The sequence below is a fragment of the Melitaea cinxia genome, chromosome 7 (genome assembly GCF_905220565.1).
Source record: "Melitaea cinxia chromosome 7, ilMelCinx1.1, whole genome shotgun sequence".
In the NCBI taxonomy this organism is placed as follows: Eukaryota; Metazoa; Arthropoda; class Insecta; order Lepidoptera; family Nymphalidae; genus Melitaea; species Melitaea cinxia.
The window spans coordinates 2,594,647-2,666,735 of NC_059400.1; the positions used below are offsets into that span (position 1 = coordinate 2,594,647).

A 72,089-nucleotide genomic window follows, 5' to 3' on the forward strand; every position below is an offset into this window, starting at 1 on the left:
GACACGAGAATTTTATATATTAGATTAAATTTTGATAAATAATAATCTGTTAATGTTTAGTTTTATTGAAAGTTAACTCGTTGTTTAAATTTCAAAATATTATTATTCGTATTATTTATAATATGTAGATATATTTATTAAAAAAAAAAATGATTTACCCATAACACTCAGCTATTATCTTACTGTATAATTACTGTCACTTTTTAAAGAAGAAGTCTGAAGTGTGTTATTTATAACATGTATTATTTATATGTATATTTATTAAAGAAAAATATTTACCTATAACACTCGGCAGTTACCTTATAACATAAGTATTAAGTTACTTACATTAGGAACACACGACCGTGTGTGTATGTTAAAAGATATTTAAAATATATCTGTTATTTATTATGTAAAGAGAACAAATACTACGAAACAAATGAAACAAAATTATACATTTTATATGTGTAAAAGTTGTACTAAATCTATGATTTACTATTTTATAGCAGTATGAAAGAATTTTTATTAGCTTTCTTTATTGGCAGGCGAAAATTTCATTTTCTGCTCTTTGTATAGTTATAGTACAGTTATTCTTGTATGATCAAATTATCGTATCTCGGAATTATATTTTTCATAAGACTTTTATTTACAAATTATAACGTTTAATTTATACGGATTTTCGCTCTTAAAATTAATTTATCTTTTATTTTTATATTTAAGTAAAATTCTAATTCTATTCTTACTTTATTATTATATTTGCGTTATGAAATTAACATTTTAAAATAAATTTAATTTATTGTTAGATAAAATAAAAACGATAATTAAAATACACTCACCACAAAAACTATTTGAAAACACTTAGTATCACTGTGTTATAAATCGCTGTTTTTAGTTTTTTTCGTTTAGTTAAAAATTATTTCGAACAATATCGTAATATCTCGAAGGCGAGTAGCGTGCGTCAAGTTACAGAGCAACGCGTGAACTAAAAAGCGACCGCGCTCAAATGCCGTTTCGCCGGAAACTTTTAGGCATTTTCAGGTTTACTGTTTGGCAAGGTAAACTAGGAAATACAAATAAGTTATGTTTTTGAATTGTACTCATTGTTAACTTGCTTGAATTGTTTAAATCTCATCCTTTATCATCTAAGAGAGTTTAAATAGCAATTTGTTTAGATGCTGTTAATTCAAGGCGGTCTTGATTAAATGCTGTGCTGGCTTAATTTTAGACACTCTCTGTTTTAAGGAACACTCACAATACTCAAAAGCTAAGGATAACTTACTTATTTGTTTGAAATTTGAGATTGAGTTGATTTTGAGATTTTTTGATGCTTGTCGTTTTTTTTTTTTTTACTGAGCACTCTCAAGGGGCAAGCTCTTTGGGTCAACAAAAAAAAGAAGAACTTTCACCTCCTAAATTGAGTTAGTTTATGTTTGTCAAAGGTTATTTGAGGTTGTTTTTAATTTTCTGTTCGTCATAATTTGGATGTTATTTGTTAAATAAACATTAATCACGAAATACCCTAAGTAATTATAATTTTTTTACGTTTCGGAATTCACCTATGTTAATTTCTTTTTAAATATTAACTATGAAAAAAAATGATATTTATTTCAAATTATTTTTTTTCTAGACTTCTTTGTTTGTGTAAAATATATTTATTGATATTATTCGATATATCCTTTCGTCAGACATACAACCCGCCTCGAAAATCAAATTAATTTCATTAAACTTATATTATATAAATTTGATTCATTAGTTCTAAAAAAGTTAAGGTTGTTTATTGTACATATCTGTTTTTTTTTATATATCACATGTTTTGAATACATTTTAAGGTTTGTATAGACAAAGCTTCTCTATGTTTTAAGTTATTTGACGGATATTTTTTTTGCTAATTTCGGAGTAATTCTGAAGATTTATTTACTTCGCTTAATCGTTTATAATCTACTAGCTTCTACAAGCATCTTCGCTCGCATTGCATTTTTTTAAAATAAAAAGTATAATATGTTACTACCAATACCTCCAAAAATATGTGTACAGTTTCATAATGAACGGTTAAGTAGTTTTAAACCACTAGGGTGCCCCTCCCTACTTCTATCCACTTACCAACAAATCCAATAGTTGGAACATAGCAAGCACGTGTCTGACACCACCTCCAAACCTTTACAGTAGTTCTGACTACTTTGCTAACCACAAAAATTTAATATAAACACTACTTGAGCGAATAGTCTATAAAGTATATAGTCTATCAGTCGGGCTGTTCCAAATTTTGAGCAAAACATTTCCTGCTGTACTCTTTATCAATAAATCGTATCAATCGTATGTATTTCTTGGTGATTTTCACCATCTTTTGATAATAATAAACAAACACTTCACACTCAACGGTCCCCAGTAGGATTTTCTCCTGTTGGGGGTCCGAAAACACACACAATACACAAGCACAAGGTCCAGACCACGACAACATCTATATGGCCGATAGAAGTGTCTGTCGTGAGCGGGAATCGAACCCGCGACCGCCAGCGCAACAGCCAGTGCTATGACCGCTGCGCCAACGCATTGTCACATGATGTAACCTTCAAGACGAAATGAAAATATGGTTTTGTAAAATGACGAATTGAATTAGCTTCAATGGAAGTACATTGACACTTCATTCCTGTAACAGTATCGTAAGTAAAAGTAATAAATTGTAAGTAATACCTGCCTAGTAATGATTATAATCGTCTATCAGAAATATTATCAAGCATGTTATCGAGAATATTTTTATGAGACGACGGCCCCGAACGTGAACCTTCATTTACAGTCGTATCACAACTGAATTTACTATTCTGTGCATAAAATTTCATTGCTTGAAAATAACAAAAATAATCGTAAGAATATTGATATATGTAAAGAATGTTGTTTTTAATGGATCTTGGTGACTTGTGAGTTCAATTATTAAATTATTTGACGCGTTTGTGGTTCTTTCAGTGCTGCACTAATTCCTGTAAGCATTACGAAACTCGAGAAATTAATGTACGTATTCCTGGTAATAAAGATATAAGAGAGGTGATTAAGAATGGTAAAAACGATTGATTTTACCCGGGGGGGGGGGGCTCCCTCTCACTCTGTACGAAACGCAACTGTAGTAGTAATCTCGTATATGTACTTTGTTGATGGTAGTAACAACCACAATTGATATCAATGTTCGAAGACAATTTGTTGTGGACAAGGTGACGAGACCTTACGATTTTTGTCTTTTTCTTACCAGTACCAATAGAAAGAAACAGTCACAGGAGTTGCAATCATCATTACGTAGTATAAAACAAAGTCGCTTCCTGCCGTTTGTATGCTTAAATTTTTAAAACTACGCAACGGGTTTTGATACGATTTTCTTTAGTAAATAGAATTGTTTTAGAGAAAGGTTTATATGTATAATACATGGATAATATACCAGCGGAACACTGGTATTTTTAGAAGTTTCTAATGTTAATATTACGACATCATAAATAAATACATTTTTTTTGCGCTTACATTGCAAATATTTATTTTATAGTATTGCACCCGTGCACAGCCGGGGCGGGTCATTAGTAACTTTATATAATTACTTGTTGTCATCCAGTGTACAGTTAAAAAGCAAACTTACTTGGGCGAACTAGGAGCCATTGGGTAAATTAACTTATACCGAATTGCCAAAAGGGTGGATTCTAAAACAATCCTCGTAATTGTATTCTATACTTTAATTTTAAATATTTTTCTTTAATGTATATTAGTAGTATTATTTGAAATATAATAATAAGCAATTATTAATAATAATATAATATAATAAGCAATAATTTCAATAAAAATTTAAGTCCAAAAAAATTTGACTTCAAACTTCAGACCGAAGATCCTATATGGATAATTTGTATAATCTGTGTTAAGAATAATAGTCGGCCAATTTCCCCCATGATACAATATATAATTTTGGCACAAATTCTTATATGAAGGGGTAAAATTATCTGTATGGGATTTTAAATGAATTAAAATAAAATAGATTTTTGATATATTTTGTAATTTTTTGAAATCTAATTTAGATAATAATTTTTAAAAAATCATCTTATACACTGAAATTAATTTTATTAATATTATTGGTTACTATTTCGATCATTTAAGTCGTAGAATAATGTTTTATAGTCTACATTATTCTAAAGACAAAAGGTCGTAAAATCTTTACTGTTAATTATATTATGGGAGCTTCGAATTCGTCTATTAAAACATATATGAACTTTTTTTATTATTTAAACATGAACTAGACATAATTATCTGTTATATATTGTTTATTGAAACAAAACTAAAGTTGTTGCTCTGTAAATAGTAATTTATTTTTTATGAAACAATCATAAATTATTTTTGCAACACAACTTATTTCTACACTGATGTACAAATTATTATTAATTACAAACCTGTAAAGAGAAAAAATATTAAAAGCTAATGCTTCATATACTATTTCTTTCACAGTCAGAATTAAAATTATATCTTTTAAAAGCCTTATTTACGTTTTATTGTACAAAGCCTGAGAGAATCTTGCTATTGATGAGTTTCTAGAATAAGCACAGTGCAAAGTGCTGCCACCATAGATAATGCTTTGACGTGACGAAGGTAATGCGAGGGTAATTTAAATCAAATGAAGAGCAAAAGAGCTTTGCTTACATATATAGACAATAACAATAATATCTTTGAAATGGTAGTCATTTTTGGCATATATAAAATATTTCCAAATCAATTTCACAGGGATCTTGCTACATTAAAGTAATATTAAACAGACAAGTGCTCTTTAGTGCCGCCTGAATATTTTTACGATATTGGATTTTATTCATAAAAATCAGTATATAATCGTATATGTTCCGATACTTTTTCAATATGTTCTGAATAGTAAAACTCAATTATTGTCTGATTTTCATATGTATAACTGTGACTGTTATCATTTTAAAAATAATATTTATTTTATATCAATATATTCTCCAAAATATTAACGTTCCATAGCTTAATTGGCTAGAGCGCCGACACGGTCAGTCGGAGACGCGGGTTCGAATCCCGCTGGAGCGGTCAATTTTTGATATGATATTCAAAAATGTTTAGAATTCCTAATGTGTGGGTACACAAAAATAAAATCGTACATATTAAATATTAATGTGTTTTATTTTATCCTTGAATCCTGAAGTGTGTAATAAAAAATTAAAAATAATGTGTGTGTGTCAACTAAATTTAAATCCAATTTTTATAAACAACTCACAATTGACAAAAAAAATTACTTTTGCACTTTAACATTGTTGTCACAATGAAAGAGATCCGAACTACAATACGAACTTTATCAATCTCTTTGATGTATAAATGTTTTTGATTTTTACTTTGCTGGCTATAATGAAATCGAGGTAAAGCTTTAGATTAGGTAAAACCGAATTTCGGGACCGTGGGGGGATGGGGGGGGGAGAGGGTGGGGAACGCTACCCCTGGTACCACTGTCACACCTCGGAACCCCATGGTTATGGAGATATCCATGGTTAAAGTTTTGAGGTTAGAAGAAGAATTTCGAAAGTTAGAGGGAACGCTTGGCTCCGGCGCTGCGGGAAGTGCAGCCCTTCCGCCCTTGCGTGCGAAAGCACGCTCACTCATGCTCCGTTCCGCAGCGGAGGCTGGTCGCCGAAGCCGTCGTCAGCCGCTCCTCTACGCATTCGTTCGCGTGCTTTCGCACGGCGGGCGAGGGCTGCCCTCCCTCCGCGCCTCCGCGGCACAAAAAAAACACTCTAGGGGTAGGACAGACCAAGACCACGTGGACAGTGGGGTGCTCCGATTCGGTTTTGGGTATTTTTCGAATTTCTAAACCTATATTCTAGCACGCAATGTTACTAATTTTATTAGAATATTATGTCTGACGCGTTATTTTGTTTAAAAATGTCGATTTGTCAGTCGTTAAGCGTCAGTTCGTATCGTTTGTTGATCTTGCAATCGAGATCGTTTTTACGTAAATTTGTTCGAAAATAAAATGTGAAAGTTGGTGAATGGAGCATATGAGTGCACTTCCCGCTGCACCGGAGTTAAGGTGGAGTCAGACACGGAGCTCTAAGGTATTGTAATATCTCTGAATCACGTAAAGTTAACCCCAAAACTTCAAACACGATATCTTCGAAACCACGAGGTTTACGTGAAACGCACACTACGGGGGGCTAAAAAACCCACCCTCCCCACCACCCTTTACCCTCCCACCCTCATTTCACCCCATAAATTGGAGGCCACTTAACTAACGAATGACCAATTCTTCTTCTAACCTCAAAACTTTAACCATCGATATCTCCATAACCATGGGGTTCCGAGGTGTGATAGTGGTACCAGGGGTAGTGTTCCCCACCCTCCCCTCCACCATCCCCCCACGGTCCCGAAATTCGGTTTTACCTAATCTAGATCTTAGCCGAAATCGAAATTGAAAAATTTACTTTTTTAAATTTTTTTATAGGTTTTAAGAATGAATTTGATACCAACTGTTGTAGTATATGTCTGGCATGTTAGATAAAATAAATCAGTTGTCAATGAAGAGTCGTTTGATTATACAACATGGTGACAGCGGTGGGATAAAATATTAAATATAGGTATTTGGTAAACATGGCATTACAAATGTACTAACGCAAAAAAGGTACCTTTATCTATGTTTAAAGTAATATTGAAGAAAATTGTTGATCAAAAGTAAAGTAAACGGTTCACAAGATGGAGCATGCACGGGTGCCATCAAACTTAAAATTGGTGGCGTTGGGAGGCCCGTTAGCAGAGCAGACTCATGGAGAAAGTGAAAGCAACAATTTCTATTGTTCATAAAAGCTTCAGGTGTGTATTCGGAATCCTCAAGTATTCAAGCCAGCTTACTTGTAAATCTTATAGGTCCCGATGGGTTTGATATATATCAAACTTTTAATTTTGAGCGAGATGAAGTCAGCGATGATGTCAATATCGTATTAAATAAATTTGATAAATATTTCGGAATGAAGTCAAATGTGACGTTGATGCGATATAAATTTTTTTCACGAAATCAAGAGGTTGGAGAATCTATTCAACAATACGTTACAGCCCTCCGTCTACTGAGCAAAAATTGTGAATTCTCTACATTAGAAAAATATTTAATAAGAGACAGAATCATTTGTGGTGTACGTCAAAATACGGTTAGGGATCGATTATTAAGATTCGAAGAACTTAATTTAGGAAAAGCGATGCGAATTTGTCAAGCAGAAGAAATAGCAAAAGAATTTTATATATTTTTTTTAATTATGGTCGAATTTCGAGCTCTGAACGATCACTAGTATATATTAATACGCTAAGGTTAAAATGTTTGCCTCCCTTTAAAAAAAAAACTCACAATTACTCCACATATATTACAATATACCATTTTATAGATAATAGCTTGATCTACCGACATCCTCAACAAAAAATGTAAACTATTTAAAAAGGAAGGTTAAGTATGCGTCAAAAAGAGGGAAGGCTATTTTTTCCTCAAATCAACGCGGGTGTAACCGCAGGGCCAATCTAATATAATTATAATTGTGTTAATCAATATTTGGTTTAAAAATCAAATATACCATACAAAGAGTAAAGTTAATCCTAAGCTTTAGTTTCATAGTTTGTTTTGACCACAGTTTTATTTACAGACGGAATTGGGATTTCCCACTTTTATAAATTATATTCGAACAAGTGATTCGTAAGACATATCACAGAATAATTAGACTACGTAACTTACCTTTAGAACCATTTTATAATATTTTAATAACCTGCCAAGTTTAATCCTATTTGGCGGTTATGTTCACAGCTTGACCTTTATGGGCTTTAAAATCAACGAACGTTAACGAAGTTATGACCTTTAAAAAAAAATAACTACTTTTCTAGCGCTTACAGCGATTTTATAAAATGAAATCATAGGAAACAAAAGCAATCTTATAGCTTTATTTTTAGTATAAATCTAAATACGAGCACATACAGTAAATTTAAGATTTTCTGTCTAAACTTGTCATTGTCTGTCTAGTCAACTTGTGAAGACATAACATGTTCATACTTGTTTATTTTTTATCTATTCTGTGAATAACTTACCATATTCTTATACACATGTCAGTCAACCTGTCAGTACTAAATAGTTTTTGTTACTTTTCTCCCAACTTACAAAACGCAAAATTAATAATGTGATTATTATTTTTAAATCATTTTGATTAGACAATTAATATTTTTAATTGCTAAAAATCACATGTCGTTTACATTATCACCGGATTCCGAACAAACATAAATATTATACCCAATCGAAAACAAACACCCCGGAGCAGACTGAAAGCGTAGTTATTGCACATTGCGCCAAAGGGCCAGTCAAATAAATAAAAATAATATACATATTCAGTAGTTACAAACATTCACTGGTACAATTATTATTATTTTTTTGTTTCATAAATAATTATATAAGTCATCACACGGTAATCAATATAAGCATTTATAAAAAGTTATTTTGTAATTCAATATTAAAATATTGTATCAAAGTACATTTATATAAAAATATACTCGTCAGAATTAATATTCTCAGAAATTTATATTTCCTTACATAGAAAACGGAAAGATGAAAGGGTTATTTATAGCTCGGTGTTGATTTCCGAGTGTTCAAACTCATCAAATTTTACTCAATTTCCGTGAAAACTTATATTTATTCGTAAATTCTTTTAAGCCGATCAAATTCTCTAAAAGACATGTACAAATGTCTGAACGATTTTCATCGTTTAACACGAATTTAATTTATAGGTTTAAATTGGCAGTTAAGATTTTTATGTGTTATTATTATAAGGCCATCTTTGAATACATTAATGTATTAAGGGAGTAAGACAACCAGGAGGTACAACAGATCATGCATAAAATATTTCTAAAGCTTTAGATAAAATTTTGTAGTCTACAAAAATCGAACACAATGGAAAGATACACTGAAAAATACATGTATTATATTGTCTTAATATTTGAAACTAAAATATTGTTTAAAATAAAATAAAGCAATATTTGTATTTGAGAGTAACAGAATATGAGGAAAGTTCATTAAAATATATCTTCACATCTAAAACAGTATGGATGATTTCGCGAATGTCATGTAGAACTGAAAAGACAAAGACAAACAGTCACTGCGCCAATAGTCTCCTATGTCCAGTAGTGTTCGAACGTAAGCTGACGGCAAAGACAATGATGATGATAACATTGGCGACTAATAATTAGCTGACTAGCTCAATGGCGCGGTTGGCAGTGACCCCTATTTCCCCCCCAAAGTTATATCTCGATTAATGAATGTATACACGTAATATTAAGTTTTACCTTAAAAAACAGTATGCCATGTGTATACTTCAACCATTATATACTACACGCTTAAACGTATTTAAAGGTTTTGTATGTTTATTATAACGCAAAAATAACAGGAATATTAAGCTAATAATAAAAACGGAAGATATTATATTGGCTATAAAATTCCAAATTATGGCTCATTGGGTTAGGTTGCCCCCATAAAAGTTGGCCAATTTGACAAATAAGGAAATTTATCGAGGGCGATCGCACAAATACGCAAATACGCATGTTGTTTTGTATACTGTTGCGGTTTAAAAATTAATTGGCAGTAGTTCGCGAGTGATGATCGAGAGATTAAAACCTTTAATACTTTTCCCATTTAAGTAACGACCTCTTAGTAATTTAAAACACCTGATTTACGTTCAATTAGGTTTACGCACCTGATTAGGTTTTCAGATCACACATAGCCACGACACAGATACGACACACAGACAGATACGATATATATTAATTTATTAGGCACGTGGCCGCCTTTATGTCACCTAAATAGCTACATCAGTAAAATCCTGTAAGTATGTGCCCTGTGCTGTCAGATATATTATACTTCAAATATTATTTCACTCACACACACACACACACACACATTGATACTTTCTTGATTATAAACATATACAAAATTATTTAAAAAGGCACACATACAATATGTAAATGGGAATAAAAAATGTAGATATCTGATTTTATATATTTTTATCGTAACATTTAGACACAATGCAAATGAAACATAAATTCATTTGACGTAAACAATTATATTACATTTAAAATCACTTTACGATCGATACATATTATTACTGTAGTGTTCGGGGAGTTAGGTCAGCTTTAAAATCTCGAGACACAAGATTCACGATAAAAGTTCGCAGACGTCCCGCGAATTCAAGACTTTTAAATTAATATTAACATCAAGTTCTCTTTTGGCAAGATGCTTCCATAAAATAGTAATCATTCTCATTTTATTTATGAAAACAAATGGACGAGGTTTATGGACATTATTTAACTTTAAAAAGTAGTTATATACATAGTAGTATACGCGTGTATATGCAATGCTTTGGTATATATTTTTTAACTATAACAATGTATCACAAGAGATAACTAACTTATTCAACTAACTGCTTATTATTCGAAGCTCCTTGGAAACAAATATTATATATATGCAGAAAATTAAAATATTATCACAAGAATCTGAAAAAAACTATCATGAAAATATTGTCCAATTTATTTTAAAATAGATGTTATACTAATTGAAAAAATTTACACTTTAGTTTTTACCTAATTTATATATATATATATATATATATATATATATATATTACACATATATATATATATATATATATATATATATATGTGTAATTATTATTTCACTTTTTAAAAGAAACTTTTATATACTTAGTTACTCCTGTAACTACCAACTAGTTATTTTCTCTGACGTACTCAATAACATATTGCGGAAATATGGCAGGTATAATCCAAGCATCTGAAATAATTAAATAGCAAAATTTCATGTGTTTATAGCGGGGTAAGATCGGCGATTAGTTTGTAATTCTTCTAGTTATGCAGATATCCATAGGCTACGGTAACCTTCAGACACATAGAACCCTTGTTTACCACACAGTGGTATAAAATAAAATATATAAATTAGTTTCATACAATAATATAGATTAATTATTTTATTATTTATTTTATTAAGGTACACGTAAGAATATAAAATACAATTACTAATAATAAGATGCCAGATAAATTCATTCGAGTTTACCGGAGATCAGTATTGTCGACATTATAACAAGGTAACTAGGTTTATAATATATATATTTGATTGAATGTTGAAGCACATCATTTTATTTTCAGAGCATTAATTATACTAGGGCAGGCGGGTTGGTGACCGACCACCCGCCTGCCCAGCGTGGTGACTATGGGCAAAACACATGAGTTCACGTTATTTTTGGCGTAAACTTGTGGAGGCCTATGTCCAGCAGTGGACTGTATAGGCTGTAATGAATTATACTAGCTGACTCGGCAAACGTTGTCTTGCCGCTAAACGCTATTTAAAAATAGGGGTTGGTGGTAGAAGGGTAAAAATTTGGGGTTGTATGTATTTTTCAACGCCAAATCATAATAAAATAAAAAATATATAAGAATATGTACGAGTTTATTTTTGTGTTACCCTCACATTAGGAATTCTAAACATTTTTGAATATCATATCAAAAATATATAAGAATATATAATAATTTATCTAAAAATTAAAAAAAATTAGGGGTGGACTATTTTTTTTTTTTTTTTTTGATATCGCAGGGTAACCCATTTACGGGTGATATCCAGAATGCCCGGGTAGGCATTCCTAGACCGTATGTCGGCTTAGCACTTGGGGGTGCACTACCGACCAAAACCCCTGCGGGAGCCTTCAGCCACTTTAATTGGAGGGTCCCGGATCTGCAGGCAACAGGATCCCTCCAGCGACAGGCTGGCCTCGGCGAAAAGACCAGACTTCTCCTCCATGGGACTGTCCGGCTCACCTCTGAACAATCCCGACGACGCCATGTCTAGCAGGACCGGGTTCCCATCCCGGCCCGACACGGGCACAGGGGCGTTACTGGAAACGCATTAAGTAGCGCCTCCTACGCACCCCCGTTCGTCGCCTGCGGACGGAGGCCTCGTCGACGGCCCCCTCTCTCATCCGCTCGTCGTTCTCCTTCTGGGACATTACTGTCTCGCAGAAGGAGACCATCGCCTTCCAGGACTCGTCGTCGCCGAGCATCGCGGTGATAACGCTCGGCAGTGACAAGTCCCCTCCGAGGACTGTCGTCAGATCGCGACGTAGCGCCGCCCATCTCGGGCACACCTCGAGGGTGTGCTGGGCAGAGTCCACCGCCGCGCCACAATCGTGACATTCAGTCGTCGGCTCCCTTTGGGCCGTCCGACACAAGTATTCACCAAAGCAACCGTGCCCGGTGAGAACCTGCGTCAGACGGAAGGTGAGGGGTTTGCGCTTACGGCGCATCCACCGCTCAAGGACCGGGCGCAAGGCAGCCGTTACGCGTGTGCCATACGGCTGCTCCGCCAGGTCCTCCCCCCACCTCCGCATTAGTGCTTCTTGCCCCATCCGGCGCACCCGTAGGATCCCGTCCAACGTGGGGTTCTCACCGAGAGCCCTCCTACCCGAGACGTATGAGTAGGTCTCGGCAAGGACCTCCGCCACGAGTTCCCACGGGGGATCGCCGGCTAGAGCAGTAGCTGCAGCCCACGATACCGTACGGTACCCCCGGATCACCCTCACCGCGATGATCCTCTGCGCAGACCGCAGCGCGGCCTTATTCCTCGCAGTGAGGCGATCCGCCCAAACCGGGGCACCGTACGTCGCCATACTCCGGCAGACTCCGGAATATAGCTGCCTGCAGGCGGCGCTGGGTCCTCCGAGGTTCGGGAGGAGTCTGCCCAGTGCACTCGCCACCTTCACGACCTTCGGTCCCACCACAGCGAAGTGTGGGCCGAAGGTCCACCCTCCGTCAAGGATGAGCCCCAGATATTTGATTTGGGAGCTCATCCTGACCCTCCCCTCTCCGATCTGTAGGGTAGCCCCCGGTGGGGGTCCCTTACGTCCGGTCCCGCGGAAGAGGAGGGCTTCGGTCTTGTCAATTCTGACCCGAAGCCCCAAACTCTTTATGCGGCTGATCACGAGGTCGAGTCCGACCTCGGCCAGCCGCGCCGCCTCCTTGTAGTCTCGTCCCCGAGAGTAAACGAGGGTGTCATCCGCGTAGCAGATGACACCCATCCCGGGGAGGAGACGGCCTCGCAGGACCCAGTCGTAACCAATGTCCCACAAGATCGGGCCCAGCACCGATCCTTGCGGGACACCACAGCCGACTCGCCGCCACTCCACGGACCCCGACCGATTCTCGAGGCCCACTTTCCGATCGGAGAGGTACGCCTCCAACAGCCTCCCTAGATACGGGGGCACTCCGAAGAATTTCAGTGCCTCCCGTATCACTGCGTGCGGGAGGCTGTTGAAGGCGTTCGCGATGTCCAACGACACCGCGACCACCACCTCCCTCCCTTGTTCCGCCTCACCCGTCACCGCCCGCAGGCGTTTGAGGGCGTCGATGGTCGACCAGCGCGCTCGAAACCCGAATTGGGATTCCGAGAGTCCGAGTCCCGAGCCCTCCTCCAGGTGCTGAACGAGCCGGGAAGCCACTATTCTCTCCAAGAGTTTCCCAGCTTCGTTCAGCAACACCACCGGTCGCACCGACGAAGCCGAGTCCGGGGTCCGCCCTGCCTTAGGAAGTAGGCAGAGCCGACCCTCCTTCCAGGCCCCCGGGAACTGACCAGACCGCAGGCAGCGGTCAAAAAGTTCCCGGAGGCTGTTGCCGAGGTGCCCGAGAGCGATCGCAAGTACTCTCCCGTGCACCCCGTCTGGACCCGGCGCCCTCTTCTTACTCCGAAGGCGGGACAACGCCGCCTCCATTTCAGCCTCTGTGACGGGTGGGGGAACACCCTCCTCCTCGTCCGGCGTCTGCCGAGCCATCCTGGGTGGCACGAAGCCCTCGGGTTCGTCGGGAAAGAGTTCCCCGACGATCCTCCCGAGTTGCTCCGGCTGGAGCGTTTCGCTGATGGGGGCCGAATGGGCGCGGAGCTTGTTTCGCGCCCAAATATACGGTCGGCCCCAGGGGTCTCTCTCCAGACCCCCAACTAGCTCCAGCCAGGCCTCTTCCTTGGCTCGGCATATGGCCTGCTGCAGGATCTTCCTTTTCTCCACGTAGATCCTGCGCAGCCTGTCGTCCCTGTCCACGTCCTGGGGGCGTCTCCGCCTGCTCCGCGTATATTGCCTCCTGGCCCCGTTGCAGGCGGCCCGGAGACCGGCTATCTCGGCCGACCACCAGTAGAGCGCCCGCCGCAGGGGTGGACGCTTCGCGAGTGGCATGGCCGCTCTGCTGACAGCAGTAAATACGTCGCAGAGCCGGTTAGCCGCCTCATCCAGGGGGTGGACTACCCTTAACATTTAGGGGGATGAAAAATAGATGTTGTTCGATTTTCAGACCTACCCAATATGCACACAGAATTTCATGAGAATCGGTCAAGCCGTTTCGGAGGAGTTTAACTACAAACACCGCGACACGAGAATTTTATATATTAGATAATAATCGTCTCACGTCAATCGGTTAAATGTTGTATGCCGATAGACTGATCAATCAGTTTAACTTAATTCAGTTAATTTTTTTATGTAAATTTGTGATATAACACCAAATTGTATAATATATTATTAATAAAATATTTTTTATTAATTATTATAGAGGTTTTTGATACGTTATGAAAACCAATAAAATAATGATACCAATAAAAAAAGAAAAAAAATTATTTAGTTACATGAATAATAACCTTCATTGGTAACAAAAAGAATATTTCATTTTTTCTCGATAGAATTTTTTTCCCATTAGACGTGAAAATGCTGACAACATTCTTGATACTTATTACCCGCGGGACATGATTTATAACAGAATTAATTTAAGATTTAATACAATGTAATTTTTATTTGCAATAAATGTAGTACTTTTTGTAAAATTTTGCACTAGTTTTATAATAAATCGTGTTAATTCATTATAACATATCATTACATCAGAATATACGCTGTTAAATATTATATATTTTTAACCGACTTCCAAAAAAGGAGGAGGTTCTCAATTCGACTGTATTTTTTTTATGTATGTTAACTTCAGAAATTTTGACTGGGTGGAGCGATTTCGACAAATTTTCTTTTGATTGAAAGGTGGTGTGTGTCATTTGGTCCCATTTAAATTTATTTGAGATCTAACAACTACTTTTCGAGTTATATCTAATAATGCATTTTTACTTGACGCTTTTTTCGTCGACCTACGTTGTATTATACCGCATAATTTTCTACTGGATGTACTGATTTTGATAATTCTTTTTGTGTTGGAAAGAGGATATCCCTAGTTTAGTACCATGATAAGGAAACCAGGATCTGATGAAAACTCTTGAAAATCCGCAATAACTTTTTACTAGGTGTACCGATTTTGAAATTTTTTAATTTAGTCAAAAGCTGATGTTTATCATGTGGTCACATATAAATTTTATCGAGATTTGATAACTACTTTTTGAGTAATCTTTGATAACGCGTAGTTACTTGACTATTTTTTTCGTCAATCTACGTTGTATTACTCGTTGCTGTAATTGAAGTCGGTTTTTTTTTCTTTTGCGAGCAATCACTGATTTTTTTATAATTTTCAGTAAGTGCGATGACTCGTACTTTTTTCGCAGACTCAATGAAGTTTTAAAATTAAGCTCAAATCAGTTCTTCAAATTGTAAATAATTAGTTAAATAATTTATATTTTAAAAATTAAATAAGATTAGCAGTTTATGATTTTATCCAATTAGAAACTAGTACGTTCATAAACTTTAAACGTTTCAATAATGTTATCGTTGACAGATATATATAGTTATTTTTTTTTCATAGTTTTTGATGTTTATAATCTAAGATGATGTAGTGAATATAAAATTGTCACGTCAATTAGACAGATTAAATTTTACTTACGATTTTCTAAATAAATAAAAAAAAAAACGGTCTTTTTAGTGATTTAAAATTCATAGATAGTAGATAGTAGATTTTAATTTAACATGGTTCCCTGCCGGCGTCTGTATTTCCGAATTAATACAACCTGAACATGTTTAAAGCGCGAGTGAACAGGCTTCTTCTGGGCGAACTTGCTCCATTTTCGACCCCGTCTCTCCCACCAATATCATCATCCCAAGCCCATAATATAATTTAAAAAAAATGTTTAAGGCGGATTTATATTTGACTGACGTGTCGCGTCGTGTCGCATCAGAACAGAATCGGTATCATATATTTCGTATGACAACGTTTACATTGATGTGTTGTGTCATGTCGTGATGGCTTCTGATGTGTCGCATCAGAACCGATCCCGTTTCGCGTCAGATAAGTCCGTTGCGGGGGGTGCTGAAGCGGCGCCATCACGACACGTCACATTAATGTGCGTGCGCCGTGCTGTGTTATGACGCGTCAGCGTCGCTTGTTTATTTAAAAAAAATTGTAAAATAATACTTTATTTAGCGCTTAAAAATTGATGACTTAATAGAAATTGTACGACAATATAATTTTATTTATAATATAAAACATAAACAATATAATATATAATATATTTGTCTATTTATTGGATGAATCCAAAATCCCCTTCTCTTTCTTTTTTTTTCTTAAAAGAATTGCGAGCATTAAAAATTGAATATCTTCTTCAAAATCTGAATCAGAATTCGATGACTTATAGAAGAACATTTCAAACATTTGACCTTTTCTAGAGCTGCGGCTGTATTGATTCAAAATATCGTTCTGATGCGTCAGAACACGACATAATAATGTAAACTCTAGCCATCACGTCATGACACGTCACGTCAGTCAAATATAAATCCACCTTTGTTTTCATTACTAAAATTATTCTCAGTTGACATTGACTTTTTAACAAACTCACATATCCTAACACTAACGCGTTAATACAAACATCACAAGTTGTTGCTGCTTTGATTGTAAGTTTATTTGTTATCTGTGTCGGTATCGATGGAAACATTTTAATTTATTGTATTTATTTTTCCAGTGTCTGCACTTTGCTTTCACTTTCAAATAAAACGACTATTCTTAATAAAAAAATAGTTTATTTTCTTATACACAAAAATCAATTAATATCAATCATCATTTTATATATAAATTGAAAAACAATACGCTTAATAATTTTTATAACGAATTCATATTTTCAAAATATCAACCCATTTTTAAACTTACATTTTTATTAACACACGTAAAACCACACTACATAGTTCAACAATTAGAAACAAGATATTCGACTAGTTACATTAACGTATTTATCCTAGCTATTATATAGTTATGTACATATTTGGCAGTTACTTAAAAATAACAATATTACAATGTAAAAAATTTCTTTAATCATTTGGCACATGAGAAATATTATTAATTTATAAAACTAGTGTAAGACTTTATTATTTTCATTAGATGAAATCGAAGGATTAACTTTGACAAGTAACGATAATTTAACATAAGTAATTTACAATCTAAAATTATTGCATTTGTCACTCATTCATGAATTATAACAATAAAACTAAATATTTTAAGCTGACATTGAACTTCCATTGTTTTATTATTTTTACAAATATTATTATATTATATTATATAATAATTATCTCTGTAAACATTTTTATAAAATTCCTTTCCGAGATTGGTGTCAGTTGTCAAAGTCGATGCTTTTGGTTTAAATATTATGAACTAATCAACTTTCTTTTTGATTTCTAGAAGTTTTAATGTATGGAGGCACCAGAACATGGCTGACGTTACGTAGAATACTTGAAGGGCTGTGATAAGTGGAGTCGTTGCTAGGCTTCTGGTGAGGAAAGCTAGCGCTGAACACCTTAATACCTCTAGCATAGGGGCGTATTTGGAATTGTCTAGAATCATCCCGATTATGGTTAGGGACGCTATGACGTAGGTCACGAAGATTATCACAGACAGCGGCGTCATTCCCTGTTGACAATAAAAATATATATTAAATAATTTTTTCCATATATTTAATTTTGAGATCATAATTCTTTATAATGTAACAACGTTTTCGGATTTTATCGCAGATTTGTAGGTTTTTACATGCCCGAAGTTTCGGATGCTTCACATCAACCACGGTCACGTGAGGACTAACGTAAACATCGGGCATGTAAAAAACCTAATAAACCGCGATAAAACCCAAAAAAGTTTTTTCGTTATAATGAGTGAAATTCGCGTACACATTAGAAAACAATATCATAATTCGTGATTAGTGGGTAACAATTAAGGCCTGGTTTTTATTTAAAAAAAAATTACGGATCGTGAGCAAAACGAAACGTTTTGTGAATATAGACACCGGGCTTGAATGTAGGTTTTTTACGTTTAGAAAATAGCACGTACTTTTTCATGAATAGCTGTTCTGTGTATACGATTGTGTAGTGTTACTAAAAACATTGATTACTAGAACGATAGTTAAAAGATTTATACGTGAATCTCCATGACAAATATGTTATGTACTAGCTGTGCCCGCAACTTCGTACGTGTGGAATCTAACAAAAAAGTTATTGTTCAGTTCGCAAAGTTATAAAATAAATAAATTAGAAAAATAAAAGTAGCCTAAGTTACTCCTTATTACACCAGCTATCTGCCAGCAAAAGTCCTGTGAAAATTGGTCCAGCCACAGATTAGCCGGAACAGACAGACCAAAGTTGTAAAAAATGTTATTTTGGTTTATGTACCGTGTATACATCAATATGTATTTAGTAAAAAGCGGTTATTTTAATATTACAAACAGACACTCCAATTTTATTTATTTGTATAGATATAGAATAAATAAATAGAATTACCCCTCTCTACAAAAACTCATTTTTTGTTCATGTACGAGTAATAAGGCTTTTGGTCAATTTATTGTTTGTTTAAATGCTATTATTTCCAGAGCTAGCTCAATATAAAACGTAAACCCTAATATATTCGTAAATAAAATGCAGGCCACGTATACGTAATAACAAAGCTTTCAAAAGCTTAACATCGTTTCTGATACTCGTATATAATTTAAACTGAATAATTATTCATACTAATCGGCTTGCGGCTTTACTCTTCTAATTCTCTCTTTCTTCATCTCTCTTTAAATTTCTTGATATTAATTTGAATAATAATGACGCTAATTTTAACAAAATATAAACAAAATCTATTTAGTAATATCTATTAATAGTTGTGAAAACCCTTAATTAGGATAGTTTTTTCTACATAGTCCTTTTTTTTGTTGACCCAGAGGAAATCCCTAACGGATGCCTCCAGCCCGGGGGAGCTGGAGTGTATGTTTGATTCGCACGGACTAAGACCTCTGGGGCGTTCCTTCGCTCGCCTGGGGACGCTAAGCACTTCCGCGATCTTTTGATACCTACCACTATGTAATAAGAAGATGAACGACTTTACTCAAACACGTTAGAAAGAAAACCATTATGAAACATGTAATACATGTAGTACTTAGTAGGTGTCAATTTACCTTTGCATCTTTGCATCCTTTAGAGCTTTTTTAAAAACGTAATACGTGTAGTACTTAGTAAGTGTCAATTTACCTTTGCATTCTTTAGAGCTTTTTTTACTATTAAATCAGATTACAAGCATACGGTTCACCTGATGGTAAGCGTTTACCGTAGCTTATAGACGCTTACAACATCAAAAGCATCGCAAGTGTGTTGCCGACCCTATCTCTGATCCTCCCCAGAAGCTCTGGTTACTTTACTCAACATAAGAACACGACATCGTCACGTGATCTTCTGTATGTGTGTATGTGTGTGTGTGTGTTTGTGTATTTTTGTTCGTGTTAATTGGTCGAGGTACTTCCCCTGTCGGGCTGCTGCAGATTTTGAGCAGGGTATTTCCTGCTGCGCCCTACCTCAGTTAATTTTGAAGGGTTCTTACTTCCGTATATTATTAGGTTAGACAGCATAATCTTTTTGGGTTCTGTAAAGCTGCAGGTTTATGGGCATTGGACAGTAAATTTTGCATTAAAATATAAAATGTCAAAAACGACACTAAAACCTCACCCTAAGCTATAGTAATTCGCTCCGTTATTGTCAAAGAAGCTTATAGATATGTAAAAATTACTTTCGTATTACTGAACAGAAAATAACTATCGACTCTACAAATTATCTGTATCAGCGTTATGGATGAAGCTCTGATTCTTTTACGTGGGGAAAGAGGCCTATGACAACAGTGGAATATTATAAGCTGAAGCGAAGCGCATATTAGGTACGTAAATGATCGTATGTGAATTTGTATGTGTTCTGCAAATATTACTATTTACAGAACACAAATGCAGACTTGATATTTTAAAAATAATATTAGTGTACAACACATACCATACTAACAATTTCATAAAAATATTTCATATAAATTTCTCTTTAAGTTTTATTATGGACATGTATGAATGTTGGTATAAATTATTCATTTCATGTTTCAGAATATGAATCAGACTGTATGTCAGTCTGTATCGTACTGGAAATGGAAAATACTGTTCATTCTTTCCAAGATTTGATACTATACGAGCTTTGACTAATAAAAATATTTGAAACAAAATGGCGTTGTTTTTGTCATTAAGTAATTTTATATCTTTAGTATTTCATTAATTATTTACAAATAAATTTAATTATAAATTAATTTAAATATTTTAAAAATATAATTTTATTTTTATTATTTAACATCACACTATAACACATCACAGAATACAAAAGATGTAGTGATATTATCTAAAACAAGTAGAAAAGTACAGATATACAGACTGCAATATCGTCATTAAAAGTTCCGGAATACGCGAAGTCAAATAACATTTTTCCAGTAAAGTCATAACTCTATCAAATATTATATGAACGAAGACTTTAAATTCAAAATCATTAAATCGTTTTAACCGACTTCAAAAATGGAGGAGGTTATTCGATTCGACCGTATATATATATATATATATATATATATATATATATTGTATATATAATATGTATGTATATGCTGTGTGGCTACGACATTAAAGAATATGAATATATATATATATATATATATATATATATATATCCATATCCATATGTTTATTATCATATGATGATGATGATGATATATTTATATATATGTATATTCGGGAATAACTTCGTCGTTTATGAACCGATTTTGATAATTCTTATTTTGTTGGAAAGGAGGTATCCCAAGAATGGTACCGTGATAAGGAATCCAGGATCTGATGATGTAATCCCAGAGAACTCAAGGAGACCCCTTGAAAATCGTAGTGACGACTAGTGAGTTTGTTAATTTTTTTCGTCTACTTACGCTGTAGTTATCGATGTCATTGAAGTCGGTTTTTTTCGTTTGCTAGCAAACATAATTATTATATTTTCAGGTACGAACTTTATACGTTTTAAAATATATGATGTTTTATTTTTAACTATTATCGTATTGTATCGTGGTTGGTTGGGTGTTTGTACAGTCCTTGTGGGTCTTCCCACCGTGCCTCAGAGAGCACGTTAAGCCGTCGTTAAGCGATCATTTCTCATAGTAGATTAAGCTTTGATCCTTCTCCTACATGGGGAAAGAGAATAATACAGGCTGCGATGCGAGCTATCGTGGTTGTGAAATTTATGGATAAAAATAGCCGCATATGTTATAGCAAATGTTTTTGTAGTTGATTGTACCACCGATCGTCAATGTAAACAAAGTAACAAATAAATTAGTATGCGTAACGGAAACATCAAAAATTGGCAATCCTTTTTGAAATTTACATTTTGTGCCTCATTCTTTCGTATTCTGTATTCTCAGCACGTTTGGTCGCGTAACAAGCACATTATAATCTATATCTATAGTTAGAATTATCGCTTCCTTACAAATGCGTTTATCCGAATTGTTTATTGCAACTGATCGATTTGAACGCGACATTCTAAGTTACTACGATTTAATTTATCAAAGGACATGGCTAAGCTAAGCAACAGCGAAGTTTTACTATTTTCCTAACACAACTAGACTTTAAATATATATATTTAAACCAAATACTGTCTGGTGTTCGTCTAAAAGTTCAGTAACTGAGGTAGGGCACAGCAGGAATTTCCTGCTCACAATATGGAGCAGCCCGACTGGGGTAGTACCTCGACCTTACAGAAGATCACAGCAAAATAATACTGTTTTCAAGCAGTATTGTGTTCCTGTTGGTGAGTAAGGTGACCAGAGCTCCTGGGGGATTGGGGATTGGGTCGGCAACGCGCTTGCGATGCTTCTGGTGTTGCAGGTGTCTATAAACTACGGTAATCGCTTACCATCAGGTGAGCCGTACGCTTGTTTGCTGACCTAGTGACATAATAAAAAGTTCCTATTTTTATTCTAATAGTTCATGTACATGTTTAAATATTTAGGCCATACATGAATAAAAAAAATAGTGTCTGAATTGAATTCGATGTTACTTTTTATCAGATAGCTAGTAATTTATTATTTTAATTACCTTGATACGTTATTTAGTGTTAATTAGCTAAAGCTATATTTATTTTATAAAATAACCAATATTTTAGTACAAAATTAAACGTTTGCAAAACCGCAGCCAGTACACATACATTGCGTGTTTCTGAAGTCAGTTAATTCTTAAATAAGCCTATAAAAGTAAAGTACCATTTTTATTGAGCTGACCTATAGGAAGCATATATGCTTTACGAGTAAGTGAACGTTACAGGTAATTTATATATTATATAATTAATATCTACGCAATACACACACGGTCGTCTGTTCCTACGGTAAGCAACTTATGCTTGTGTCATAGGTAACAGCCGACTGGCATAGCTACATTTTTTTCTATACACATACTTATAAATAATACATATATAAATATATAAATAAATATTTATATTACACTACGACTCGGGGTAGGAATCGAACCCACAACCCTCGGAGCAGAAAGCAGGGTCACTACAAACTGAGCCAACGGGCTAGTCTATCTAGTCTAATTATGTAAAAGGATTTCCTTACCATGTACTTTGAAGCCAATTCGAAGAAACCGTACAGTATCACAGAGTAATGCAATACAATGTAGAGACTGCACCACCCAGGCAGAAGGACATCGTATTTCTCTCTATTCTCAACCTGTAAACATTGTTTTTATACTTTACAATACTAATAAAAAAAGATTTAAATTTGTTATCTATTAGTAGTCATACTATTGTTTTTTTTTTGTAGACAATGCTGTAGGCTATAAAACATGCTATAATATCGTTTTTACTATAAAAGTTTCTGAGATAAATTTTTTACCACCTACGTTTTTAATGATATGTATGAATAAGTGATATCAATAAAGTGATAGTTTCTGTTTTATAAACTTTTTGCTTAAATGGCGTAAATTTAATGGTTTAATTTAATTATATAAACTTTTCTTCCCTCTCTTCCCGTGGATGTCGTAAGAGGCGACTAAGGGATAACAAGGTTTCACTACCACCTTGGAACTTAAGAAGCCGACCGATGGCGGGATAACCATCCAACTGCTGGCTTTGAAACACACTGGCCGAAGACGGGCAGCAGCGTCTTCGGTGCGACAAAGCCAGCGCTGCGGTCACCAACCCGCATGCCCAGCGTGGTGTCTATGGGCAACACACATGAGTTCACGCATTTTTGGCGCGAACTTGTGGAGGCCTATGTCTAACAGTGGACTGCAATAGGCTGGAATGATGATAATCATGATGATATAAACTTACATCAACCTTCATAGTTTCATCTCCAAGTCTCGGAGCGCCCGGCTCCCAACTGGGACCCCAAACGACTGCTTTGATCTTCTCTCCCCACGACTCAAATCGACGGAACTTCTCTATCACGTAACCGGTGTAAAACATCTATAAAAAAAATATTTGAATAAGAATTTACATAACAGAAGTTAAAGTTAGTGATAAAGAACACAAGTTTTCACTGATATCGTACTAAGAAAAGATTGCTCAAAGAAAACTTATTGTTATTGTAAGAAAAACAATTATAGGATAGTCTGACTTACAGGATATACACAACTCGAGGGTATAACTTCTACAAGTAAAAAAAACTTTTTACAAAGAACTAATTACAAATAAAAATATGTATTGTTTACAATTAAAAGTGAGATTGTGACGCATTTATTTGGACAATAATTTTGCAATTAAAAACGCCTGTAAGTTTTAATATAGCAAATGCGACGGAACGTGAAAGGATTTGTTAAGAGATGATTTGCGGTTTCCTTGTTAACGTTGTACTTTTAATTAAATTAATTTCTATGGCTTTTTTATTTAACGATGTAAAATATATTATTTTCCATACGACACGTAGAATGAAGACATGAAGGAAATTTCCTTCACATAATTATACGACGTAGGAATATACTGCGAAATACATATATAACTATATTGTTTATGTTTTGTACTCCAATTTTAAAATATCCATACTGCGTAAAATTTAATTAAACACGAAACCGAAGAGCGAGTCCTGTTTAAAATTATGAATTTTATTAAAGATAAAATATTGATCAAACGATTAGGGTCTTTATTTCTACAGTTTTAAGGTTTACAAATATACTTACTTGTAAGTACATTGGGTTGAAAGACGGCTGGTTGTATATAAGACCGTATACGATTTCAAGCTTGTCAATCTCGGGCTTGAAGGTTCCGAATAATCTGTCCCATATGATGAGAACTCCGCCGTAATTGACGTCTAGGCAGTATTTGTTGCTACCTACAACAATGAAAAAGAAAATTAGAGAAAAAAAAACGAGTTAATGTCACTGAGGCTTGGGACACCATATACATATAATAATATATAGTTATGAAAAGTTTCGTAATGATTTTTTTAGTAAATGTATTTAATCTGCTAATATTTAGATTATAAGTTTTCACTCTTACTCTAAATGACTAACAAGGCCAGTACAATATACTTCTTTCCATTAATGGAAAATTTACAAAAGGATGTTTATAAAAATATGATAATTTATCATTTCCTTATAAGCGTCAATAATTATTTAATTATAATTTATTTACCTGCTCAATTAAATGACAAATAAACAATTTAAAAAATCAGTATGTACTAGTCCGTCAAGGCTGTAAAATATTTTTAATTTATTAACAAGGAAATTGTTGAATGAATCAACGTGGTAAGCTGATTTAATTAATTAAAATAAGAGTTTTACTGACATAGATCCCTTTAAAGCATTTTATAAAAATTTAATAGAATAAGCTCGTGTTTTTTGAGACTGGATTGGATATTAGGATTTTTACAGACTAATCATTTTTGTTTTATTAGCGTTAATAGCTTAACTTTGTCAAATAAACATTGGTGAAAAGAGTTACATTTCTATAAATATATTATTATAGTGATATTTTTAACGTTTACTTAAAATTTCTGAATTATATATTCATATTATATTCATATATATATTTTAATATATTTTATTTTAGTTCCAAATAAAGCATCAACTACGTGTCTCGAGATATTCTAACGAAAAGTATATATCGATTAAATTTTTGTTACTTCTTCATTTTTCTTTAGTTTTCGTATAATTTTTAGAGTCAATATGTTTTGTTTCGCTTCAGCCTGCAATATCCCACGGCATAGGCCTCTTTCTCCATGTAGGAGTAGGATGCGCGGTAATTAAGCTCCAATTCTTCTCCTTCTAATGTTTTGTTTATTTCAATTAAAGTATAACCTCGATGAATGCATTAGTACCTACAAAATAATAGTTACACAGATGGATACAATAAAGCGTAATTTGCAATTCAATGTATTTTCGATACCATTAATTCCGAGCCCAATTTAACTTGTGCCGCTATTAATATTTATTACCGGAATAGACCATAATCACCGGATAATTGAGTGAGATATTCATAAGGGTTGAAACTTCAAATAAACTTTAGTATAATTTTAGAAAATATTGTCAAAATAACAATTAAAATATTAATTAGAATTAGACTTCTTGACTAAATTAAAAAAAGGAGAAAACCTATGTGACTATCGCAGAGTTGAAATTCTTGTGATTAAATTAGTTTAATCTCTACTTGCATTTTTTTTTGTTTCGTGCAACTCGGCGTATATGACTGAATTTTTTTATCAGTGTTCATAACTTTTTAGTAGATGTGATGATTTTGCTTTTGTCTTTTATTCAATGTTAGTGCTTGTCGTGTGGTCCAATTTATATTTTTTGATATCCGTCGAGTACTTTTTGAGTCATTCCTAATAAATATTATACATTCGAAATGAGGTTATTGAAATTTTTCATAATATATTAATGACGATACTTCTAGAAATTTTACGTTACAATTTTTTATGCGAATGATGACATAAATTGTGAAGAAATTGAAATTTAATGTTAGTTGATACGGTAAATATGATTTTAACATTCATTTTAATTATATTGGTAAATAAATAGTAGTATGGCGTTAAAATGTCCCCAAGTTGGTAGAACGATAAATATTTAATATTGCTTCGTTCTAGGACAAACCTATACCTAAAACTATATCCTATAAAGTAAACTATACATTTATTTTGTACTTTAATGTCGATTTAAAACAAATGGAACATGTATCAAATTCAGTTGATAAATGTGTAATTCTTTGCCTCATTTCGATATCTTAAATTAGTTGTTTGGAAAATATTTCAAGAGTCGACAATTATGTTAATGAAATTAATGTTAAATTGAATGCATCTAGGTTATTGAATAAGATAACAGTATTTATTAACACCTACGTTGTATATAGGTTACCATTATTTTTTTATCTTAATTCGCGTAATTTACCTCTGCCTATACAGTGCAAAAAGTACACACGAGTATAAGTCATGACTGACACACTGACACAAACACGCTAATCGTATTTGTGTATTTGTGTCAAGATTGTAAATAAAAGTTAATATCTGTTACAATTAAGTAATGTGGAAAATAAATTAAAAAGCACCTCAAAACGGTACGTAAAGAATAATAGAATATAATAATCTATTGTTACTCTTTATCAATTTAGCGTTCCAATTATATTTAATGATATATAACCTATTTAAACATTACTCTTTATTCTCTTTTTAAACGACTTAAAAAAAAAGTTCTCAATTCGAATGTTTTCTTTTATATAACTTTTTACTGGGGTTAATACGGCAAAAGTTTGATGCTTGTCGTGTGACGCTATTTAAATTTAAGCGAGAGATGTAGTTTTTGATTTATCCACAATAATAATGCGTATTTGGTTGTCAATTTTTCAACTAGCTACGTTGAATAATCGTTGATTTAAATTGAGGTCAGTTTTTTTGTTTGTTAATTAGTCCCTATAATTATGCGTTCAAAATTTAATGAATATAAATGAATCTAGATCGACTGATAATGTATTTCCTAGTATGTCTATATTCATATCTTGATATTGATTTGATATGCGTAAATTTTAAACTTGATCAGGATTGTAATAATAAAGAGAAGCCGAAAGAATCGAAGTAGCCGTTAGAGTGTGAATTGGTATCATCATTGGCACATCAATTCTAGTAATTGTTATATAAGCAAAGCAATTTTAGTAACTCATAGAGGCAGTAAGAGATTTACTAAATCAATGAGGATTATACTAAATATAAACAAAATATCGTCAATTAAACGTTCATATGAAAAGCACGCGAAGTATATGCCGCCAAATAGAGTTACTTCTTCAAGCCCTTAATTATCGAATTGACGAAGTATTCCTTAAAGGTTTCGATATAATTAAACATCTTTTGAAACTTTCTTAAACATTATTTCTAAACATTTTGTGTAAAATCAATTACCCATTTTGTAAAATTGGAAAATAATTGCATGTCGTATTCAGTTTGAATTATTTATAATGTAATTTTATTCTGCCTTTGAGTATTGATTTGACAGTCAATAATTTATTTCTTGCAGTCCATTTACCGTTTTTTTGAGTACTTCGATAAAGTTGTTCCAAGTTTAAATTCTCTATTCGAGTCGTGTTATGTTAAATTCAATCGTAATTTTAATCGAAAGTTGCAGCACGTATGAAGAATTTTGTTTGCAATGGTTATATTTACATACGTTTTCAATACGTAAAACATTTTTTGAAGATGAAAAGCTTAAAATTATATTATTTCGTTACTAGTTAATTTATTTATTTTTAATTTATAAGAACGCACTAACTTTTTGGGTCTATGGAATGGAAAATTATAATTGTATAAGTTCGAAAGACGAGTTTTTTGAGTAGGTTATAGACTATAAAACACTATCATACGGTAAATATAAATGCACTCAATCTCTTAACTACGAAACATAAAGCTTTAGGGATGTCTAACGGTTCCATCTAATTTTTATATATTTGTTTCGTGAGGCTTAATATGTAACAAATATCTAAAAAGAAAAGCCACGTGCTAGCTACTTATTTATTAGTAATTAATTATAATTATGTTAAATAATTTGGATTTGTTTTTATAATGATAAAAAAAAATTAAAGTGTAAATATACAGCCGTTTTGTGTCTGGCGAGTACGATACTCCTTAAAAAAACTTGGTTAAGTTTTTTGGAGTGGATTAAGTAATGATAATATATTGTTTAATAATGCATAAATAAATAAATAAATAAATATTTTTACTCACCATGATGGACTCTATGATGGCTTGGCGTGTTAAGGATGTATTCTAATGGCCCCAGACTTTTGATAGATTCCGTGTGGATCCAGAACATGTACAGGTAGCTGAACTGGTGGTGCATTATGAACTGGGCGGGCGGTATCGCCAACGCCAATGGAAGATAGAAGATCTGTTAAGGAAATACTTATTGTTAGAATTGACGTAATTACACTAAACTTATAATGGATATAAGTTTATAATGATAAGGTAATTTATAGCAATTCGTTGGATAACTAAATGACGTAACTAAAATAAATTGTAATTTGTAATACTCATCGAAAAAATGTTTTTTTTTTTGTTTGACTTCGTTTAATTTTTTGTTATGTTCACGTCATACAAGAGTATTCTAACAATCAATATTGAAATTATTACGACTTTTTCGTTTTCTTTATACAACTTTAACTATTCAAATGTTAAGATAATACCTTTAACAAAACTTTTCACGATAAACTTATGAATAACAAAATTCAAATGCCTTTTATTACAAAAAAAAACTTGTTTTAAATTTATTAAATATGAATGAACGATTCCAGGTATAAAAATACCAAAGGAAATTAATTGACGAATAATTTGTTTCATTGTTTAAAAGTTGAAAGGTCTACAGGTTTTTTTTAACTTGTCGTGACCATTAATTCTGTTCTTCACACTGGATATTTACCATATTTTCTGTTAGTCAGTCTAATAATAAATTAATTATTGAAATTTTAGAATTGCTAGTTTGCCATGTATCATACACCTCAGTAGTACTGATGTATCCCATTTTACTTAATAATATCAATGAATTAATAATAAAGTTTTGATATGATATTCAAAAATGTTTAGAATTCTTAATATGTGGGTAGCACGAAAATAAAATCGTACATAATAATAAATTTATTAAATTAGAAATATTTTAGTTAAAAGTTCAATAGAAACACGCACTTTGAGTTACGTTTGTATAATAGTTGTTACGATAAAGTTATTTCTATTATAATAGGGATATTGATTATTATTTTTAAATTAATAGGGTTACTTTAATGAGAAACGATATCCAATTTCGCCGTGTACCAATTCTTTCTGTATTTTTAAGGAAAAATAATAAATATTTTTAAAATAAAAATTTAGAAGTAAAGAAATTGTTTGTTCAACACGTTCAATCTTGCTAACTAAGCTATTTTTAGTTAAAAGGTTTAGAGAATTAAACATAGAATTGAAGAAACACCTACGTGAAATTTTTTTTAAAATAATCCCGAGTAGTTTTTACTAGATGTAGTTTCGTTGCTATTTGAACTCATACCTTATTTTTAAAATCAAAAATCTAAATTTTCTTTAGAAGGAATGGATTTATAAAAGTCGATAGAAAATTATAATTAGAATTAATAATTACATTATCGTATTAAATATAAATAATTACTTACAAATCCGCACCATCCCTGTAGAATAGACTGCCGAATTCCAACGCCCATGTTGAAGTCTTCAGATGTGTGATGGACTTGATGTTGTGCCCACAATATATGGACCTCTGAATAAATAAAACTCTAATAAATAAAACATAATAATTATGCTATGAATATACATAAGATAGTGACGGAGTAAGTTGAGTAGTCATAGTAACTAAAAAAGGGCTCAGAACTATTATTTATTATTTAACGTTAATAAATATCTGTCTAATATTTTCTGAAGGATAAATTTTGTATAGAAAGTTGTTTCTTTATTTTTAATAATTATAATAACATACTTCGTCATTTTCTTAAGGTGCGATTACATTTATTTATATTTTGTTGAAATTCGTTTTGATAAGGGACCACTAATTCATCGAGAGATATCTAAATTGCTATATTATTTTCTGCAAGGTTAAGTAAAGCAGTAGCAACAATATTAATAACTTATTATTTAAAACAAAATGAAAAATATGCTATTACTAATAAAATAAGTTTAATCTAGAAACAAGTAACTAAAATATTATTTAGTAAATTAGTACTTTAGGTAGTTAGTACTTTTCAGCTGAGGTGAGGCTCAGCAGGAAATTTCCTGCTCAAAATATGGAGCAGCCCGACTTGGGTACCTCGACCTTACAGAAGATCACAGCTAAATAATACTGTTTTCAGGCTGTAATGTGTTGCTGCTGTTAAGTTAGATGACCAGAGCTCAAGGCAGATAGATGTACGCTTGTTTGCCGGCCTAGTTTTATCAAAAATGGTAATTATTTTCCTTTTTATTCAATTATTGCGGCTTCTGATCGACAATACTAACCGTCTCACTCGCCACCTACTTTAAGTCATGATTTCTATCCATCTTATCACGTTATTAAGTATATCCATCATAACTCACTTTTAAAAACTTACCATGACACGCTCTGTGCATCCAATAGTAGCAAAAGTCGACGCCGAGAGCTGCAGCATACCACGTTAAAACATTATCCCATGGCAGTTCAACTATTCGATAGTGTGCGTATATCCATGTATATAAGTATGATTCAGCTCCACGCCATATTAATCTGTAATATAAATAATAATTAACTTAACGTCTCCCGAAAGAATTTTTCTCTTGTGTCAGGGCTTCGGAAGAACACAATACACATGCACAAACCCCCAGACCACGGCAGACATCTATATGGTCAATAGAAATATTTTCCATGTGTGAGGATCGAGCACGCGATTGCCAGCGTAATAGCCAGTTCTTTGAATCATGAGTGCTACGCTAACGTGTCTTTAATAATTAATAAATTCATACATATATATATATATATATACAATTACAAACGTTCAGCCGTTGACAAAGATCAGGTCTGAATGGCCTTCTTATATCAGTCTGTTCATTGAGAAAGTTAGGCTATAAAATATCACGATGCTATTTATACAAACAGAGCTAAACCTTAAACGTTATCGAACGTGAATTCTTAAACTAGGGTTTTGAAAAAAAGTTAAAGCCATATCGGCTTTCATTTATCAAACGGAGATAAATTAGCAAGATTCATTGACCACCATGTTTGATATGAACCCATAATCGTGGATGTTATCACGTTTTTTTTTGTAAAATATGTTATTTGTCAAATTTACCAACCGATGATAAACTTGCGGTCAAAACAAACTATTATTTGATAATGAGTTTACTAAAAGATATTTACAATAAAAAACTTTTAATACCTATTTCTTTTAAATCTATATTTTTGTAATTAAAAAAATCTTGAAAATAATTAAAATTACTGTTTAGTGCATTCGAAACTAAAATTACTTTTTAAAATGTGCTATAGATTTACTATCGGATTTTAATTAATTGCAGTATTTTCATATTTATAGCAATATTTGTATTATAATTGTAAATAAATTTTACTGAGCTTCCTGTGAGTTAATTTTTTTTTTAAATAATATAATATTGTCTACGTTTTGATGGAAATTGTTTATTCCAAATTTAAAATATTTACTTAATTAAAAACATTTGACACTACGTCTACTGCCTTTACTGAACAGAATTGTTTTTATATTACGATTTTCTTACCTTCCGCATTCTTGTATTATTCCATGCGATATGCTGGTTATACCATCGTTAAGACGAATGCCTTTCTTGCCTTCCAATCTCAACACTATGTGTTCAATTATCATAAATATTAAGAAGTATGGGTACGACTGAAACAAACAGAAAAATAAAACGTTAATTACTCTGAACAAATTTTCTATCATTACCGTTTTAAGCGTGTAATTCTTAAAAATGTTCGTTTTCTTAATTTTTTTTTCGAAATTTGAAACTTACTAAGCGAATGGTTTTGTTTTTTGGATAATATAGGCAACTTTAAAACGTATTTGGTATTTTAAAGCGACTTATAAAGAAGTAGGAGGTTCTAAATTCGACTGTATTTTTTATATGTTACCTCATAACTTTTTAGTAGTCTACCGGTTTTGATAATTTTTATTTTTATTCAAAAGATCATGTTTGTCATGTAATTTCATTTAAATTTGAGGGAAATCTGAGGACTAGAGTTTGTGTTATAAAATTACAAAAAAATTATCTACGTCAATTTAATTTAAAGACAGTGTTTTTTGTTTCAGAACAAGAACAATAATGTTTCGTTTCGTTCTCAATTTTACTTTGAAAATAGTCGATTATAATTTTATAGACAGATTTATTTTGGAAGAATAAACTGTTAAAATTATTATCATACTAGCTGACCTGGCGAACTTTGTACCGCCTTCTTTATTTTTTTCTTAAATATAATAATTAATATATCAAAATAAAATATAGCCTATCTTTCAAGTTGGATCGAACTGCACATGGTGTGCGAATTTTATTATAATCGGTTAAGTGGTTTAGGAGTCCATTGAGGACAAACATTGTGACACGAGATTTATATATATTAAGATTATTTTTTCAAAAAAGGTAGGTATTTCCTTTAAATTGAATATAACCTCATTTCACTGGCTGATAAAAATTCATGTGTTATTTAAGTTAGCTAATTAGAGAAACTTGTTAATTACATTGAGGTCATTAAAACAAACGGCTAATGTTAGCTGTCGACGGACTCAAGTTTCTGTTGTGGTGTCTCTAGACCACTGTAATCCAAGATTAACAAGAACTAACGTTGATTGCGTATACAATAGAGCTATTTTTAAGATTAAATTAAATGCAGTTGTCGCTTCGCTTCAGCCTGTAATATCCTACTACTGGGCATAGGCCTCTTTCCCCATCTAGAGAAGTAATTGTGCAAATTAAATGCAGTTGGCGTTATACTAAATATTTAGCTATTAATATCTTATTGAAAGTAATAAAACCAATTATAAAAGTCTTATATTAGTTTTAATAACTTACAAAAATTATTATAGAAAAAAATATTTTACAGCATTACATCTGTATCGAAATTTATAAATAAATATTATTTGTAATTAATCTGATAAATCTATAAATACAAATATTACACCCAGATTCAGGCGGGAATCGAAACCACAACCCGCGAAGCAGAAAGCAGGGCCAGTACAAACTGCGCCAACGGCCTAGTCAAATAATTATAGCCGTTTAAGAGAAATTCGACGTCTTATTTACTACCATAAATAGAATTTATTACATGATGAAAGTTGGAAATATTACTTGAGAGAGATGTCTAGATTACTTCAGAGTCAATGTTGATATGAAATATTTATGTGAAAATAACCTTTATGAAGTGAAATATTTATTATCAAATATAAATGTAATCTTTTTACGAAAACTAAATTACAGAGGACATATTCCAGATAGTTAAGAAATGTAAGTTAAAAAAAAATCATCACATCAGGCTATTGCAGCCCATTGTTGAACATAGGCCTCCACTAGTTCGCGCCAAAAAATGGCGTGAACTCATGTGTTGCCTATAGTCCCCACGCTGGGCAGGCGGGCTGGTGACCGGAGGTGCAGGTGAATTTTAAATATTAACAGATTATAATTTGAATAAAAGTTTCACAAAAATTCAGCTATTTTATAATTTTATCGTACATAAATATCGTGTAAAAAGTATGTACTCTTGTGTACATAACACAGGGTTATCACCTCTGTCTTATATGTCGATAAACCAATTAATAATTTTCCACTTGTTTCATGAATTCAACAAAACGACTTCTTATTAATTTGTTTACATAATTATAATTAGTATGATTACAATGTTACTACATATTTCCTTAACTAATTACTATAACCTCAAAAACATTTTTTCTATTTAAAAGTACCTCTATTTGACTGGCCGCTCTATCGTATGTTATGTTTTAGAAACTTTCAAATTTAGCCTCAAAAATTATATTTGAGTGATCTCAAATCATTTTGTTAAATGTGCTCAAACATAGGCTATATTTCGCTTTTGCTAAATTGAATTTTATTTTTAATAAATTTCAAGTAATTTTCACTTACGCTAATACAAGTACCTATTATACCTAAAACAACATCCTTTATTTTTATAATCTAACGTCACAAACAGGATGTGGCAATATTTTTCATATGGATTATTACCAATAATAAAAGTGACCGATAATTATAAGGTACACAGAGTCACGGAGCCGATGATGCTAGGTCACAGACGGACGGTAAACTCGAATCAATCACGATACATCTTGACAGTAAACAATACGTGTCGCCTATTTCGCACGTACCTACAGCTCAAAAGTAAATCAACATTTGACGTGAAGACAAAGTCAACTGTCAACAAGTTTGCAAAAATACAATTTTATGCAAATATACGTCTTATATTATAAAGCGAAAGAGTTTAATTTTTATTTTTATATATCTATGATGGAAGGGTAGGAGATATAAATGATCACGGTATGACTCAAGATGGTGTAGTGATGGAAAACGTTCTTATAAAATAGTTGAAAGCAAATGCACGATAAACTGTGTAGTGTCGAGTAAGCAGACGCCAAAGTTTTAGATTTTCGCCGTATATATCGGCGATCTATGATCACCAATGTGATGAAGTGAAATAAAATGCAAAATCAAAGAGGTTTATCTTCATTTTTCAGGAATAACTTCATGACAACACATCAGCTTGTATGCCTTTATATCAGATGATGTTATATTGCGAATAGTGAAATAATCAAGTGTATTTTGAAAAGGATATTCAAAAGTAATTTGATAATGATTTTATACCAGAAAATTGAGCGTTGTTTTCAATATTCACGTAATAATTAATGGAACATGTAAAACGATATTATGAATATTACTCAGAAAATTTAACTTAATTAGGGCAATTGATGTCACTTTACGTTCTCGGCGAAATTGTAATGTAGGTTAAATGTTTCATTATTTGGCTTGCTTTTAAAAATATAAAGCTCTATTTCCCATTAGTTGACGGTATAGTATATACTATACCGTTAACAATGCGAAACAAAGTCACCAACTCAGAAAATATCCTCAATTAAATACTTTATTGCTTTTGTCTTTTTGATCAACTAATGTACCTTTGTTATTTCATAAGTGCTCATTTTTTTACGCGAGGTAGAAATTAAATAAGAATAAGTAACATCATAGAATGGATTGGCGTAGACATAAAGATCTTATACACATATATATGTTCTTGTTTGGCTTGGTTCCAGTGATAATGTTTCGAGTGCAGTCTATATGCAAATAAATAAAGTTATCTTATATCAACCACGTGTTATTTAGTGGCTTTTAGGAAGTTAACAAACCTTAAAAATTATCGCTGCTCAAGGCTCTATTTTGTTTGACAAATATTGACAAACTTCGATGAAAAAGTCTGGTGAACCGGAAAACATTCAACGCATATAGCAGACTATAAGAAATGAAATTTAATACTGGGAATGTCAAGTTTTCAACGCATTGAGACGTTTACTTTGTCATATCAGCAATGGTAAGAGATTTTCTGATCGTATTAAATTTTTTTGTATGCTATCAGGATATGAGGTACTTCCACTGAGTTTTAAATAATGTGTGCTGTCTGTTCAAAAAGTTAGTTTATTTTCATATTTTTTAATTTTTTTCTTAACTAGTAACAATAGGATATTTTAGAATTGTAAATTACTCTTTAAAGCCGTATTTCGAAATGATTGGGTAACAATTCCATTTTCTGTATGCGTAAATATGATTACAATAACGGAATTTACATAGTTTTGATTTGATTTTATATGAAAACTATGAGGTTCAAACATATCAAATTATTCAATATAAGATATTCGAAGTGTTATTAATAAAATAGAATTTATATAATCTATATCAATAAATATTAATCGCTAAATGTGTTGGTAAGTGCTAAAATTTACCAATTAGACCAATTTTAGGTATTTTCTTTAATCATCCAATAATTTTTAAAAGTTTCTTATGATTTGAAAAATTAATTATATTTTCGAAAAAAGTAACGAATATTTTAACTTCATGCGTTTGACAGTTCTCAGGACTTGTTCTGTTGTTATTGTTGTTCAGTTTAGTCAGTTGGTTGTAAATAATAATCGATTCATTATAAGTCACCAGACATTGAAGGTCCTTATTAAGATGCCTATTGAAATATACAAATAAATTTCAAGTCTCACCCTCCTGATCAATTAAGAAACTCGAAAATAGGTTGAAGTCATCCAATTTTCGATTGTCTGATGCGATGGATAAATGATAATGAGGTTAGGATTCTGATGAATCAACTTAAAGATGTTGGATCGATTTTTTTTTCACTTTTGTTTTCAGCAAAATCTTTTATCATTAATTTTTTACTGGAACCTTTGAATGGTTTTAAAAACGCTTTGTAGAAAATATGACGACGTCACGATTTTATCTTGTTACTAGAAAATTAATTTGAAATGAGTATGGATTTCTATATTTAAGTTATATCATTTTATTAATTTAAATTGGGTATATCATCGTATAAATAAGCTTTAAAAATAAAATGAAACTAATATAAAACTTTAAAATAAATAATTGCGTAAGAAACCTGTCACAGTAAAAATAAATTAGATAATTTTTAAAACTCTAATATCAATTGCTTGAACAACCTAATAAATCATTGTATATATATATATATATATATATATATGTTTTTTTTAAATGTATGTTCGGGGGTAACTTTTTCGTTTATGAACCGATTTTGATAATTCATTTTTTTGTTGGAAAGAAGATATCCCCGGTATGGTACCATGATAAGGAAACCAAGATCTGATAATGGGATCCCAGGGAAATCGAGGGAAACTCTCGAAAATCTGCATAACTTTTTACTGGGTGTACCGATTTTAATGATTTTTAATTTAATCGAAAGCCGATGTTTATCATGTGGTACATTTAAACATGGTGGTACATTTAAATTTAATCGAGATCTGATTACAACTTTTGGAGTAATCTTTGATAATGCGTATTTACTTGACTATTTTTTCAACCTACGTTGTATTACTCGTCGATATAATTGAAGTCGGTTTTTTTTCGTTTGCCTGCAAACACAATTATTATTATATTTAATTTTTTTCCGAAGTTGAGTTTAATTAGCCTTTTAATTTTAACTACAGTCGGTTTAGTTCGTTTTTTTTTCGCACGTGACTTTATTTACGTTGTTTATATTAGTAAAATATTTTCCTCGTAAATTCAACTGTAACAAAAAACGCTATGAATAAAACGTTACGTATTTATAATACAATTAAAAAATATAAGCAAATATAAAGTGGTAAATCGTGATTGTTCAATTTTTTTACTGTATCACTTTTTAAAATTATGTTTAGGGTTCTTATGTAGAGCTTAAGGATCTACACTAAGGATTTTACAACAATGATTAAAATCATTTTGTAAAATAATTCTTCTTTATATTAGAATTTAATAATTAAGAATTCGCAATGAGAATGTAACCCATATTCTGCTGTAAAACGCAGGTGAGTAGACGTGAAACTCCCTTATTGGTATTTTTTTAAATAATTTAATTATTGTCTTTCTTTAGGCTAGTTAGAGTGTATATTGATTTCATGTAAATTCCACCCTCCTTTATCTCGTATTCACTTAAACAGTATAAACTTTATTATTACAGATGTATTTAATTGTAGCGAGCATTTGAAGTGGAAAACTTATTTTTACTGCGGACTTTTAATCTACATACGTATGCCTATCCCCATAAACGATGCATTATGAAGCTTTATGAGTCAGACTTATGGTTACTGTCGTCGTTCCATGAATACGTATTGTTATAGAGTAACGAATCCGCCAACCCGCATTGGAGCAGCGTGGTGGATTAAGTTCTGATCCTTCTCCTACATGGGAAAGGAGGCCTATGCTCAGTAGTGGGATATTACAGGCTAAAACGTATAGAGTAACGTATTGTTAAAGATACTCTAAGCTATACATGGTTTGTAAATCAATAAGCAATTTTCATATTGAATAAATTGGAAACAAATTTATTGTAATTAAAAATAATCAGGAGAGTGTTACGATTTGTAATAAGTTTTTATAATTTTATGTTCACTATGATATTCCGTTGCTGAAATATCGGGTCTTTCAAAATAACAATCACAAGTCCTGTATAAACAAAATTGATAAAAAGTTTGCGGAACCCTTACAAATGCAGAAAACTAAATCAAATATTTGTATTTGACACACAATTACAACTTATTGCGATTCAATTCGCGTACTGATGTTAAAAAAATAATGCGTATTGAAATTCTAATGCAATGAATACAAAAAAAAACATGTTTTCGTACGTCGTTGTAAAATTACTTCTTAAATAACCTAATAAATATTAGTATATTATTTAGTGTTATAAAATAATAGTTTTTGTTTTAAGTTTGAACACACTGAAACACGTGTTGCACGTGAATTTAGCGACGATATGAACAATTTGCTATCAGCATATTGAGGAAGGTTATGATTTTATATTTTAAAACTTATGTTTTTCATTTTTTAAATTATTTTTATTAAAAGACTAAATTGATTTATTTTTTATTTTATTTCCTTACTAATAAAACGGTCAGATATTAATGATAAAAAATAGAATAAATTAATTCAAATGACTTACATAAATATCCAGATTAGAATTATATTAGTACCCGCTTCAACTGCTAATCGAACTTTCGTCCGTCGACGTTATATTTTATTATTAGTATGCAATCTCGATCATAGAGTTATTTAATACTACAATTACATAGACAGAGCTCTTATTCGTCAAACTAACGTCAAATAACTAAGCGAAATATTTTTAGTCCTTTGTAACTTTTTAATTCATTCTAAATAAGGACGTGTGTTTTTCGACCCTTATGTTTTCAAGCTGCCTTTAAAACCTCTATCGAAGTAACTTGGGAACTTGTAATTATAAAGAGTTTGTAAAAATTAGTTCTAAATTCAGAATTTACGTATGAATTTGTGTTATTAATTACTATAAGGCGTAAATGAAATAAAATTCATCACAGACGGTATCTTGTTATTCTATCTGATTGGTCGAAAAATTTAACAGATTATATATTATAGATATTAGTGTACACGACAGGAAATTAAATAAATACTTTTTTTTATAAATGCGGGAATGCTATTTACGCACTAGCCCCGCCACCCAAGGGCGTGTGGAGCTCCCATGATCATTAAATATATCATTAATATGCTAAGCCAATTTTGGCCAAGTCATAACTGTCACTTTTTCACTTAATCTTTAAATTGAAGAAAGAATAGTCAAGACGAGATTTTTGCGATTTTTAGAATTGGATACAACCAAGTCGATAATCGACGCAATTAAAAAAGCGCAAATAGTTACATCCACAGTCAAAATAGAACCTGACTCTTGAATATTGAAAGCCTAAAGATAGATACAACAGAAGAATGGCAGCATGCAATAAGTAAAGGTTTAATTAACGTGTGACAAATTTGTAAAATTTTATCAATAAACTGGAGAACCAAGATTGTGGTCAAGTTTTATTAAATTTACAATGGATGACTACATTCACTACAAGAGAAATATTAAAACACGCCGTTCTTAATGTTTAGTTAAAAGGTAAAAGAAATCGTAATATGTTGTATTATAAAATGTTTCTCGATAAAAGCTTCTCTAATCATTTTTTTTAATCGCTAATACAAAACGAACTTTTTATATCAGTTATACGAGTATATGGGTATATTTTTAGAAAGTACATCTGATACTGGTTATATTACCAAATAACCTTCAGTTTATTTTGTTCATTTAAATGTTGCGTCGCAACCGTATTATTTAAATAATAATAATAAAAAAAAAGATTTTAAATGTAAAATAGTTACGAAACCCGCATTCAATTTGTTTTTTATTTTATTTTTATTAGATCGTCATTGTTTTTTATTAACTGTTATTGTAATTACATTATAGTTATTTTATAGTATTTATGTCGATTTTAATGACTTTTTGATAATTTAATTGCAGGTTGTCGAATGCAATACGTTATCATCGAAGAACTATATTAATATATACACACATATACACATATATATTAATATAATTATAATATTAATACACGTGTCCGTTGCATGTGCACCTGCATTTATGTTGCATGTATGTCATGTTATGTTTATTATTTTTATAAACAAACCAACATTTAAACTTTTTATTTTGATTTTGACTTGTAAAAACAAATGATAAAGCTTCTATGAAAATTCACGGATTCAAGTGATAAATTTGTAACCTTAAAACTTTTTTAAAACTATTTTATTCATAGAGTTTTAATACCTAACGCAGGCTATTGGTATTATTATTATATTTTTAAATAATATTTAAACTTTCGTACGTAATCAGTTTGTATTAAGCCCCCATTTAAGTGTGATCAAGGACTGTCGGGTAATTTTTTATTAAAAAAAAATTATTTATGTATATTTTTACGACAGAAATACAATGGACTGTGTTCTTTGTTTAAATTTAATTACCTGATCATATTTTATTCATTGGCAATTCGACATTGACCGAACCCGTTTTAAAGTATTCCTTCGTGTTACATGATCGGTCGTCAACGGTACATAAATCAATCATAAATGTGTCATTCAATGTAAGTCGTGCAAGACAATAAACACGGAAAAAAATAAACGTTTTTATTTTAAAATTATTATAGATTGTTGTTTTTGTTGTACTTTAATTTATTTTTGTTTTAATATTCATTGTAAAATTTTATAAATAAAAATTATATAGGTTTTAATTTATAAATAATATTTAAAAGTGAAGATATAGAACAACTAAAATGATTAAACTTGTAAAGTTGAGTGCGAATTCCTACTAATATTATAAATGTGAATGTAAGTTTGTTTGTTACGCTTTCACGCGAAAACTACTCAACCGAACATCATGAAACTTTGTACACATATTTTTGGAGGTATCAGAAGTAACATAGGATACTTTTTATTAAAAGAAAATTCAATTCGAGCGAAACCGCGGGTAAAAGCTAGTTAGTAATAAATGTTATACCTAAATGTTTATGTAAAACTTATTTTAAGAATTAGCATGATGGCGCAAATATGTATCAATATTCAATCCAGTGTATATGATAAATATGACCTTGTTCGCGACAGGTAAAAGGTTAACAATCTCATTACATGTGTCGACCGTGACTCGATTTTCATCGTGAGGATGTTAAAATTGAGTTTTGATCAAATTGTTTTCTAAAATTTTATTAAATTATTATTTTAAAGACGCTATGGTACGATCTAATGAAATCACGATATTGACTCGACAAATATTGTGTATACATGTTACTCTCCATTTCTTTTCATTTCGATTTTATAGCTAATAGTAGGTAATTAGAGAAAATGCTATTTGCAATATTTAAACCGGTTTTGCATGAGACATGTTTTACTTAAAAGTTTATTTTAATTCATTTTAAACAAATATCAGTAATAAAAACAAACCTCCTCGAGCCTGTATCATACATGTATTTTTGATATAAAGTCATTGCCTATTTCATACATGTTTCGTGACTCATTTGATTAAAATGTAACAAACAAATTTCAGTACGTATCTCATAATTTTATGATTTTAAAATAATTTCTCTCGTTTTTTGTATTTGGAAATTATTAAAAGTCACCAATTCAAATGAAACAACGAATAATTAGAGAAATATGAATGCCTTACCTGTCTAAAGAAATTTGGTACGTCTTCTGGTTTCTGGTACAGTTGTTCCTTCGGTGAGTGTATGTAGAACATTCTCCCGATTCCCTTTAGATGATGCGTTACCACTTCCGACAGTCCACTGTCCGTGGACATGTTAGCGAATGTCATTTCCGCCATTTTGATTATTTTACCTGAAGCAAAAAACAAAAAATAGTAGAGATCACTGTTCAAGTACATCCCATCGTAGAGTGGAAGTATACAAGATCTTAATACAAATACGCTAAGACGTTTTAGCTTTGATTGAGGTCTTTAGTGCAGTCTACTTATTTAACTAAGTTTTTGAAATGCCAGTTTGATGCGTTAAAAATATAGCAATAATAAATATTAACGCATGTACTTTAGCACAATATAACTGTTATTACTTTTTAAATGTTTGTATTAAATATCCCGTCTCTTAGGATAAAAATAAAAGAGCCAACCAGTATAAGTAATGTAATTACATTCTTTATTTGAGTAAGTGAACAAACAATAAAAAAGTTTCAAAATCTTTAATTCATTTGTTACATCATTACGAGAATTCCATTTTTAAAATATAAAGAAAAATAAAGTAGAAATAGCTAGAGTTCTAAGGAATGAAATGTTTCATAAAAAAATAAAAAGAAATCCGAGCTCGGAAAAAGTGAAATTGGAAAAGTTTTAAAATGTCGCGTCCAGCAGACAACTTAAAATTTAATAAAAAAATTATGAATCTTGGACACACTTGGTAATAAATAATAAATAAACGTAATTATTTTTCGTGAGACTATTTTTAGTATACGAATTATCTGATTATACAATTTGAATAAATAAATATCAAGTGTCTTGTTTAATGTTATAATTTTGTTATTTAACCAAAATTCATGTTACTGGTTCATATCCGACTCAAAGGACCAATGTTGCCTGAGTCTTAGTGCTTAGTGTTAAAATATTAATTTACAATGGTTTCAAAATGTTTATTAAAGTTACGTTAATGTTAAATGCGTGTCCAATTGTAAAAACGGTAAAATATGCAATAATGCGAAATGCCCGGTGACCTACTTATTAAATTCGACGACATGCGTGTGCGATACTGTTTAAATGTGTCGAAATACAGAAGTGTTCGGTATTAGACCGAACAGTTTGTCTATTACGCATATTGATATCATCTAAGACCGAAAGATAAGATAAGAAATATAAGAGAACAAATTATCTAAGTCATCTCAGTTTATTAACCAATTAATCTTAATGTTAGATTCAATAATCGCTTGGGAAACAATAACCATATCATCAAACTAAAAAAAATTAAAACATTATAATTATTATATTATATAATAAAACTAAGTTGGTAAAATCTAATTGAAAAAATTGAAAAGATATATAAAACTAAAAAAAAAATTTAAAAAAAGATCATGTTATTCTACTCTACTACTGACTTGTAGTCTCATTTCTGAAAGAACAAACTTAGGGTTTGTTATTAAAACAATAATTTTATAAATATTGAAGTATCTGTTATAATGTATGCAACCTTTATGGTATCATTAAAATACCTTTTCTAGTATCCAATGCGCGATTTCAAAATTAATATTTTTTATTATTAGCCTTAGAAGTATATTAAGGATTAAGTAACTGTAACATTTTAAAAAATATTTAATTTATGAATAAATGACATCATTACACTACAAGCATAAATTAATTTTATCAATTTTAAGAGAAAAATAACTATGTTTATTGAAATTTTAATAGTTCGCAAAAAAATTTTTTGTTATTAAATAAAAAAAAATAACTTATTACAGAACTAAGTGCTTACAAAAGAACCATTCAAGCATAAAACAATGATTCTGACCATCATTATTTTGTCTTGAAACGCAAAATGTCTATTTTAAACGGTATTAGAGAATTCAAAGTATTCTGAACTTCATATAGCTGTTATGAAACTGTCGAAATGAAATATGAATTCTATATTTTATTTGCATCAAACTTCAAATTGAAATTCTTGCGCGTTGAAATTGAAATGTTAGGGAAATATTTCATTGCTTTGATGTAAAAGAGCTTCTATCAAAAGTTACATAAAGGGATTTGATTAAAGTGGTCGATTAGTATTTTTAATCTGTGTTTGAATATTATTGATTCAATCGATGCCGTCATATTAAAAATAATATTGTTATAATAATTTATATTAAAAAAAATCGTTTTCGTAATTTAGTTTTTTTAAATTTAATTTAAGTTTAGAATCATTTTTTGTTACATTATTTTGAATTAAAACAACTTCATAACAAATATGAAATGATGTAACTGCTGTAGGTGTAAGTTATCTTCAGTATGATGTAGTTTCAATATTATGCGATAGGTGAGAACGAAAAATTACGAACATAAGTCAAATATGAGCAACTTTTAAATGCTATAAGTTTTAGTTTTAATTGAACACCTATTTGGATAAATCAAAATCAACCAAAATCAAAATTAAAAATAACGTCATTCAAATATGCTTCAAAAGCTCCGCCTAATCGTCATCTTACAAATTATAATTTTAGCTATCGTTAAAAGTGAAACTATGACCGATTCGGAATGTAAATTCTCTTTCCAGATAATAAACTTTGTTTTAATATAAAATCTGAAATATCCTGCATGAAATACAGCGTCACTAATTTTTTTTTTCGTTTTACATAACTAAGTCGGCAAACAAGCATACGGCTCACCTGATGGTAAGCGATTAGCGTAGGCGTCTATACCTGCAACACCAGAACCCTACCCTCAATTCCCCCAGGAGCTCTGGTCACCTTATTCATCAACAGTAACACAACACTACTTGAAAACAGTATAATTTAGCTGTGATCTTCTGTAAGGTCGAAGTACCCAGTGGGGCTAGTAGCTACTACTTTAGTTAAAAAAATCACACATCTTTATCATCTATTTAATCCTGCGCCGTATAATAAGCTTTAGCTATTAATTTTTTTTTAATACAAACTTTAAATTTAGTATGAGACAAAATCGTTTGTGGGACTTTATTATAAATGCGAATACTATAACCCAGAAAGGAGACGTTTACTTTGTCGTATAAATAAACAAGATTTGCGTAAACAAGTTCACACGTCAAGGAAACTTAAACATAACTTTAACTTTGAATCAGAAGTTACTTGGCACGAAATATGTTTAAATTTGAGACGTTATTTGAAATTGGAATTTCTATTATATTGTATATTTTTTAATCGAAATTTTGTTATCGTTAATCACATGAATTTAGTCCAAGGGTTGAAAGTGGAAACAGTTTAACCGTCTGTCCTTGTAATATATTTATTCGTTGGATCGAGTAATATGGTAATAGATTTTATTTATCAAGGTTTAATTATATCACCAAAATTAATAGTATTCTGTGTCGCCGATTTCAGATATTTTATCTGACTTTGTGACTCTCAGCAGTTACACGTGTTTAATCCTCTTGAGTGTATTGACTTAGCGAGTAAATAATTTAATTATAATGATCATTAAAATATTAAACAGCTAATGAAAGTTTACATTTAACTTAGTACCTACTAATTAAACTTAATTATTTTGTCGATAATAGTAAATATAATATCTTAAAGAAAGACCTTGAAAGTTGAACTCGATTATTGGTCAACGACCGCGGCCTCGAAGAATTTCATAACTAAAACGACATTTTATTTTGTGCAATACAAAATATGGATTTCTTAACACGAATTGCATTTTTTATTTTACATTTTTTTTTGGGTTTCAATCAGTAATTCCTTATTTAGACTTATTTCTTAATTAATATAATTAATCTACAAACTGTTTTATTTTCAATTTTTACTTTTAACTTATTTTTGTATTATTAACAGATCTCATTCTTATCTCATTGGCCGTAGTTCGTCTATTGCAGACGATTTAGTCAGTGTCAGGAAAACGCAGAGTTGCCTAAGCTCTGCGCCACCCTCTCGACCTCACTGGCTAGGCCCACGGAACGACGAGTGGATACGTGTAGAGCCAGTTCGGCTGCAGGAGACTTTCACATTTTAGAACTATGCCACGAATGCTTGACGGAGACCCCATTCCGAGTTTCAAAAGATTTTTTTTTCTCCAGGACCCTGATGATTTTGGGCCAGGTTTATCCTTCGGTCGCCTTTTACGACCCCCACAGGAAAAAAGAGGGTGCTACTACTCGACCGACACTACACGGCATTATTACAAACAAACAAACAGATACAAGAATAGTTATTACAGTCTTCTGTTATAATAGATGTGTATTGTGGCTAACTGTAAGGGTCTGTACAATTTAGAATGAAATCTAAGAATAAAAAAATCTCATTAAGCTTTATAACATAGTGTAGAACACAACTGAGAACACTCAACGAAACATTTATTTTTCATTTCAAATCTATAGTTATGCATTCACAATACACACTTTTTACTACATTGAATACAATATGAAGCTAATCACGTATACGCCTTTTATCGAGCAGCAACGCCAGCTGCACAATAATTAAACAATAACTGCTTCTTCACTTACAAATTATCATATTTATAGGACAACAATCCCGCCAATACATGACAAAGATGGCGACTGGCAAATCAGAAAATTATTATTAACTATTCGGAAGATGGTGTCTCCACCTTTAGTACTTCATCAAATAATAATCAGAATTAGAAAATTAAATGATAACAGTATTTATTGTGTAACTACCCTGCAAAACAGATAACAAAGATAGTGACTAACTAATCGTAAATTAATAGGTATAAACCATTCGTTAGACGTCGTTACCATCTCTGTACTATTCCGGTACTAAGCGAATAAATAATGAGGGTAATATCGACACAAAATCCAATATTTTAATAATTGTCAGAATTACAAGTTTAAATGCTAACAATAGTATTCAGTAAAGAATATTACTACTGGTATAATTAAGTATTACATTTAAATATAGGAAGGTCCCCAAAAACTGTGCCAACGGGATGTTGTACCCATATATCTCTCTTCCCCTGTATTTAACTTCTCTACACATAGTATTGATCGCAATATCTTTAACATACATTTTCGCGTAAACAAAACCACGAAAATAGTTATAAGAAGTTTTAAAAAGTTGTTTAAGTAAACGGTTTACAAAAGAGGTTTTTTATACAAGCCCTGCTATTTAACTTTTTTGTTTGAAACATAGTAATAAACTTTCAACAACATTTACATACAAAAATATTATGAAGCTAAAAAGTTGGTCTGCTTATTTCAATGTAAACCTTTCAATATAAATATATGAATTGGATATTTTTGTATTATAAAACGTTTTAAAACGAGATTATTTAAATGTAGGCTATAAAACAATTCGTTGAAAACCAGTAAAGAGTTCTTACTCTACTAAGATATCTTTATCTTGAGTATCTCTTCTACTAAGATATCTTTATCTTGAGTAAAATTTTGATTGACATTATTATTCACATATAGAAAAATGGTTGTAGGTCAATCCGCTACGCTACTTTGCAGCAGGTGTCTATGACAGCAACCGGGACCGATGGCTTTACACGATCGCCAAGGCAAGGTAAGGTAAACTAGGACACTCACTCTAGAAACAAATATACAAATATCTGCTTCAAGCGGGAATCGAACTAGCAACTACCAGTTTTACACGCTCCGCTACAACAGTACGTCTGTATATTCAGTTATAATTTATTGTTTAAATAAATATTTAACCTTGGAACATTCCACGCTTTAAATAAATTATTGACATCAATAAATATTGATTAAACTTGAATGTTTTTCTTGCTAATAATATTCAAATTATTTTATTTTTTCGTAACCATCTAAAAATAATTATATTTTACTTGGTATTATGATATTTTATTTTAATTTATGAATTTATGAATAAATAAAATTTATATTATTACCATAAATTTATGGTTTAATTTTTTGACTACTAGGTTACCTAGTAGTAAAAAAATTCAGAGCGAGTGCAAAATTCAGAGAGAAAAGCACGAGGAATGCCTAGTATATGACTACAATAACTTTTCAATTTTATATCTCCCTTCTTCTTTCTTTTTCTTATCTCAACATAAAGGACGGGTCTGCAAAATATTAATGAAACCAAAGTTACATGGCTAAATAAAATTTGAAACTTTGCATTCACTTGGGAAATTTCTTTTTAAATCACTGAAAAACTTTACAAAGAAAAAAATTAAATATATTAAATTTATATTATATTATTATCTATACAAATAAATTAAATTGGAGTGTCTGTTTGTAATATTAAAATAACCGGTTTTTACTAAAAGCATATGGACGTGTACACGGTACAATATACCAAAATAACATTTTTCACAATTTTTGTCTGTCTGTCTGTCTGTTTGTTCCGGCTCATCTCTTAAACGGCTGGACTGATTTTGACGGGAATTTCACTGGCAGATACCTGATGTAATAAGGAGTAACTTAGGCTACTTTTATTTTAGAAATTACGTCTGTGAGCTGAGTCGACCACATACATTTGAAATGAAACAGTTATGCCATCTTCGAGATATAATAGAGGAAAGTTTGAAAAACATAGTTTTGAGAAAATCACGTTTGAAGATTCAAGTACAGTTACATCTATAAACATTCAAATCTGCGATATTTGGTCCATAGAGTAACAATTTCCTCCTCTTGAAAGTCTTTCAGAAAAGATTTCCATTTTTGCTTTTTCTGAAATTTATAAAGTACTATTTAAGTTTATGACTATAACTAATCAATTAATAAAATATATTAGGACGATTTTGTGTTTTTTATTTTAAATTATAATAAATTTTAACATGTATTAGTATCTCCTTTAAAATTATCATATTGAAAAATATATTGAGTTTATCGTTACGTTCTAATTTCTGAGTAATTTAGATACTTATCTTAAACGTATAAAAAAACTGTCTTTATTTTCTTTTATTATCTTTTTGTAACGTATAACAATTATCCGTTTCAATTTTAAAATGAAATTGCTATGCACTTTTGAGGTGAACTCTTTATCAATACATATAATAAACGTATAACTGATCGTTGTCTGTACATGGAAGATATCCACTAAACAACCCAAGACAATGATTGTTAGAATTTTTGTCTGTTTATTTGTGCGTTTGTGTACACTAATCTCAGAACCAGCTTATCTAATTTAGATGTGGTTTTCGCAAATATATTGGAGTAGGCTTCACTTGGGAAGGCCTATGTCCAGCAGTGGACTATAATAAGTTGAAATGAGTACTGAGGCTTCACTTACATTTAGTATTTAAAAAGTCATGACAATTTAAAGAATCACGTTGAACTACCCGAGCGCGGACAAAGTCTCAGGTACCTACGGATAGTAGCAAAATATATATGAGACTACCTACCTTAAGATATATCCTGTTTATTAAAACAGCGCTTCTCGTCAATATTATAAAGTTAACGCAAAAGCGACAAGTAACTAGAAGCTTATTATATATATTTTACTTGATAATATATTCAGTGTATTGCTTATATATTTTCGACCAAGGATACGAGACCCGTATTACCCGAATACAACCAAGTTACATCTAGTAGTTTCCGCGTCATTCTGGCAGTTGTTTATTATAAGACTTTGTGATTTTTACAGACATAAAAAGCCTTGACATTTAGTTCTACTCATTGTTTTAACGAACATTTTTTTGAGGTGAAACTTCTTTATGTGCATGAGGGTAGTAACATTTGTACGGATGAAACGGCCAACGTTATGTCGATGGTCTTGGAATGAAAATCTAAAGCTTTAGATTTGTATAAATATGACCGAGACTTAAAAAAATATTTGCCAAAGAAGTCTCACTTCTGACATATTTACTTTGTACGCACGCACTTTTTTATTAATAATAGCTGGAATCACAAAATTTTTTGTCTGTCTTTTGCCTTTCCACCCCTTACTAACTTGATCCTCTTTTTAAGGGACTGTACTGAATTTTCGGAGTAAAAACACCGATAATGGACTCGAAATATGCTAAGTTTATTTTAAATCCATTAAAAAGTTTCGTTACGATGAACGACTAAGTTACACAACACACAGAGAAAATTGGAGGGAGTTATTTTTCACTCAAGTATTGATTATAATCATAGGTAATGTGACCTCTAAATAAAAAATTCATAATATCTAAATATATAATATATAATAATATATCTAACAGAATTTTACCAGTTTTATAGTTTTATCAAAGTATAGAAGCTAAGATAAATAATAAAATAGCAGAAAAACGTGCACTTTAGTTGAACACAGAAGATCGCAGCTAAATAAACTTCAAACAGTGTTGTGTTCCTGTTGGTGAGTAAGGTGACCAGAGCTCCTAGGAAGAATTGGGGATAGGGTCGGCAATGCGCTTGCGATGCTTCTGGTGTTTATTTATTTATTTACTTATAAGGGATGGTACACAGCACAGAAAAAAATATAAAACAAACTAGAATGAAATATAGTCAAAAAGGCCAATTACGACCATCCATCCGTTTAAAATTAAAAGGAAAAACACAAAAAAAAAAATAAACTTGTTTTCATATTAAACCTATAAATACCCCTGGGAAGTATAATTTAAAAACAATTAACTGTTGAAAAAAAAAGTGAAAAATAAAAAAATAGACGACAGACGTCTACAAGCTACGGTAATCGCTTACCATCAGGTGAGCTGTACGCTTGTTTTCCGACCTAGTTACATAAAAACAAACGAATTATATAATACTGAAACTTCCACAGATACAAATGAATGAACGTTTCACACTCAACATACATCAGACATGTCGCGACCTCGCTGTAAAGTGTTAAATAAGAAAAAATAATGATATGTATATTGTGACAAAATAAATCTTTAAGTATGTGTAATATTGTATTTATTGGCAGACAAAAAAAAAATTTTCATCGACAAGTTATACAAGTAACTTGACTTTTAGATCAATTGTAGGTACATTTGTTACTTTCTATTTTAATGTAATTTTTAAAACCCATTTCAGTTATATCTACAATCCCTCTTGCATATTAATTTATAATTACTATGATGATGTCAATATTTTAACATTATTTTAATTCGTCCTTTATTATCATATAAACATGAGTTGCGCAAAGGCCATACGTTTCTCTTATCAGTCCCTTGTTGCATTATCACATATACCATTAATTACTATTCATCTTTGTGAGATTTGAATTATTTTATACATATAATATATTAATGCCGTAAAGTTTGTCTGTTTGAAAGTGTTATGCTTAATTTTAATGTTTTAATTACCCTATTAAATAATAATCATTAAAATATATACGAGTATAGTAAACCCACGCAAAATAATATAAAAGCACGATTTTCGTAACTGTATTTTTACAAGTTCAAACTTTTTTTTTCTATTAATAAAATTTTCGACCAGATATTTCATAACAATATAAAGTTCAACATTGAAACAAATCAACATTTCACATTTGTACATTAGTACAGGTATAACAGGGAATCGATATGCTAACTAAAATTAATTATTACTAGTTAGACTTGCTGAGTTTGATCGTGACATAGTTTTGAGTAAATTGCTCTGAAGTAAACAAACCTTGCGTAATAAAGCTAGTTTCAGCTCTTTATATACTCGTGTATAATATTATCATACTATTAATTAATATTTCTATACTTATTTTAATGATAAGTGACGTCTTTTGTCGGTCGACCCCTTACAAAGATTTATTTTAAAGTTACAATGTAATTTACCATTATATAGATAATATTTCATATTAATTAGTGCATTGATTTGTAAATAAGCGATCCACGTGTCTTTTACTCCCGCTGAGATTCTACAATTGCAAGTGGTTCCTATTTATCTGTATTGCTCCACTTATTACTTATATTTAAAACATTAACATTTTAAATTAAAGATCTATTACGTTCTTTGTAAAACAAGCTAACAATGTGAAAAAGTAGCGTATTAGCGATTTCAAACAAACAAAATTAATGAATTTTAGCATTTTTGTCATATATTTACGCACTAACGGTCAGCTGATGGAAATGTAGGAAGAATTATTCGAATATGTGTTATCACAACATACACTATTATTATTTTGTTCCTCGCTTTTTTATCAATGACAACGTATACGGAATTAATGTCGGATGAACTCTATTCTACATCGTAATCGTTATAAAATTGTTTCTTTAACTGCTAATTGATTTAATAATAATAATAATAATAATATTCTTTATTGAACACCATTAAAAGATACAAACAAAAGTGGTACAATTAGAGGAAGATATACAAAGGCGGTCTTATCGCTAAAAGAGCGATTTCTTCCAGACAACCTTTGGCTATAGGACAGGGCATAGAACCATCATTACCTCATCTATATAAATAAAAATAAATGTTGCTAAGCGCATAACTCGAGAATGGCTCGACCAATTCGGCTGATTTATTTCTTTGTATGTTCCTTAAGGTCCACAGAAGGTTTTAATACTACAAAAAAAGAATTTTTTTTTTGCTACCTATTAACTTTTGACAGAACGAAGTCTGTCCGGGCAGCTAGTTCTAAATAAATATCTAATTGCAAACATCATTATTTGTTTGTCCATATTTATGATGTTCTTTACAAATGCAATCATATTTTGACACATGGTTCTAGCTAAGTTTAACTAAACGCAACTAACAACGCGGTTATACGCAGACGCAGTTCTACTGGTGCGTCCAAGGCCTAAGTAGACTAAAAATACATATATACATATAATTTAGTAATAGTCTTTATTGACTGTTACTGTAAACGTGACAGTTGTTATTGTTTTGTGCTGTTGACATTTGTCAATCTTATCGCTTTATTATCTCTTATTTATCTCAGAGCTAAGATAAAATGTATCTAGCTTGTAAAATATATATAATAACATTCTTTTTAGGTGACCTCAATGAATTTTTCATTTGAAATGTTCATGCAATTTTTTTTTCTAAATATAAATTAATTCATTCAAAGTACTAAAAATAGAAATAAGGTTTTATTAAATATAATCCGACTCAGTAAAAAGGCTTCCTAGAAGAAGAAAGATCGGTTCATATCACGCATATTATGTATTATTGAGCAACAAACTATAAGCAACGAGTAAACATATACATTATATGCTTACATCATATGCTTACATTGTATGCTTAAGATAAAACACAACTAGACATTATCTTATTACGAACATAAGGAAATAGAAAATCAATAATTTCAATATATTATGTACATAGAATAAAGATTTACGTTCAAAACAAATGCTCGATGCATATCTATAATCTAATATATAAAATTCTCGTATCGCGGTATTTGTAGTTAAACTCCTCCGAAACGGCTTGACCGGCTTGAGACGGTATTTTTAAGATAATAATAATCAAAGCATTAATTATATATATGCTTTTATATGTATGTGAGTGTCAAATGCATGGTAGTGTTTGGAACGTTTTTTTATCGATTTAATGTATTTTTATGCATAATTAAAAAAATATATAAGCATTCTGCACTCCTTTATACAAACTAAAATTGTGCGAGATTTCATACTCCGCCGTCCGCGCAATTGTCATAAAAAGGTTTAACAATGTTTTTGCTTCACGTATTAATATGTAGATAAGTAAACTAAAATTTATTTGAATGATAATTAAAATTAAAACCGAAACTAAAAGTTGTTTTGTACAACCGCAATAACGGTGAATACGACAAAAACATTAAATGACTTGCCAAAGAACAATCACAAAAACAGTATCATAAGTTTAATATTAAAGAAAAACTAACTTATCGTATTATAATAAAATATCACTCTCAGTCATGACGATCACCTAATATTTACTTACACTAATAAATGATTATTTTTGACGTTAATTACTATGATAACAGGTCTCGTATCAATGTTACATTAATTTATCATAACACTGAGGAAACATTTCCTATAGATATTAAACATAGCGGAACTGCAAACACGAGCATTGCTTCCGGGTCTCGTAGATTTATTCACGCTGTTTTCCTTCACTGACTATGAGATTAAAATTCACTAAATACTGATCACGTTCGATAAGGAACGATAAATTTTCATCCAGAAATGTCCGCTTGAGATACTTAATTATTTGTCATCGTTTTTCTATACCCAAACGCGTTCTAATTATAATTCGCACAAGTACTCCTTCAAACCGACTTCAATCACATCGACGAGTAATAAATACAACGTAAGTAGCCGAAAACATTGTCAAGTAAATACGCGCTATTAATGATTAATCAAAAAGTAGTCATCAGATCTCAATAAAATATAAATTGGAGAATACAAAACAAGTATCAGCTTTCGAATAAAACAAGAATCATTAAAATCGGTAAAGTCAGTGAAAAGTTCTGCGCTATAATACAACGTGGGTCGACAAAAAATGGTCAAGTAAAGATGAATTATTAGATATAACTCGAAAAATTAGTAAATGAGACCTCATGACACACACCACCAATCGATTAATACAAACATTATCGAAATCGGTCAACCCAGTTAAAAGTTCTGAGATAACATACATAAAATAATTGCGTTTGCATGTAAATGAAAAAAAACCGACTTCAACTATAGCGACAAGTAATACAACGTAGGTAGATGAAAAAATAGTCAAGTAAATACGCATTATCACAGATTACTCCAAAAGTATTTATCAGATCCCGATTTTAGTAGTTTTAGTAGTAGTTATTAGAAATTTAAATGTGACCACATGATAAACATCAGCTTTCGATTAAATTAAAAATTATCAAAATCGGGGTGTACCAGCAAAAAGTTATGCGGATTTTTAAGAGTTTCCCTCGATTTCTCTGGGATTCTATCATCAAATCCTGTTTTCCTTATCATGGTAACAAACTAGGGATATCTCCTTTCCAACAAAAAAAGAATTATCAAAGTCGGTACAACCAGTAGAAAGTTATGCGGTAAATACAACGTAGGTCGACGAAAAAAGCGTCAAGTAAAAACGCATTATTAGATATAACTCGAAAAGTAGTTATTAGATCTCAAATAAATTTAAATGGGACCAAATGCCACACATTCTCACACCTTTCGATTAAAAAAAAAATGTCCAAATCGGTCCACCCGGTCAAAAGTTCTGATGTCACATACATAAAAAAAAAATACAGTCAAATTGAGAACCTCCTCCTTTTTTTGGAAGTCGGTTAAAAAATACAATCGAATTGAGAACCTCCCTCTTTTTGTAAGTCGGTTGATAAAGTGGTCGAGATCTGGAGTAAGTTGTCATAAGAAATAATGATAGCCAAAAACTTAAATGAATTCAAGAACAGATTACCTGCATTCATTAAAATAAATAACATTAATCTTATCAAGCCTAATAGACGTTGTTGGATACAGGTAATTACCAGCTATTAGTACTACCTACCTGAATAATCAAATAAATAAATAAATAAAATAAAAATAAAAATAAAAATAATAAATTAACGTTAAAAAAAGTAATTACTGGTACTATTAACGATTGATACTTCTCTCCATCTCCTTTCATCTTTACGCTGATGACTTGCAGGTTTATTTGACAACGCCTGTTGAGAATATTGTAGAAGCTATAAACACCCTAAATTCTAACCTGAGCACTATCACCAACTGGAGTCGGTCGTTTGGATTGTCTGTAAATTCCGGCAAGTCACAGTTCTCTATTTTAGGTACTTCTAAACAACTAGCAAAGATTGCTCGCTATAACCTTCCTGACGTTATATTCGATGGCTCCGTGGTATGTTACTCCAACGTGATAAAAAATCTAGGGGTTATTGTTGACAGCTCTCTCTCTTGGCGTCCACAAATTGCTGAAATTAGTCGCAAAATTTTCGCAACTTTTCATTCTCTGAAAAGATGGAAAAATTTCCTACCTATTAAGACTAAAATATCGCTAGTCAACAGTCTTATGATGCCAATCTTGGACTATGCGGATGCATGCTATCCAGACTTGTCGGAGGAACTGATCAATAAACTCGACCGTCTGCAAAACCTTTGTATAAGATATATATTCAGCTTAAAGAAGTTTGACCACATATCACAGTATCGCTCAAGGCTTGGATGGCTGCCAATAAAACATCGACGTAACCTACATATTCTGTCTCTCCTCTACACAATCCTTTTTTATCCTACTTCACCGCTATACCTCAAAGAACGATTTTCTTTCCTTGGCAACCCTTCTCTTCATCTATGCCTTCGCTCTCAAAACGACAACAAATTGAGTGTGCCAATTCACAACTCGAGTTCGTACTCTAAATCTTTTACGTTAAAGGCTGTTAAATTGTGGAATGCACTACCATCAGTAATTCGTCAGTCTCCTTCTATCTTTGTCTTTAAAAACCGCGTGAAGCATTTCTACCTCACTATGACTTAAATAGCATGTCTATGCATACTTGTTTCCACTGTTTGTACCCATCTCCCTATCGCGTACGTTTATTCATTGGCTTATATATGTGTATTTTTATGTATATGTATATATATGTGTATGTGTTTGTATATATGTATGTGTTTGTATGTATGTATTTATGTACCCGTGTTTGTGTATATGTATGAATGTGTGTATATAAATATATATAAATTTATATGATTTATTTATTGTATTTTAGTTGCATGTGTATATATGTATGTATGTTTGTAGAAATTTATATATGTATTCTGATTAAACGTTATTACTATTGCGCAAGCCCGTTACACTGCTAGCTTTTTTCTGTTGGGTAATCTGGAAGAGATCGCTATTTAGTGATAAGATCGCCCATTGCACTATATGTGTCTAGAATTAAGGTTTGCTATGTATACTATCTTTAGTTGCAATAAAGTGGTTTATTATTATTATTATTACTTTCGTTCGCGGTAAGTGGGTATAATTTATTACATATTAACAATATTAGGGCCCAATATATCTTTGTCCTTCACTCCTATATAGACTATTTAGTTTAAAATTTATGAAATTTATAACATTAGAACTAGAAGATATTATTTTTGTATTCAATAATGAAATAATGAAATAATGAAATAAAAGCCACCTAAGTGCGAGTATACTACGCGCGACTTCCATTTAAAGGTTTATGTGCCATTCTAGTGCAATGGATATTTTGTAAGATCGATCGAATAGCACTGATTTTTTTGTGATTTATTTAATAATATTTTTTTTTTATTTATCGTAATAATGATCACAATAAAGCTTGTTTCAATTTTTACTATCACATTCCGATTCTACTTATGGTTATAATTTTATTATAATTTCGTTTGCAGAATTATGTACGAAACTAAACGAATTGGTCTCAACATAAATTTTGTTTGAGTTCTTAAGATACTGTTATTTTAATAATTTAATACTAAATTCAATAATTATTTTCTAAATGAAATAATACATACATACTGTCATTAAAGTGGTATTTTATATTGATTATATTCACTACTTTTTATCAAATGCTTACATTTATTAGTTGTAACAATGTAACGCATACTATTTTATATAGTTAATTGTTATATAGTCCATATAGCAGTACAATTGATGTGCCAGCAGGATGTCATTCACCTCTTGTTAATGTAAGTCTAACTCATGCTTGATTGGTTTATAAGATTACTAACATTGACAATATTTGGTCTGAATTAAGATTATGTCTCAACGATGAGTGCCACAATTGAAAATCAGTTGTCGATCATTGATTTCATTATTTGATTGATGGGTTGAGGTATATTGAATTGATTGAGTTATAATGAAGATTTATTAAAATTTTAATGGCGTGGAGCAAAACTAAAGAGGTAATAAAATTCTGTCGTAATAAATATTAAAGGTTGATCATTAGACAAAAATCATATGTTCGTACAGCCTATTTTAAGGTACGGTCTATAAATATATTATTATTATACAGTAACAGTGATAATGGCATTCAATCATGATATTTATAACATAAAAGCAACAACTAAATTGTACATAACAACGAGTTTACTAAAACTTGACATGTAGATTATGTATTTCTAACTTACTCTGTAAGTAGTTAACTGTAACTTTTGGAACGAAGTTCCTTATGGGGCGTTGCAGAGGGATACCCTAGCCGGCAAAAAACGTCCGTAACGTTAAAATTAAGCGTAAGATTGTTTTCTAATGTTTACGCGAATTTTACTCATTTAATGAAACAACTTTTTTCGGATTTTATCGCGGTTTATTATTATCTTTTGATTCCCGACGTTTCGGATACTTTACAGCAACCATGGTCACGGGGGGACTGAGGTGTCAGACGTCCCAACGTTACAAAGTTATTCGAAACTACCCGACATACATCAATATCTTATACAGTCCTATCTACGCAGAATGTGCTAATTGAGTCTTTAATCTGTGGTGAATTATGCTTGGTTTTTGATTTAATTATATTAATAATGGGGTCCCAAGCAGGTGGTAATTGCCAGCCATCTTCTCTATTGAAATTTGGATGTTTTTTAATTTCAATAGCCTCACGGATCATCCTTGGTTGGAATCGGTGTTCTTTTGCGAGGATCTGTGGTTTATCGAATCTAATATAATAATAAACCGCGATAAAATCCGAAAAAAGTTGTTTCATTAAATTAAGCGTAAGATTTTTATGTATAGTATATGTATGATGGCCATACAGTGTCTAATTTATAGTCAATGTGATGACTGTTATTTTATTGCAGTTTGCTGTTATTATTATATCATTCCATAATTATTATATGTTTTTATTAATCATTGTATAAAATAAAGGAGGTAAGATAATTTTGTAACGTAGTTTTTTTATCGATAAAAAAATCATAGCAAAAATGTATACCCGAATGATTATTTTCTTTATACCTCGAATAGAACTTGAAATTAATATTTTATCATAAGAAATAGATACCAGATAGGAACGAAGGTTCCTATCTGGTGCCTCACGACACGGTTTTTTATATAATTTTTCTCAACAAAATTCGAATGAAATTTAATATAGTGCTCGCTGTCATTTTCTTTAATTTAGCAAATAAAAAAATATATTAATTTTATTTCTACAATGTACTATTAAAACTAAACGTTCTTAATATTCACCTTTCTTTTGAAAGTTTTCATTAAATTTTAAATACCTGTACAGAAAATATGTAACTAACAAGTAACAAGTGTACGTACCGAACGCAAGTGCGTATTTCCAATAATAAACACAATTGTCAATTGACCTTATTAAAGAAAAGCTTATGGATGTTTTATTAATAATATTAATAAACAAAAATTTAACTTACGTTTTTAATAAAGTTAACAATAACACATTATCACAATGTCCTGCGATATTAATACGTTATCACTTCAGTTGTTTTGTACGATCACGCGCACGTTATACTCCGTTCAAGTCGGAAATAAAATGCTAGTAGTGGCGTCTCGTCAGCTGTATTTGTATAAATAGCTTCACTAATAATATAATTAAATTAACACTGTGAACGCCTGGTGATTTTTTTTTGTTTTGTTTTTTAATAAATGTTTTGAATGTTTTTTGTTTCTTTTTTTAAATTCATTGACTGATAAATTTCTAGGTCGTTTTGTTGTTTGATTATTTTATTTTATTTTTTGATTGATATTTTATGATTTTTATTTCAAGTATTACTGAGATTTTTTTATTAGTTTGCAAATTTGTAATTGTGTAAGGTTTGTTATTCTTTTTTTATCTTTTCGTCGAATAAATGAATGTCTCGTGATAAAATATGATATAAATTATCTATAAATGTATCATTCAGTGCATTTAATATATATAAAAAATACTTATTCAGTTTGAAATTATGTGCGTTTCATTTTAATTATTGATTATTAATGATATTATTGTTTTTTATTTTTAATGAGTTAGTTAAATATACTATATCATTTCATATAGTACAATTTATAATGAAAATTATAAAATACACTACATAATTCCTAACGTGTTAACAATGTAAATTTGTAATATAATAATGTGTTAACAATGTTAATTATTTCAAGTTTAATAATATTACTAAACGTTTATTATTGAATATCAAACGTTTAGTAGTAAAATAGGCAGACTTATAGCGATTTAGCTATTTCTCTCAGACCACCCAATCCATGATAACTTAGTACAACTACGATTTTGTTTAAATCGATAACGTCTGACACAAATTTAAATATTATTTTTGTACCTTAATATTTCGTGACATATTAAATTTTATACAACTTGAACTGACTTGAGCGTCAAAGGGTTAAGCAAAACAATGTATTGGATACAACATAGTGACAGATATATATATAAAGATATATGTGTATTTTTATACAACATTTAATAATGTTTCTACCATGTTATTGGATATCTATTACTTAGTGAAGGAGTTAAAATATTATTATGGATAAGGATTAGGGTATTATTAAATTACCTTTATGTTTATTAATGAAATTAAATGTACCTATATAATACCGTAGTTATATTTTTCATACAACTAGATCGGTAAACAAGCGTACGGTGCATCTTCTGGTAAATGTTTACCGTAGCCTATAATAAACACCTGCAACAACAGAAGAATTGCAAGAGCCTTACACCTCAATTCCCTCATGAGGTCTGGTAAATTTATTTGTTACTTTAGGTGGTGGTGCAGGATTACATAGTTGATAAAGATGTGTGGATTTAGTGACGCTGTATTTTATGCAACATGTTACTAATTTTGTACTAAAACACAGTTTATATATTATTTTTCAAAAGAGTAACTGCGGAGTTTCTTGCCGATTCTTCTCTGCAGTATCTACATTCCAAATCGGTGGTAGCTTTACTCTTACAAAAATAATAATTTAATTTTAAAGTTTTAATTTGTAAAATGACGATTCGAAAGTGCTCATGGGGTATATTTGAATAAAGCTGTTTTTGATTTTGATTTTGATTTTACTCAACATAAGAATACAACACTGCTTGAAAGCAGTATTATTTAACTGTGATCTTCTGTAAGGTCGAGGAACTTCCCCAGTCGGGCTGCTCCAGGTTTTGAACAGGATATTTCCTGCTGTGCCCTACCTTAGTTAAATATAAGTTATATTACTCTAAATATGTAATAATTTATGTTATATCGTGTAATATATTTACATAAGTCTTAATTAATAATACTTCGCTATGTAAGACTAAAACACGCAAATCTTACATATTCAAAAAATAATATTACCTTTTAATTATTTGATTAAGGTGATGAAATTATTTTATCAATTGCATGAGAATAAAAACAAGAATTAAAAAAAAGTATTAAAAAAAGATACGATCTTTATGATGTAGCGAGAAGAATCCGACAATTAAACGGAGTCTCAAACGAGCTTTACATAAGTGCATGTTAAATTTACGAACTTGAAACGAAAAAACAAAAAAAGCTCGTCTCTTTAACTACATTCAGGAATTGTCGAGTCATTGTGAATCAGCACAATCGTTTATTGACGGAAATAATGTTTTAACCCTATTTATAAATATTGATTGTCTTACCTTCATTTTTAAGTAGTTATAACAACATTCTAATTGAACTACACTACAGAGTTTGTGAATGTCCCACTACTGAGCGAAGGCCTCTGAGGAAAAACAATTGGAGTACCCATGTTGCTTTATTTTTGATTTGTGACTTTATTATCTCACTTATCTTTCTGACTTTTGAATAAATTATGCATGCAAAAGTCAAGTAGATTTAGGGCCGGTTTCATTGGTTGTATATACGTAATGTTTATACTGTGAATAAGTACGAGTAGACTTTAAACAGCAGGTGGAAGTATAAGCCATTCTAAGATGTTTCTTCTCAATTAATAAACGATTACTTTTAAGTTCCTATTTATGAATGGAAATATCTCATAAAAATAAATCGAATCCGATAGTAAAAATGAATATTTATTTATTTATTTATGTAGCTTAATACATTTACACATTACATTTCTTTATTTTTCATCATGACATCTAAACTAGGCATAGCCTGTATCTTAGATGTCAGTCTCTTCCGTTACAAATTTAAAGCAAGAACTTGCATTGCATGCTCGTCACAAGTACACTATTTGTAATAACATTTTAACAAATAACAGCAATTAATGCGAGGGTAGAGTAACAATTACATCGTGTTCAACCGAAAATGTATATTTTGACAACGACAACTATGAACTTAACCACGTTTCGATATATTACTTATTTCAATTTATTTTTTACTTTAACAATACATCAAAAACTTATCAGTGTGATGCCATCGTCGCACATATAACGTTATCCACAGCTGATGCAAAAAGCCCTTATACGTATGTTTGATGGCCATCTTAATTTATGAAAATAGCGCCCTAAATTATAATATTTTTATATGTCTAGTGAAGAATCTTAAAAATATTAAATTCACATCTATTTAACCGTTTTGTACAATTTTTGCTTTTCCTTTAACCGAGTTCATTAATTTCACTATAAAAATGTACCACGTTTAATGATAGCTTTCATTATTACCATATTAATTTAGTTTAGGTTTTACTTAACCCAAATAAACACATATTAAAATATTGTTAAGTCTTATATTTTATTAAACTAGAATAGGTAACTACATTAATCGAAAATAAAATTAAGTTAATACTTTTTAAATTATTGTTAATAGTTCACAAAAAGTGATAGCGTTTTTCACAATATTACACAATATGAGACTATTACATAATAATTGCAACCTGTAATAAATAACTATTATTTAATAAATTATTTAATTTTATTTTTTAACATTATTATTAACAAGACACGTAGTAGTAATCAACGCGTTTTAGCATACTGTAAAATAATTTTTCGAACAAATACAGACTTCTCTGAAATTATACAATATACATGATATATACACATACTAATTCATACATTTTACCGCTACAGGTTCTGCCAGAATAACAGCTTTTTTAGCAGCAAATTTTTGCTATCAAAGACAATGCTGAGACAGTAACCTAGTCGGCCTTTTCTCTTGCTGTCTATGTGTTCCTTGTTCTTTTTTTTCTTTTTTTTTTCTTTTTGAAGTAAACCCTCTTTACGCACGCTTGACTTGGAGAGTAAGCTGGTGCATGCGTGACGAGAGCGTTACGAAGAAAGTGATCGGGCGAGGCAAATGGAGCAAGAGAGAAAGGTGCGTGCACACATTTTCTTTCTCTCTTCCTCTCATAGGCTACGTTTCGTATATCTAAGAAAAAGTGCAGACCTATTGCTAAAGAAGTTACTTCAGTCGTGTGGTCTAAATGACACTCGTTTTTTTATTGTATCATTTTGTTATTACTGTATCAGTTCACTTTTGTCATTTGTTTGAATTGAAATAAATAACTGCAAATGCATAATTGTAGAATCGTTAAAAACTGAAATTTGAGTAGTCAACTAAGTGCCTGTTGATTGTTGATTAGTTTAAAATAACGCATAGACCTGGATTGGAGACAGAGTCTTGGCAAACGCAGTGTGGGACGTCCGCCGGCCCGTTGGACCGACGATCTGCGTAAGATTGCCGGTGTAGGCTGGATGAGGATTGCGGAAAACAGGGATGTCTGGCGCGAACTTGGGGAGGCCTATGTCCAGCAGTGGTCTGCAATAGGCTGAGCTGACTGAACGCATATAAATGATAAGGATACAGTATGAGAATGCATTTGTCAACTTTTATCAAAATAATGGTGAATTAAGCTCTGATCCTTTTCCTACATGGAGAAAAAGTGTCAGTAACAGTAAAAACAGGGGGAACCAATTAATAAATTTATATGATTGTTACAATTATTATTCTTATATTATTTAATTAAATAAAAATGGTACCGATTTTATTTTCTTACTGCAGATTAATGCAGATGTATTTCTGTCATTTTATCTAGAAGTTAACTGTATAAAACATTACTATCAGAAGTTACCAAAATTTTAATAATACTGCTAAAACTGTGAAATAACTTCCAATTAAATCAAAAAGTATTTTATGATAACATTTAAAAACCACCGTTACGGTCGTCTATATCTGGTTGTCTTAATAAAGTTGGAGTGTCCGTTTGTAATATAAAAATAACAGCTTTTTACTAAATGCATATGGATGTATACACTTTACATATATCAAAATAACATTTTTTATAATTTTTGTCTGTCTGTCTGTCTGTTTTTTTTTTGGCTAATCTCTGAAACGGCTCGACCGATTTTGACGAGACTTTCACTGGCAGATAGCTGAAGTTTTTTGTTAAATTCCACGCGGATGAAATCGCGTGCACAGATTGTTATATATAAATGTTATAAAAAACTCATACTAAGGTTCAAGTAAACAAAACAACAACCTTATTTTGAGCAACATATTTGGTAAATAGTAAACAATATAAAAACTAAACGATTAATTAATTATACGAGGACAAAAACATAGTTTCAAGGTCGTTTATTAATAAATATTTATTAATAAATAACGATTGTATTGTTATAGTAACTATTATATACTTCTACCACTTCAGCCTTTCGTAGTCAACTGCTGAACACAGGCCTCCCCAAGTTCGCGCCAAACATCCCGATTGTGCGCGATCCTCATCCAGTTTCGACCTGCAATCTTACGGTTATAATTCCACTGTTACTTCAACTAGGCTATTCTATAACATAACATTGTTACAGTAATGGATTAGTTCTAATGAATACTATATATTCTAGTAAGTTATAAACTGGTAAGAAAAAAGTTTAATTTCACAGGCCTTTGTTATCGAGGAAAACAGTCAAAAAGCTATATCAAGCGATGTGTTGTCTATTTACAGTTATTTTTGCTTCTTGAAAGTCATGAATTATAAATATAAACATTTTCACCTCAAATCATTCATCATCATCATTACAGCCTATACAGTCCACTGCTGGACATAGGCCTCCACATGTTTACGACAAAAATAACGTGAACTCATGTGTGTTGCCCATAGTCACCACGCTGGGCAGGTAGCTTAGTGACCGCAGGGCTGGCTTTGTCGCACCGAAGATGCTGCTGCCCGTCTTCGGCCTGTGTATTTCAAAGCCAGCAGTTGGATGGTTATCCCGCTACCAGTCGACTTTTTAAGTTCCAAGGTGGTAGTGGAACTGTGTTATACCTTAGTCGCCTCTTACGACACCCACGGGAAGAGAGGGGGTGGCTATATTCTTTAGTACCGTAGCTACACAGTACACCTCAAATGCAAAGAACCAATCCAAGATAATCAAGGACTCAAAAAACGTTGAAGGGAAAAATCTTTTCAAATATATTTTTAAGTTAAAAATATTAAAATAAGAATTGTATAAGCAGAAGTAATTAGTAAAATTATTTTCAAGTGTCGCCTAATGAAAAAAAAAAGTATTAGACAAAATTTTAAGATAAGTGACCATGTCATCGTTTTAAATGAGTGAGAATCGTCTTCAAAAGACAATGTGCCATAATGTTTGCTAATGTGACGCGAATATCACTCATTAGACTGAAACAACTTTTCGGATTTTATCGCGGTTTATTAATTTTTTTAAATGCCTCCCGTGACCATGTTTACTGTAAACTATCCGAAACGTCGGAAAAAAGTGGTTCCATTATCATATGACATAAAATGATAACAGAGTGTTTTTTTTTTAATGTCACTAGGTCGGCAAACAAGCGTACGGCTCACCTGATGGTAAGCGATTACCGTAGCTTATAGACACCTGCAACACCAGAAGCATCGCAAGCGCGTTGCCGACGCAATCCCCAATCCCCCCAAGAGCTCTGGTCACCTTACTCACCAACAGGAACACAATACTGCTTGTAAACAGTATTATTTTGCTGTGATCTTCTGTAAGGTCGAGGTACTACTCCAGTCGGGCTGCTCCATATTTTGAGTAGGAAATTCCTGCTGTACCCTACCCCAGTGTAAAAATAGGAATAATATAAATACTTCAAGAATTCCAAATAATTTAGGAATCATCGCTTAAAAAATATCTCATATCAGCTTATCGTGACATAAAAATATAAACAAACAATTAGTTTACGAAACAAGTAATTAATTTTACCTTGAAAACGTTCCGTACATAACTATAAGCAACTGAATAAATGGTACAATAATTAAGTCATTTGGACGATATCATTTACCGTTGCTAGAACAATCTTTCTATTAAAACTATTAATTTGAAATATTTTTTTTTGCTTTATCTGCTTATTTACATAGATAATAAATTATGATAATATGAAAAAAATTCCGTTGTGTTCTATTTTGTTTATAGAAACAATTTTTTACATTCATAATTATACAATCAGTACCAGTAGGTAGCTTCACTTTTATAAATAATTAGGGTTTTATATAAGATGCTTTTGAAGCCCATTTGATTGAAGATATATTTGATTTTGATTTTTGAGCGTTGATTGTCTAGCGGGCCCCGCAGGGCGTTCTACACCGTGTTTGCGCTGGACCGATGATATACTCGTACGTAAGACTTGCCAACCTGGGAGGCCTATGTTTAGCAATCGACTGCGATAGGCTGAAGTGATATATATACAAGTAATATTAGGAAGTTTTGACTGTTTGTATGTACCTATATATGTATGATTCTGCCAATAAATATATTTTTAATTTAATTTTTCTTCTAATGTCACTTTTGATTATTCTCATTACACAGATCAGTTGCTATTCGACCCTTGCCATATGGGCGCGCAAAAAATACAAAATTATCTGTCTCAATTTTTATATTTGGGTAAATATATATTTTTATCGTGGTCTTATCAATTTCTTGTTTAATAAGTATAGTAAATAAATATATTTCGTGCGTATGACTTTGTGATATAGTTCATAGTGTTATTTTAATTTTAATATTAATATATCGACTGTGTGGCTACGGTACTAAAGAATGTAGCCACCCCCTCTCTTCCCATGGGTGTCGTAAGAGGCGACTAAGGGATAACACAGTTCCACTACCACCTTGGAACTTAAAAAGCCGACCGGTGGCGGGATAACCATCTAACTACTGGCTTTGAAATACACAGGCCGAAGACGGGCAGCGGCGTCTTCGGTGCGACAAAGCCAGTACTGCGGTCACCAAACCGCCTGCCCAGCGTGGTGACAATGGGTAAAACACATGAGTTCACGTTATTTTTGGCGTAAACTTGTGGAGGCCTATGTCCAGCGGTGGACTGTATAGGCTGTAATTATGATATCGAGTTTTCGGTGTCACATAAAAAAACCCTTTTTTCATCATTTCGTACTCTTTCTTAAGATTTTTAATCAAGGCAGCACGAGTTTCTGTTGACAAGAGGTGGTAGGATAGACATCGTGCATGTGATGCTTGTGGGTATCACAACTTCCATTGGTAACAACGCATAATCAGCCGTACCGTACGATTCAAACTTTCTGTTTTACAAGAATTTTGTTACAAACTGTACTATTAGTCAAAATAATTAAAACTCTAAGTACATTTGAAGTAGAAAAACAATTCAACGCAGTAATTGTGTCATTATAATTTTGTAGCTAAGACTGAAGAAACATTTTTTTTTGTATTTGTTTTGATATGTGGTTTACATCCTTCCTTTACTATATGGAAGTAATTTATTTATTGGTTAATGCTCATTTGTATGATAGGTATAGTATCCGTTTAGCGGAAGAGTTACCTAATCAACCTGTTAGTACAGCGTTTAAGTTTCTTAATCACGACGTTTTGTTGCAATACTTTAGGAACTCACAACTTTAATGCATTTTGGAATACGTTTAGGCTTTCAAGATATTATAATATTTTATAATTTGCATAATTCGATATTCCAATTTTTGTTAGAGTGTGTTTAAAAGATTAATGTAGCTTACTGAGATTTATAACGCTAGGAACATAGCAACTCTTACTCTCAATACAATGTATACCAAGAAGGCTCTATTACTTCTCACAGGAACACAACATTACTTGTAAGCAAAATTATTGGTCTGTAAGAAGTTATTTCCTTAGTCAATTGCTCCAGATTTTGAGTCAGACACTTCCTGATGTACTCCACCTCATAATGAGGATATATATTATTTATATATATTATTTTATCCGCTATGAATAATTAATCCAGAATGTATTTTCCTTTTTAATCAATAAGAAAAAATAATTAATAAGAGCATGAATGAGTTACTTGGCGGAATTATATAATTAATATTTTCCGCAACGGTAGCAACGGAGCCATGAAACTAGCTACCAGTATTTTAGTTGCATGTTCAATTTTAATAATATGTGTTTGAGCGTCACGTCTTCATGCTTATAATCAGGTAGATATAACTATTTTATATCGTTAAAGTTTTAAATCATAACGGTAAAATGTAAGGAAAAATATTAAAAATATATCATTTACCTCAACAAATATAACTTTACTTGCTTACTTAATGGTTTAGTTCGGTATAGTTTATTACTTTTCACTTTTAAGACCACAAAAACATTTGATGCTAATTGTTTTATCATTATCAAAATGCTAATATACATTACTAATTGTTATCAAAAGTAAACAGACGTATATATAAACTAAATGCTGTCATAAGAAAGATAAGTAAGGTACTTTAGCGCTCTAACTATGTATCAAATTTAAAAATTGTGAGTATTACAACAAATAAAATTAGTATTAAAGTTTAATAACTTGTGTACTGTGTGGCTACGGTACTAAAGAATTTAGCCACCCCCTCTCTTCCCGTGGGTGTCGTAAGAGGCGAATAAGGGATATCACAGTTTCACTACCACCTTGGAACTTAAAAAGCCGACCGGTGGCGGGATAACCATCCAACTGCTGGCTTTGAAATACACAGGCCGAAAACGGGCAGCAGCGTCTTCGGTGCGACAAAGCCAGTACTGCGGTCACCAACCCGCCTGCCCAGCGTGGTGACTATGGGGAAAACACATAAGTTCACGCTATTTTTGGCGTAAACTTGTGGAGGCCTATGTCCAGCGGTGGACTGTATAGGCTGTAATGATGATGATCTTGTCAAACAAAACCGAAAGTACCAGAAAAAACTGAAATAAAAATTTACCATGACATTGAAGCATCTACAAAGTCACTTAACAAAAGTAACAAATCGTTTATTTCGTGTCCACGTTAATATCGAAACCGTTTACTTCCAACTTCCGGAGGATAATTATAATTGTCATTTTGTACATATTTGAAGTTATCGCGAAAACAAAACCTTGTACATAATTAAATATTTAGGTCATTTTTATTTATTTCTTAACCTCAATAAAGATCATTTCCCAGAAGTGTTGTTGCAGCTTTATTCTACTCATATTATTCAATAACCATTTAAAGCTTATTGATAAGTAAAGAAGGAAATATTTTAGCAATTTTTAAGGTTTTATTTTCATTATATTTCTGGTGCGTTCTAGACTAACATCGTTCAAGGTATGTCACTTTTAATAAATTTATCTGTTACCGGGTTCTACGTTAAAACAATTTTAATACGCCATCGTGATCAAAATTATTATATTTTTACATAACTTTATTTATTTTTTACTTTTACGTTCTATACATTGTAATACGCGTGTAAACAGCGAATACACTATAAGGGACATACTTAGGTATATTAAGTAAAATTTTTAAATACCTAATAAATATAGGATGTTCGAATCATAACTGTGTTCCTTCAAATGGGCGTTTTGTAGATGTTGTAGATAACGTAGATGTTGTAGATAACGATCTGCGTGAAACCAAAACCTAGCCCTATTTTAAATTCGACTGTTTAAATAAACAAGCTACTTTGTTACTTACAACTCATTCCGCATGATACCTTTTCGATTCTACCGATATTTCGGCGACGTTGCATACGCCTTGGGGAAGGGTGACTCAGACAATTGCGGTGAGTTTCGAACAATCAATCATGTTCATAGCGACCGTGAATGTATAGAAATTTGTATATTAACAAACATAATGTATGGTTCATACAAGCACATAACGCTTCAGCCTGTAATGTCCCACTGCTGGGCATAGGCCTCTATCCCCATGTAGGAGAAGGATCAAAGCTTAATCCACCACGCTGCTCCAATGCGGGTTGGGGGATATATTCCCCTACTATGAGTAACGATCGCTATCAGGTGTAAATGATAACAACCGGGACGAACGGCTTAACGTGCTCTCCGAGTCACGGTGAAGAGACAGCAAACATCTGTATGGCCAATATAAATGTTTGTCATGAGCGGAGATTTAACCCGCAACCACCTGCGCAACACCCACAAACTAGTGCTGTGACCGTTGTGCCAACGGGTCGTTAAAAATTGTATATCAACAAACATAATGTATATAAACACATAAAATTTGCTATAATATATCAGAATCTACTTGTTATATCAGTCTAGATCGAATTCCGCTTTATTAGGTCATGTTTACAAATTGGCCATCATCTCGACCAATTGTTTTTGATGTCCTATTGTGGAATGTTATTTTTATAAAACGTAAAACGTTCTCTTAAAGTAGAACACGAGCTACATTTGATTTAATACTTAATATAAAAATAAAATATTACTTTTCACGTATACTTTTTATAGCACTTTCAAATCATCGTTTGCAAATGTTTTTTTGTTGTGAAGGTGTTATTAATGACTTTTATTATAAAATATGTAAAGTCCCAAGATATTAAATTGGATAATCTACGTCATATATGTGAATAATAATAGTTTGTATTAATAATTTTTTATCTTTAATTAACAATGATCTTACAATGGCAATTACAGTTGCATTCAAAGTAATTGATAATATTGTAAATGCACGTAATGGTATTTAAAATTTTATGTGGTTACTAGCTGACCCCGCAAACGTTTCTTTGCCATATATGTTATTAACCCGATTAATCCCCCCCCCCCCTTATAACTTAGGGGTGTAAAAAATAGATGTTGGCCGATTCTCAGACCTACCCGATATGCCCACAAAATTTTATTAAAATCGGTCGAGCCGTTTCGGAGAAATTCAATGTTTAATACCATGACACGAGAATTTTATATATTAGAGAGATAGATATGTTTATTATATTAAAACGTTCCTAAGTGAGTCTTAGTATGATTGAAAAGCCATAAAAGTTGTAAGCAGCGAAATAATGATATAACAGAATACAAAATAATAAAGAATAATAAATTGATTGCTATAAATACAGTTAGGAACGTATTTAAGTAATATCTAAACTCCTCACTGCTACAAAAGTGTTTTTTTTTTTTCTAAAAAGATAGGTTGGTTTATAATCCATCTTGGCGTGTGGACTTTCCACAAAAAAAAAAAAAATGGAATGGAAAATGTACCATAGAATTTTATTTTCGTTTTCTGAGATATTCCGTTGTCAGTCAATTTGTCTGGCCAAAAACACAATCAATTCTAGATCAATCATAGATAAACTGACTTAAGGAATAATCGGTAACTCACCAGGATTTAAAATGGCAACTGTCTGTTTTTTTTCTCATTCGTATTCTCATTCTCTCATTGTGTCTCACGCGTTCTATTCACGTGGCCATTTAGATTCAATATAGATGATTAGCAATTCAAAATATCAGTTTAGTGAACAAATGGCCGTTAGTTCAAAATACCTATTAAATTGTCAAGGTTATTCTCAAAATATCTCGAACGCTGATTAATAAGAGTCTGATTTGATTATAAAGGAACAGAAAAACAGCAGTAACACTGAGATATTCTTCGAAATTTCTTTTTGGTAAATATCCCGCGATGGTTTAACTGGCTTGGTTAAACGGTCTAACTCGGTGTGACGTATCTGGTTGTTAAATCCATGCCCTTATGCATTGACGAAGAAATGTTCCTAACGCGTTTTCAAATTTGACTTTATTTAGAAAGAAGAGCTACTTTTAAATACTCGTTCTGAATGAAACCTTTCGTCAGCACACACACGTTTTTTTTTAAAGTTTGTCTATGGTCTTTATGGGGAACTAGGTTTCTAAATAAAATCCATAATTAACTTGCAAGATTTTAGGCGTTGCGAGTTAGAAAAATCGGATGTTTTCAAGGAAATGTCATTAAATTAGTATTAGGTTCGTTGTTTTCGAATAATATATGGGAAATTCAGACAAATAATAGTCGTAGTCCTTATTAAGTCTTAGGAAACGTATATAAGTTATTGGTGCTTTAAATTTGGACCTGGTTGAAGTTCCGTCGTAGGCAGATACTTTCGGCCTTATCTTTAATCCTCTTAAATTACAGTGTATAATTTTTGGCAGCAGCAGATTAAGATGCAAAATTAACTGGAATTCAATACCAAAGGTTCAGCTATCTAGTATTGCAATCCCTTATTCTAATAAACTGA

The 72,089-nt window shown here is 31.7% G+C and overlaps 1 protein-coding gene across 1 annotated transcript; it reads right to left on the reverse strand.

Moving 5' to 3' along the window:
- Nucleotides 1-17,111: 17,111 nt before the first annotated feature.
- Nucleotides 17,112-42,167, reverse strand: LOC123655207 (alkylglycerol monooxygenase-like). Its single transcript, XM_045591039.1, has 9 exons — nucleotides 41,993-42,167; nucleotides 31,990-32,117; nucleotides 30,837-30,988; nucleotides 29,910-30,013; nucleotides 28,480-28,642; nucleotides 24,455-24,606; nucleotides 23,610-23,744; nucleotides 22,891-23,004; nucleotides 17,112-17,880 (listed from the first exon to the last, which is right to left on the reverse strand). The coding sequence occupies exons 1-9, from the start codon at nucleotides 42,146-42,148 to the stop codon at nucleotides 17,626-17,628; spliced, it is 1,359 nt and encodes a 452-aa protein (XP_045446995.1). The 5' UTR covers nucleotides 42,149-42,167; the 3' UTR covers nucleotides 17,112-17,625.
- Between the last annotated feature and the right edge of the window lie 29,922 nt (nucleotides 42,168-72,089).

Coding starts and splice junctions, on each gene's coding strand:
- LOC123655207 (XM_045591039.1), bottom strand. CDS start 42,148: ATGGCGGAAATGACATTCGCTAACATGTCCACGGACAGTGGACTGTCG. Junction 23,005..23,609: donor ATGAAACTATGAAGGTTGAT/GTAAGTTTATAT, acceptor CAATGTTTACAG/GTTGAGAATAGAGAGAAATA. Junction 17,881..22,890: donor AATTGGCTTCAAAGTACATG/GTAAGGAAATCC, acceptor TATTGTCAACAG/GGAATGACGCCGCTGTCTGT.